Source organism: Callospermophilus lateralis, chromosome 10 (assembly GCF_048772815.1).
Source record: "Callospermophilus lateralis isolate mCalLat2 chromosome 10, mCalLat2.hap1, whole genome shotgun sequence".
NCBI classification, from domain to species: domain Eukaryota; kingdom Metazoa; phylum Chordata; class Mammalia; order Rodentia; family Sciuridae; genus Callospermophilus; species Callospermophilus lateralis.
The window spans coordinates 97,770,876-97,842,964 of NC_135314.1; positions in this window are offsets into that span (position 1 = coordinate 97,770,876).

Here is a 72,089-nt window from a genome sequence, read left to right on the forward strand (position 1 = left end):
ATTATTGTTGATCTATTAATTATTATAGGCTAACTTCCATAATAAATAGAATGTGGAGTTGTGGGAGCCCAACCTTACACGTGACTGAGTCACATTCCCAGGCTGGGTGCTGAGGCAGTCAGTGACAGAAATGTGGCAGAGCCCGCCCCCCCCTTCCTGGGTTCGACAGTCGGTGTCTCCTGCATGGGTGTGTCTTGCTACAGCCTCATGGGTGGAGCTATGCTCACCTGTTCCTTTGTAATATAACCCCTTGCCCTGTTTAGGATAGAATCTTCCATGGAAGTGCCTTGTGTGTGTGTCCCCTTCTCTTACTGTGCCCTTGGGTGTGGCCTACCCAGGTGTCAGTCAACCTGCTGACAGTGGACATCATGAAGATAGACTCAGCCCCCTGAAATCTGACCCCTTGCCTCATTTGAATAGCTTCTCCTCAATAAAAGGGGTCAGTGTGTGCTCTTGCTCTCTCTCTTCCTGTAGACCCTTAAGGTCAGAGGAGCTGTCACAGCGACCCCAAAGAAAAAGGTATTTGTGTCTCTTGTGTGGTTATTTTGTGCAGCCTAATCAGCCCAGTTTAACTGGAGTGTCCCCTGAACCTTTTAGTCGTGAACCAAAACCCGGCTTAGAGTGATTAAAATATCCTGAAGTTTATTTCTTATTTATATATCTGTGCTTACCTGACCAATGATTCAGGAACCAGGCTCTGGGAGCTTTGCCACCTTCAATAAACAGCTTCCAAGGTTTTGTTGGAAATCAACTCCATTCCAAGTCCTGAGAAAGGGAAGTGATTAAGAAAAAATGCTCAAAGGAGGATTTCATGGGTCAGACCTAGAAGTGGTACAATTGCTTTTGCAAATATTACTTTCTGATTCAAATAATGATTTCTGTGTGAAAGATCACCCCATTACTCGTGTCCTAAAACAATAATTTATTTTTTCTCCTGATCTCATAGGTTGATTAGGCAGATTTTCTACTGTCTTGTATTAGTTTATTCATATGGTGACAGTCAGCTGATGGATAAATGGACTCAGTTGAGTCCCCTGGAACCTGTTGATGAATATGTCAGGGAAATGTCTCGAAAAGACGAAAACAGAAGCTGGGAGATCTCTTAAAAACTACCTCAGAGATCATGACTTTATGTCTGCCACATTCTATTGGTAAAAACAAGTCTGAAGGCCAGCATGAATCCAGAGAGGTCAGAAATGAATTCCACCTCTTGAGCTGAAGAGTAGAGTAGAGTCTCATTTCTAAGCCGTGGAGACATACAGACACATAACTCATTAAGAGACATGATTGAACATTCTACTATATATATGTTAGAATCTAGACACATGACTACCTCTATGTAGAAATGGAGATTGGTAAATGCATTTTAATTCTGTGCCCAGAAAGAGAAGAGATTTTCAATTTTAATAAACCATAGACACTCCTTTTCACAGTACAGTAGGTATGTAGCATTTTTTGATTTTTTAAAAATAGATGGTGTTTAAACTTTAATAAAACCTGACAAATAACTACATTGAAAATTACAATGATATTCTACTAGTGAATTCAACTCTATTAAATTCACACTTTCCATATTCCCAGTCTCAGGAGAAAACATTAAATTTAGCCATACAGTATGATAATTTATAGAGGTTTTCTCTCATTAGTGCTTAATAAATCGAGGCAGTTCTCTTCCAAGTTTGCTAAAAACTGTTCCATGAATTGACATACTTGGATTATTGGAGGTGAGAGGGCAGGTGGAGAAGGTATAGGACACCCTTCATGCAGCCTGTGCCATTTAAAGTCTCATGGCCAAGGATAGTGTGGGGGCTGAAATACAGCACTGGATGAATTTGCCAAACCATGTCTTGATAGAATTATATATTTCAATAGAGATGTGTTGTCTCCTAAAATATCTGTCCAAGTGGGCCATCTATTTTTAATTCATCCCCTGTTGGGATGTCTTTTTTTAGATTCCACCATCTAGAGAAATACCTTTTTTTTTTCTAAGAATGCAAAAATGTGAGGCTTAGGTTAGAATTTATCTCTAGGTGAAGATGTTAAGGGTAATATTTGGGTTTCTGACAGAAGTCTTTGGGCCAAGTTTTAAAGCTTTGGTTCCCAAAATATGGTTTGGGAACAAAGGCATCAGCAATATTAGGCAGCTTATTAGTAATAGGGAATATGCGATCAGAACACTGCATTTTAATTAGCTCACCACGTGGTTCATGTATAAATCAGTGTTTGAGAAGTATTACTTTAGAATACAGATATAGAACGAATACCTCAGAATTTAGTTATTAGGTGGTGTTTCTCTATGTGTTTGTTCAGAAGGGTCCCCAATTTTAGGTGAAAACTATGAGGCACCTCATCCTTGCTATATCGACATAAGATTCAGTGGATGCTTGTACCTTTATCTATGAAATGGGAAAGATAAGAGGAGCAGGGATATTATAAGCAGAAAGTAACAAAATTGCAAAAAAATGAATTTAGTATCTATTCATAGGTTGGCACAGCTCAATGAGGAGAAGAGAAAATGCAGACATATAAAAAAGTATACTAATATTCTAGGGTCACTATAGGAAAGAATCAAAACCTGGTTCAAAACAACTTGTTCTCTTACAGTTACAGAGCACAGACTTTGGGAATTAAAGTATTAGCAAGATCACATGCACCCTAATGGCTGTGGCACAAAATCTTTCCCTGACTTTTCTAGCTTCTGGTGTTGAATGACATTGTTCCAGTGCTACAGCCACTATTTCCCTGTATGTACTCACATTGTCTTCCCTCTGTGCACCTCTATCTCTGTGTTCAAATATTTCCTTTTAATAAAGACATTGTCGTGTTGCTTTTATCTTAACTAATTGCAATAATAACCCCTTTTCTAGAAAAGGTCACATTCTGACATGCTAGAGGCTAGGACCACAACATATTTTTTGAGGAGACATAATTCAATCCATAAGGAAAGGATCAAATTATGATCAGAAATGTGTTGGATTATATTTTAGGAGCCGTCTAATAATTTATCAGAGAATTTCCACAATCAATAATGTAATATGTCCTAATGTTGCTGAAGAACATCAATCAAAATATGGAATTAATTCCAAGTAATATAAAGGTGGAAATGCATGACAGCTATAAAGTAAGTCTCAAAACATCAATTAAAAATAAATGGTTCTGAATACCAAGCTTATCTAATTCATGGTCAAGATACCAGTAAAAATGCCTGGAAATCAGAATAGAATAAAGCCCTTGAGTTCTTAATGAATTTAGACTCCTGGGCTGCAGGCCCTCAGAAGCTACTTCACTGGTTCGCTTACTCACATTTTTCCAGTTTCTGCTTAGTCTACCATTGGGATTTTTTTTTTCTGTCCATCATATGTAAAAGACCAAAATTTTTTCACTTCTAGATCTTCCTTATGACCCTTACTTTATTTTCTCTAAGTATCTGATTGCCCTCTGAAGTGCAGCTTACCTGTTTATTTTATATATTTCTTCACTGTGTAATATAAAATCTTTTAGAGTTGGGATATTTTTGTGCTCTTTGATATATACAACTTTATCCTGTTAAGGAGCCCACCATGTGGTTCATGTATAAGCACAGAGAAAGCTTTCTGTGAATGTTTGTCTGGCTTACGCGTATAACTCTCCTAAATAGATATTGTAGTTCCCTTCTCTGCAGTTTTGCTTTCTATATTTCACAGTTAATCACAGTCAACCGTGGTTTGAAAACAAAATGGAAAACTACAAAAATAAAAACTCATAAATCTTAAGTAACTTTTATTATAATGTATTGTTATAATTATTAAGTTTTGTTTTTACTCTGCCTAATTTTTAAATTAAACTTTATCTTAGGTAAGTATGTATTAAAAAAAAAACATGGTACATACAAGTTTTAGTACTATCTGGAATTTTGAATATCCACAGAACACCTTGAAATGTATTCCCAGAGGATAGGGGGCTAATATAACATACAAAATAATAATTAAAGTCTTCTAATTTAACAATAGATGTGAAAAAGCTTTCTTTTATGTATTCTATTCTGTCCTTCTGAGGGCAGTAAAAATAAAATTTGCAAATGATATGAAGAGTCTTTTTCAAGAATCTAGAAATTTAATAAAGCTATTAAAAATGCAGTTAGCAGGGGCTGGGGCTGGGGCTCAGTGGTAAGGCACTTGCCTGGCATGTGTGAGGCATTGGGTTTGAGTCTCAGCACCAAGTATGAATAAATAAAAAATAAAGGTCAACCAACAACTACAAAATTATTTTTAAAAAATGCAGTCAACCAGCATGAGGTTAAGAAGTGTTGTGTTCTTTTCCACTCTCAGCCTCTAGTAAGGAAATAAAACTCAATCAGAAAGGGCAATTTCTCTATTATGATGGAGCTGCCTTTAATAGGAACTAGAGTCTTCACTACCAGAAAATATACTTTGTTCAGAAATACGGATCTGTAAGCCTGTTGTCTCAGCAAAGGAAAATGAAATCATAAACAAAGAACATTCGATACAAAAATTTCACCAAGGCAAAAATTAAAACCAAGGCCAAATGTTTTTCTATAAATACATTTTAAAAATCAATGAGGTGATTGTAGCTGAGAAACAATGTATGTGTCTAGAAAGAGATATAAAGATCAGAAGTGGTACTGAAATTTGGTGTAAAAGAAGAACACATAAAAAATGTTACAAACTTCAGTCATTAACTAAATAAAGTCAAAGTAGAGGAGTTGCAAAGAGAATAACACCCCCAAATATTATATAATTAGTCATTGGGAAGCAATATTGGGATAATTTAAGAACAGAAAATTCAAAAGGAAAAATAATCTATTCTACATACAAACTTAGTGTCTAAGTGGCAGATATCACAGTGGTATCTGGAGACTTGATTGCTTTGTCACTTTCCCCTCCTGGTATTTAAAGCAAACCCCAGGATTTATATCCCATCTGGAGGTTGCGGAAAAAAGATTGACAATGTTGATAAATGTGAAGCAGGTATGAGCATGTAGGGGTTCATATACTTTTCTCTGTGTGCCTGATTTCTGTGTAAATTCACAGGATAAGAATTTTTTAAAAATTAATAAAGAATGGGTGGATGTTGAAAAAATATTGACTCACCAGACAAGAAGGTAAAAGAAGGAAATTTAAAGAAAGAAGACATATGAAAATATTGTAAAGAATGTTGCAAAATGGGAAAGTTAGGCAAGGAAGTTCTAACATACATATATTTAAGGGTTCTTGAGTAAGAAAAAACAATGGAATTACTAAAATACAAAAATTTACATTTCAATAAAAAATTTCTATTTTTAAAAGAATTTCAATCATTTGAAAATTTTTATTGAAAGGACAATCTCCATACCTGGAAAAGTAAGCTTAGAAAAACAATATTGAGATATACTGTACTAAAATTACTAAAAATAAAATATGACAAAGCAATAAAAAGGACAATTTATTCAAGAGAAAAAGTGTTAGATTTTTGATGATGCTTTATGTACAGGGAAATTAAACAGTGTATTAATACTGTTTAATAATATGAATTGGAGAAAATGAAGAGCCTATAATTTTATATCCATCCTTCAACATAAAAGAAATATACAAATAAAACCCACCAAGAATTATTATCTTTTGCAAATATTTTTACATATTGAAAACTTTGGAACACTTCACATAATAAAGTAAAAAAAAAAAAAACAGAAAATCTTATGTTTTTCTGAAGAAAGTGTAATTAATATAATCTTATGTAAAAGGATATTTGACAATAATTCAAAATTATAGAAATTATGGTTATATATGTAGAAGATCCAAAGCACTTCACCAGAATACTTCTAGAGCTGATAAATAAATACAGCAAAGTAGTGAGATACAAGATCACCATAAAAAAAATCAATAGCCTTCCTATTCTCCAATAGTGAACCTCCTGAGAAGAAAATCAGGAAAACTCTCCCTTTTACAATAACCTAAAAAAAGTAAAGAAAGAAAGAAAAAATAAATTAAAAACACCTTGAGAATAAATCTAACTAAGGAAGTGAAAGATCTCTGCAATGAAAACTATAGAACAATGAAAACTAAAGAAGGAAATTGAAGACCTTAGAAGATGGAAGACTTTGCACATCTTGAATAGGCAGGATTAATATTGTCAAAATGGCCATATTACCAAAAGTTTTGTACAGATTCATTGCAATCCCCATCAAAATATTAATGATATTCTTCATAAAACTAAAAGCAAAAACAAAAACAAAACATAGTCCTAATATTCATTTGGAAGAATAAGAGATGCAGAATAACCAAAGCAAATCTGAGCAAAAAGATAAATGTCGGAAGCATCATAATACCTGATTTCAAATTGTACTACAGAGCATTAGTAATGAAAAACAGCATGGTATTGACATCAAAACAGATATAAAGAACAATGGAATGTATTAGGGTAATGTTAGGGTCTGTGAACAAGTCAGGATGGCGCATGGCATTTTGCCAGAGGGAGTGGTTTGTGAAGTAACACCAGAAAGCCATTAAGTGTGGAGATTCCTTATTGGTTGACTGCTGTATCTAGTTTATGTTAATTAAGATAAGCTGTGTGTAATGTATATATACCCCTCCTGTCCTACAATAAACGGCTCCCACTCCTGCTGTATGAATGTACACAAGTTGCTCGTCACCCCCTGATTATTTTGCTGCAGTCGGACTGTGGCAGGAATGGAATGGAAGACACAGAGACAAATCATCACAGATACAAATCATCACAGATACAGTCATCGAATACTCAACAAAAGTGCCAGAAACAAACATTGGAGAAAAGATAGAACCTTTTTAACCAATGGTGCTGGAAACACTGAATATACAAACATAAATAATTAAACTAGATCTCTGTCTCTCTCATCCCACACAAAAGTCAACTAAAAAACCTAGGAATTAAGCCAGGCACTCTGCAACTGCTAGAAGAAAACACAGGCTCCACACTCCAACATATTGGTACAGGCACTGGCTTCTTTATCAAGAACTCTAGAGTTCAAGAAATAAAACTAAGAAACAATACATGTGATGCATCAAATTAAAAAACTTCTTCAAAGCAAAGGAAACAATTAAATGTGTGATGGGTAAGCCTACAGAATGGGAGAAAATCTTTGCCAGCTACACCTCTGACAAGAGATTAATATCCAGAATATATAAAGAACTCATCCCCCACCCCAAAAAAAGCCCCCAAATGGGGAAAAGAACTAAACAGACAATTTTCAAATGAAGAAACACAAACATCCAACAAATACCTGAGAAAACATTCAAACCCCCTAGCAATCAGGCAAAAGCAAATCAAAATTACATTGAAATTTAATTTCACTCCAGGAAGAATGGAAAGTATCAAGGAAATAAATAAGTATAAATGGTAGTGAGAATGGGTGCAGAGAAGATACACAATGTTGATGGAATTGCAAACTAGCACAATGACTTTCAAAGGAAGCATGAAGATTCCTCAAAAGAGTAGAAATGAAACTACCATAGGACCCAGCTATCTCACTCGTTGGTATTTACTCCAAAAAACTAAAATCAGCATACTATAGTGATACAGGCACATCAATTATAATAGCAGCACAACTCACAATAGCCAAGTTATGGAACCAGCCATATGCCTGTCAACAGATGACTGGTAAATAAAGGTGAAAAATAAATACAATGGAGTTTTACTAAGCTAAAAAGAAGAATGGAATTATGGCATGTAAGTAAATGGAGGAAAACTCGAGAACATCCAGCTAAGTGAAATGAACGGGACTCAGAAAGTCAAGGGTTGAATGTTTTCTCTCATATGTGAGAGTCAAATAAGGGGAAGAGAGGAAGCAGCACCATATAAACAGAAGGGCGATCATATGAATTGAATTGATCAGGGGTTAATGGGGAAGAGGAAAGATCAGTAAAGAGGAGGAGCAGCAGAATGAGACTAACTGTGTGATACTGTGTGCATGTGTGAAAGCCCCATGATGAACTCCACCTATATGTAATCCTTTTATAAAGCACCAATTTATAAAATCAATATATAGATGGGGGAAAGCCACAGGAGTAGAGAGGTAAAATAAAGGAGGAAGGAGGAAGTGCTGGGGTCTTATAGAAAATAATTTATTCTACAAATGTGTGACTATGTCAAAATGAACCCCACTATTATGTATAACAATAATGCACTAATAAAAATATAAATGCTGAAATTTTTTGATACAGCAATTAATCTTTCAGGAAATTATTCTACACATATACTTGAAAATAAGGAAATTACTGATACAAAAGTTATACAGTAGGTGTGGTTATATACTCTCACACATGGCCCCATCATGATATGAGGCCATCTGCTCTGAGGCCCTCTCTTTCCCTCTGTCCCTGTCTCTCTCTCTGTCCTTCTAGTCCTAAATAAATGCGGCAAGCCAGTATTGGATATTGAATCTCCAGATGTGAACTAAATAAACTTTTTTCTTCATGAATGATTTCCTTGGGTATTTTATTATAGCAACACAAAATTAGTATAATGCATAACATAAATCTGGTGTATAAAACATACACATATGTACATGTGTAAGTATAAAACAATGTTATTTTATGGGGTGGTGGAAGTTGAAAATGAGGTAAATATTATCAAAGTGATAGAATGAATTATGATATATTTTTGTAACAGTATAATATGTACTACATAGTATTGATTATGAAAATTAAAATGTGAATATTGTTATAACACATACATATTACAGAGTTATATATTATATTCCCTGAAGTATACCTAGGGAGCTCCTTTCTGTCTATTTACTTTGAAAACCTTGATGCTTTATTGAGAATTCACTATTGTCTGGAATTTAACAAACAGAAATGCATTTAATAAGAATATTTTAGGGTCAGGTGCGGTGGTACACGCCTGTAATTCCAGCAGCTTGAGAAGCAGAGACAGGAGGATCATGGGTTCAAAACCAGCCTCAACAATTTAGTGAAGAGCTAAGAAACTCAGACCCTGTCTCTAATTTAGAAAAGATACAAAATAGGAATAGGGATATAGCTCAGTGGTCTAGTGCCTCTGAGTTCAATCCCAGGTATACACCCCACAACAAAAAGAATATTTTCCTCTTCAATGGAATACATACTTTATTCCAACAATTTAGTTAAAATGCCTTGGATTATTAGTTCACCAATTCTCTTTAGTTTTTAAGTCCTAAATTTCTAAATTTAGGAGAAACTTTTTACCACACTTTTTTTTTAAAGTAGTAAAACCCTAACCTGTAAAAATCAATGCATTTTCTATTCCCAGTGCCTAGAATGATCCTCCTCTCTCTTTCCCTCTGTCCCTCTCTCTCTCTCTCTCTCTCTCTCTCTGTCCTTCTAGTCCTAAATATTTTCATGAAAAACTATATAAATAAATGAATAAATGTTAAAAATTTATTTTATTGTAGAAATTTTTAGCCCTTATATTCCAAGAGGGAAAAAAAAAAAAGACTTAATAAGATACATTAAAAAAAAAAAAGAACAAAGGCCAAATGTTTTCTCTTATGTGTGAATACTAATGCTCAATAAGAGAGGGGGACAGGGAAGAGAACAGAAATTCAGTGGATTAGACAAAGGGAAATTGAGGCAAGGGAGGGGGGATGGAAATAGGAAAGACAGTAGAATAAATCAGATATAATTTTTCTATGTTCATATATGAATACACAGCCAGGGAAACTCCCCATCATGTGTAATGTATAGCATGGGATACTAATTAAAATAAATCATACTCCATGTATGTGTAATATGTCAAAATACACTCTACTGTTGTGTATACCCAAAAGAACAAATTAAAATTTTAAATAAACCTTAGGAATAAATTTAATAAACTATGTGAAAAGCTTTTATTCTTAAAACTATAAAACATTGTTGAGATAAATTAAAGACCTATATTAATAGAAGAAAGAATCATTAATACAATATATATTTTTCTAAAATGTAGACAGAATGGATATGTGCATTCTCATCATCAAATGATAACTATGTGATATAGTATGCATTTATTCATTAGTTAATTTAATCATTGTATAATGTCTATGTATATTTGTATATATATGTGTATTATTCAAAACATGTTATACATGACAAAAATTTTTAATGTTAACTTTCAATTTATAAAATAAATAAACTTTCCCAAAGAGAACAGTTACTTAGGGGTAGAGTTGAAACCAGGTCAGTCTGAAACTAAAATTCCTACTCTCTCAAATATATAACATCTCTTTCTTTTTTAGTTAGCATTAATAATTACTGCCAAATTAAATTGCTAATATAGAAGAAAGTATGTGAATCTATAGTGGACATGCATTGGAAAAACTTTCAATCTGTGATGTCACATGGAAAAGAATGATACAGAAAGAAAGGAAACAGATGCTTCAGATAAGTTTTGAAGGATGAATGGAAATAGCTAGGTGTAGACGCTAGAAAATGACTTTCTAGGAAGATGAAGAAAGCAAGATATATAATAAATAAGCATGACTTCTGAGAACAGATACACTGGAGTGGTTTGTGTTCATTGTTTCTAGAAGGAAATAGCTAAAGATCACTTTGGAAAACTGAACTGATAAATTATCATAAAGAACTATGAGTGGTGATAAGCCAAGAATTGTTTATTTTATCTTGAACAGCTGACTGTAGGACCAATAGCCAATGCATCAATGAAAACAATGATGGTGTTAAAGGAGGGAGATCAACCAAAGAGTTGTCTCTTACAATTTCTTCAGTTTCAGGAAATTCAACCCAGACACCAAAAAAGGAGCCATCTTTTCTTGCCTTGAACTCCTGAGATTTCCTTCTAAGCAAGGATGCTGACGTCAAGTATAGACTGGACAAACAAGGTGGGGTATGTGTCCATGTGCATCTTGATTTTGTTGTTCTGATCATATTCCATTGGAAATGTTGCACAGTTACAGCCCTTAAAAGTAGAATCTGCAGAAACTGACTACATAATTAGGAGCTGTATATCTATTCAAGGTTGGAACAACAGTCTCTATAAATTTTTGAAGTGCTTTTATTTCTTGGGAATACAGTTATCTTTCTTATAATATTCCTGCAATTAATTCTCCTGTATATAAAATGTGTTTGATGAATTGCCCCTTCTATGTTGAGTGATTCTGGTGAAAAATTTCCTTTCAATCCAAGAGAAGGGAAGGTCACAATATTTTAAATATTTATTTTGTGTTGCTTTCTTTTATGAAATGCAGAAAAAAAAAACTTGAATCAGAATAGTTTCAATCAGGGCTGGGGTTGGGGCTCAGTGGCAGAGTGGCACACATGTGAAACACTGGGTTCGATCCTCAGCCCCACATGAAAATAAACAAAATAAAGATATTGTATCCATCTATAACTAAAAAATAGAAAAGATATTTTTAAAAAGAATAGTTTCAATTAAATTCATTGTTAGTGTTCCTAGATCAAAACAAATAAAAATTATAAATAAACTTTATACTGATGAAAACCCCACATTGCTTTAGGAAATAAAGATTTGACAGGAGAAGTCAAAATTTTATAACATACAGTGTGTCATTTTAAGTCTCTTTTCAATGGCACCTGTCACCTTTTAATCCATTCTTTTCACTCTAGATTATATTTACTCATAGAAGACTGTAGTGTTAGGAATTCTGTTAAAAGGGTCAGGAATAAGTTAAATAAACCTTCAGTGATAGGGACTTTATAAAATAATTTGTTCTCATAAACATAATTAAAGTGTTTTTTTTTTTTACTGACACTGATTTGATAGTCTGCAAATTAAGAGAAAATGCAAGAAGATTAAAACATTTAACCTCAAATATCATTTTTAGAAGTGATTTGCTACAAATAAAGATTTGTTCTTTAATTCTGAATTTTGAAAGAAGTGAAAATAAAATATTAATTGCTTTCATACCTCTAATATGTGTATTACACATATACATGTATATATAGCATCTATATTTATATGTATGTAATATAGGTATTTAAATTAAGATATTTTTTAAAAAATTAATAAAATTATTAAGAGCATATAGTTTTCCAAATAATTTAAATGGGTTTCAATTACTTAACTAATAAGAAATGCTCATAGTGTTAATTTTATCCAATTGAGAAACTAAAACACTTAGTGTCATTTTATGTATATTTAATTGATGTATAGTGACATATACAATCATTTTAATGTAAAATTTAGGCAGTTTTTGTTTAGGACTTGATATCTATTCCTAAGGATAGAATTTGACATTATTAGGACACCACTTAAGGACTCACATGATTTGATCCATTTTACCAATTGAGTTACAGCATCACTTCCTACTCACATTTCATGGATTATTTTTATTTTTGAAGTTTTCATTTATTATAATCTTTTTACTATGCATTTTACACTTTTTCATTTTCTCTTTACTATAATAATGTATGTTCTGCCTGAGCATAGTTCTTTTTGTCAGTTTTATGAACTGCTGTAATGTTCTGTCTTCCTTTACTTGCTTTCTTCCTTTAGGAGTCTGAACAGTGTTTTATATTTTTTTAATAAAAAAATTATGATCATATGCAAAAATGACAAGTCTAAATATTTTTGTATATTTTTTCTTTCAGTATACAAATATATTAAGTATTCATGTTAATATACATATAATTTTCAGGCATTTTCATCTAATATAAGTAATAAGTGTTTGCTATGTCAGTTAAATTTTATAAACATTATTTTAATGACTATTAATGTTATCACTCTATAATTTGCCCCACTCTTTGTCAATTTAAAATTTAAAATTTTTAAAAAGTAAATCCTCTTACTAGTTTTAATTGACTACCTCAAGGTATAGTCCAAAATGAAATCATTTAGGTATTTCTTTATTCATCATTTATTGCTTTATTTTTTTGTGGTTATGTTCTTGGGGCTGATAATGAAAAAAATCTGACTAAAATAGTCTCCTTTTCTTGGAGATTTTGCCTTCTGCAAGGTTAAAGGATAAACATACTCTAATATTTAAAAAAATATATTTGTTCTCTTTAGTTCTACAGGACAGTAGAATCTGTTTTGATATATTTACGCAAGCATGGAATGTAAGTTATTCTAATTAGGATCCCATTCTTGTGGCTGTACACAATGTTGAGATTCACTGTGGCTTATTCATGTATGTACATTGGAAAGTTGTCATATTCATTCTACTCTCTTTCCTATTTCAATCCCCCTACTTTCCCCTTCATTTCTCTTTGTGTAAACAACTGAACTTCTGTTCTTTTCTTCCCACCCACCCCCCCTTGTAGTGGCATAGAATCTATGCATCAGAGAAAACATGAAAAGACAGACATTTGGGAACAGAAAACAAACATATTCTCAGTGACTGACAATTTTAAACAATCACAATGGAAATGATTCCTTAATTTTTCATCAAGAATCTTTATTTATTTATTTTCTTCTTTTCTTCATCTTTCTTTTCTTTTTATTTTTTTTGGATTGTGTGATAAATGGTTTGTGGACATTTATATTCGTACATATTTGTCTGTCTTTTCTCATTTCTATCATTTTTAGAAAGTAGTTATTTTTCATAACTCTGTCTTTTGAAGACTAGGGAATTTTATATCTTACTTTTTGTTTTTTATTGTTTTTCACATGTCTGTTTCCCTTGATTCTTTTTCTGTCTTTTGCTAAAAGCCCTATTTTGTATTTTATTTAGAGACAGGGTCTCACTGAGTTGCTTAGCTCCTTGCCATTGCTGAGGATGGCTTTGAACTCAAGATCCTCCTGCCTCAGCCTCCTGAGCTGCTGGGATTACAGGCGTGCCACCTCTTATTTTATTGTTTCCAATTTTCTAAATCCCCAATCTGTTCTGATAGTTCAGAATTGAATTCCAGTAAAATCCCTGCCTTACCCAACTCACTGAGAAGCTGTTTATCCATTCTCTTGTCTCATGCCCTGGAGCAGCTTGGAAAGCAGCCTCTCTACTCTGCCAAAAAATGTAATGGCATCAAATTAAAATCTATTTCACAGCAAAGGAAATAATTGGGAGCATGACGGGAGAGCCTACTGAATGGGAGAAAAATCTTTGTCAGCATCTCCTCAGATGGGGCATTAATATCCAGGATCTAAAGAGAACTAATATCAACTTAACATCAATCAATCAATCAATCAATCAATATCCCCAAAACCAAATAGCCCAATAAATTAATGGTCAAAGAACTGAAATACACTTCTTGAAAAAAGACAAACAAATGGTCAACAAATGTATGAAAAAATGTTTCACATCTCATTTTAGTCAGTATGGCAATTATCAAGAATACAAGTAACAATAAATGTTGATGAGGAAGGGGGGACCAGTGTACACTAATACATTATTGGTCGGATTACAAATTGGTACAAACATACTGAAATGGAACCACCATTTGACCCAGTTATCCCACTCTTCAGTGTTTACCCAAATGATTTTAGATCAATATACTACAGTGAAGCAGCCACACCAATGTTTATAGCAACACAATTCATAGCAGTAGAATGAACTTTAACGCCTATCTCTCACCCTGCACAAAACTCAAAGTGGATTCACTAAGTTATGCAGCTAATCTAAGTGCCCTTCAACAGATGAATGGACTAAGAGAATGTGATATATATATATACATAATGGAGGATTTCTCACCCATATAAAGAATGACTTTATGGCTTTTACTGGTAAGTAGATGAAACTAAAGACTATCATGCTAAGTAAAATAAATCAGTCCCCAAAAGTTAATGGTTTAATGTTTTCTCTGATATATGAAAGCTAATTCAAAATATGGTGGGGGATAGATAAAACATAGAAGAAAGAATAGTGGAATAGACAAAGGGAATGAAGGGAAGGGAAAAGAAATGTAATAAGGAGAGGCAATGGAATGACTCCAACAAAACATTCCTATGTACATATATGAATATACTATACTGAATCATGCTATTATGTAAATCCACAAGACACTATATATATGTAAATAACAGAAATATTAGTAGAGCAGAGGGAAGGGAACAGGAAAGTAGAAGGAAGGGAGGGGAAAGGGACGTGCTGAGGACTGAATTAGAACAAATTATATCCCATGCTTTTATAATTATGTCAAGATGAATTATATTGTCATGTATAACTAAAAAGAAGCAATTAATATTTTTTTAAAATCCTCCTATTTTTCCCATTACAAAAAAAGAAGTTAGAGAAGTAAAGAACTGATGGAGTTTATCATTAGACTTTATAGAATACTAGCAGAATTGTAACAATAATGCAATATTCCTCAAACTTAAGAAAGAACAACTAAATAAATTCAAAGTAATCAGACAAAAAAATTTTGTAATCTTGTTATTAGGATGAAGTCCTTAAACATAGTTGCAGAAAATGCACTGCATTTAGTTTTAGAATAACTTCAATGAAGCATATTATTTCAGATGATTGTTCTGGTCCAGGCTAAATATTGTTTTATGAGTGGATTTGTAGATTCTTGCTACAGTAAATATGTGCTCAAGAAAGTTGGTGGTGGAGGTCTTAGTTCCACCATTTTCCATCTGGGCCATTGACCATGTGAGTCATTACTACCTTTTTTTTTTTTGGTGGGGGGGCGGTTCTAGGGATTGAACTCAGAAGTATTCAGACCACTGAGCCACATCCCCAGCCCTCTTTTGTGTTTTATTTAGAGGCAGGGTCTCACTGAGTTGCTTAGTGCCTTGCGGTTGCTGAGGCTGGCTTTGAATCAGCAATGTTCTTGTCTCAGCCTCCGAACCACTGGGATTACAGGCATGCGCCACCACCGCACCCATCAGCTGAGTCATTACTTCTTGATGAGCAAACATAATTCCTAGAAAACACTGAAATCAACAGCTTAGCCCAAGTCTCTGGGAATAAATGATGAAACTATGACATTTGAGTGGCTGTGAAGGCGAATATTTTGCCTCCGTTTTAACTAACTCAAGCTTTCTCCTCACATCATTTAAGAGTATTAGTGTCTTACTGAGGTGACCTTCTATGTGTTCAAAGGTGTTTACTAAATTGACAAAATAACATTAATTTTCGCTATCTCCCGTTCTGTGTTTCTTCGTTCTTCCTCTGACTCTTATAACTCAAATTCTCCTCAAATTGGCCCAAGACAAAACACTTTTAAGTACTAGGAAAGCATTTGAAACATCTTTAAATAGATTTTATATTCATAATTTTTCATGATCTATAAACATAGTTTTCATATCCTGAAAAGGCACTCAATAGACACATATGCAAGGGGAAATCTTATAAAATATAGATGTTGAGGGGAGGAAAGTTGGAGGATTGAGAGCAACTTGAGAGTTCAAAAAGACCTCAATATGCTTATCCACTTAGGGGAACTGTTTTGTTTGTATCTTTTGGTTATACTAAAATATCTAAAGAAAAAAACATAATCTTGCTCATGATAAAATTCCTTTTTATACTTCTGACAATATTCAAATCCTTTTAATTTTGCTCTTATTATTAGTTATCATTTTGTTCTTTGTATATAATATAAATAACATGACTAAATTATATTACATTTGGAGTTTCAGAGTGTCATGGTGGATTTAGAAAAAGTTTACAATATATGTAATAACTAAATTGATAGGACATTCCAATATGTATGAATATATGAAAAATATTTCCAGAATATTTCTTTATATGTATGTATAAGAAAAATGGAATTGTAGATACTATTTGAATAGTTCAACTTATGTTTTAATATCTAAAAACAAACTAAAACACACTTTCAATAATGGATGTTCTGTTGAGAGTTATCTTGCATGTAGCTACAAATTCAGTTGTAATTCTAGAATCAGAATATAGAATGACATAAATTTTTGTGTTAAAGCCACACATCCTGAGCCAACCTAAAAGTCCTTAGAAAATCAAAAAACAAAATGGTAATATTTACAATGTTTCCACAACTTTATTAAAATTTTAGTTGAGTAAAGTAATCATAACTTGTAAATCAAACTTTCCTTCCTCTGAACTGCTTACTCAATTTTGAAGCAAGAACCAAGTAATAGTACAACCAGTGACAATCCTGTTTGCACCAGACTATAATATCCTTCATAAATCCAATCACTTAATTTGTTATTGTAGTACTTTAACTCTCTAATACTCTATATTGAATGTTAACTTAGTTCTCTTTAATATTTCCAAGTTTATAAACTTACTTTTTGAACAAAAGGGACAATGACTTAACTACATGTTAATATGTAGAGACATAAAATATATTATATTTTGCTTCCAAAAATGTTGTTATTACTCACATGCATAGAAACACTTTAGTCATTATTACATCAGAGCAGGATTGGCCCAAGATAACACACTTTCCTAAGTATTAGATACTTGATAACTGGTATGTGACAGACAGGAGAGTGTGTTTTTCTGTTAATGAGAGTAATGGACATTTTAATAGTTGTTGCTGAAAGTTATAGTAGAAATGTCATGACTGATTTCTTAAGTTTAGGTTTTTTTTTTTATTTGTCCTGTCTTCCAAAAAATGAAAATAGGCAATATGAATATTTCATCATTAAACTGATAAAGAAAGAGATGGAGATAAATGTGTGCATATATATCCTCATGGGAAATGAAAAGGCAGGATTTTCATATTGCAAGGATTCTTCTTGATTACTTTTAGATTTTATACAAGAGATTTTCTGAAAAATATTCAAAGTTACTTATATCATTGGGAATACGATTTAGAATTAAGGATATCAAATTGCTGTTTATTGCAAATACTAAGATTCCTAGATTTTTCTACATGATTTTCCCAGAGTTTATTTAAAAAATTATATCTGCTATGTTATAACCTCAAGTGGTTCAAGGCGAGAAACCAAAACATACTCAGAATATTCTGAATTGGAATTGAATATAATTTTTTAAACTTCTAAGGAAATGATACTGAGAAAAGTTGGAAAAAAACAAAATGTTAAATACTAGGTGATAGCTTTTTTTTTTTTTTTTTCCAGTACTGAGTATTGAACTCAGGGGTACTCTATCTCTGAGCCACATCCCCAGCCTAATTTTTTATTTTATTTAGAGTCAGGGTCTCACTGAGTTACTTAGCTTCTTGCTTTTTCTAAGGCTGGCTTTAAACTCATGATCCTCCTGTCTCACCCTCCTGAGCCGCTGGGATTATAGGCATGAAACAGTGTGCCCAGATAGGAGATAGCTTTAATAAATTATGTTCTCATCGTATAACCAAAGAAGTTGTAGCAATTAAAAATTTTGCTCCTTTGAAAATGGACATTTAAAAATTTTTCTCACAAATTCTGTTCATAATAATAAAGACAATAAGTAATTAGCAAAAGATACTCATAAAATTGGCAAACATCTCTTAGTTGCTAAATTTTGATGATTTAATATTTTCTATACTATAGTGAAATTATAAGTATTCTATTCTTTTGGCATTTTGATTTTTATTAACAGAAAAATGTTATCACCACAACAGAAGAAATGTCACTTGCTGAGACATAGAGCAGGATATATAGGAAAATAGATGTAAAAAGAACCAGGTATGGAATGGATTAGAAAGAGACAGTAGGCTGTTTGTGAAGACCAAAGCTCATTTTCTGTAGTCAAAGATTGACAGTAGGAACCACTGTAGAGATGACAAGGATGAGCAAGTTCTATGGGTTCCATTGCCATCTGCAAAGCTAAGGAAACAGAGGCAAACTTCATTGACAAATCTGTCTGTCTTAATCACATCTGTATATGATATGTGAAATAACCCAGAGAGAAATGCTTTTTTTTTTCAGGCATAATTTGTAAGAGTTGGTGATTTCATGACTTCTTTAGTTGGGCTTGTTATGGTGAAGATTAGGAAAGTTATTTTTGAGCATAGGAGAGAGGACATGACATAAATGTTGAGTGTTTGGTGCAATTTGCAGATGATTATTATGAAATGGTATCCAGGGGACAGACTGAAGCAGTGACCCAAGGCTGAGGTGTTAGATGGCTTAGCAGAGGTAGTGTATAGAGTAACTCTAATAAGGATGGTAAAAATCCACATGCTAGCTCCAGGTATAGGGCTTGTTGAGGGCAGTTCTTATAACACGCAAGACAATTATATTAGCACTTCACAGAACAGTGATTGAAACTTAAAAAGGTATAATAGCAAATAACAAGTGTAATAATGCCACTTGAGGCTCTAGCAAGACAACAGGACCCTAGCACTGATAAGATACTTCCACTCCAGTCAATTTCAGGTCTCCTATGAAAACTGAGAAGCCATACTCACTTAAATCCTCCATTGGACATTCTCTACAAGTGTTCTCCAGATGTTTCCTAACAGCCATGGAGATGACATTCTTATAACATAAAACTCTAACTTATGTAAGATTTGTGTGTTAGAGTGCCCATGTTTGCCAGTCTTCATATTCAACCCTCATGTGAGACCATCTTACTCAGGTACCTCTCTGGAAGGAGGAAAGACACTCCATCATGGAAGCTCCATTTAAATAAAATGTCTTGCCTATAATTTGCTTTCATTTTTCCCAAGGTGTTGGTATTGATGTTATGTGTTATGTTGGTATATGTTTCTCCAAAGAAAATACAATATCTAAATTACCTGAGAGGAAATTTCCATTTATAAGCCATAGCAAGCCTGTCAGAATCCAGTACATACAGTATCCTACTTTGCCTCCTAGACTTCAGACATAATTCTGTGCTCAAATAATTTTGGATGAGTTCCATACTTCCTAGTATTCACATGTTAATATGAAAAGTGTGGGAGAATGGGTTGCTTCTGAGGTTTTCAAATAGACTTTATAGATTAGAACAGTTTTAGATTTACAGAAAAATTATAGAAAAACTAGAGTTTCCATGTTTCTCCCTTTAGCACATAATTTTTCTTAATATATCTTTTATTAGTATAAAATATTTGCTAAAATGGATAAACCAACATTAATATGTTATCATTAATTAATTATAGTGGACATCACAATTAACTTTTTGTGTTGTATATTCAATGGGCTTTGATAAATTCATAATGTAATGATCGCAGTATACAGAATAGTTTCATTGTCATAAAAGTTTTGTATGTTCTCTTGTTCATGCCTTTCCATTCCTACATCCCTGGAAACTATTGATGTTTTGACTGTTTATATAGCTTGCCTTTTCCAGAATGTCATATAGTGAAAAAAAATATACAACATTGTAGTCTTTTCAGACTGCATTCTTGCACTTAGTGATATGTATGTAAGGTTCATTCCTATTTTTATTTTTGTGGCTGTGCTCATTTGTTTCTTTCAAATAATACTTCATTGTATGAATGTGCCACAAGCTTGTGACCTTGTTTATTCAGAGACCTATAACATTTTAGTGATAATACATAAAACTGTTGTAAGCATCCATTGAAGGGTTTTAGATGGACACAAGTCTTCATTAAAATTTGGAAAGTACTTAGGAGCATGATTTCTAGATCATGTGGTAAGACTACTTTGAGTTCTGTAAGAAGTTACTGAAGTGGATATCAAAGTGGTTGTAGAGCTTGGCCTATGAGACTTCCAATAATTCACATTGTCTCAAATTTAGTGACTGTGGTAGCTAAAGTTAAGTTTTGACCCTTTGTTATATTGAGAATACCTTTATTTAAAAATTATACCATCATCTTAATTATTGAATAACTCTCATCCACAGTGTTGACCAGTTTCCTATCTTTGGCTTCTAATTAGTTACCTACTTTACTATTTGGGTGGTCAAAACCTTGTCTGAACATCTGACCACCTTTATGTTCCTTATCCTAATTGGTGACACATAATTTGACCCTTCCTATTACTGCTTTAAAACAAACAAACAAACAACCCTCTTATTTATTTATTTAGGTACCAGAGATTGAACCCAGCAATGCTTAACCACTAAGTCACATCCTAAGCTGTTTTTTTTTAATTATTTTTTTAAATTTTGAGACAGGGTTTCCCTAAATTGCTTAGGCTTTACTAGGTTGCTGAGGCTAGACTTGGGATCCTCCTGCTTCAGCCTCCAGAGAAGTCACTGGGATCACAGCTGTGCATCATCACACCCAGCAAGAAAACAGAAGGAAACTCTTATTTTAAATAAGACACTTATTTTGTGGAAGTAGGGTTGTGTCTTCTATGTTCCACCGTCTTTCCTTTTTCTGATGTATTAAACAATTATCTCTTGCCATCTACCTTCCTAATATCCTGAAGGGGAATATTAATTTCTAAAAAGAATCACATATTTGCAATTGTGGTGCAATGTTTCATTCTATTTTTTTTTCTTTCTGTTAGGTATTAAACATCCTTACATTAGCCCAGCATTAGATGATCTTTTGTGATGAAACTGGAAGAAAAACTTGAGTCTTCTGACTCTTACAATGTTCTTTTTCTCATTGATCATCTAACATTATAGACAATCCATTCTTTTCCCTAGAATTAATTGAAAATATTAAGAGACATAAGAAAAAACATATATAGCAATTAAATTTTTTTTTTTAGTTGTAGATGGGCTCAATACCTTTATTTATTTTTATGTGGCACTGAGGATCAAACCCAGGGCCTCACATGTGCTAGGCAATTGCTCCACCACTGAGCCACAACCCCAGCCCCTACACCATTTTTTTAAACACTCTAAGACTACAGATGTCATATCTACTTTTGTAAGCTAAATTATTTTAAAAGATATGTTGACCTTATTTGTAAGTAGGGTCTTTGCATACGTAATCAAGTTAAGATGGGGTCATTAGTGCAGACTCTCCTCCATATGACTAATGTGCTTAACAAAAGGATTGAGATACATAGGATGAGAACTCCTTTTGACTGGTGACAGAGAGAGGGATTAGAGTAATACAACTGTGAAGCAAGGGAATCTGGATTGATGAGCACTTCCACAGAACAGTAAGGGATAGGAAAGGTTCTACCCAGGGTCTCATAGAGAGGTTGACCCTAACAACAACTTGTGGTCTCTTAAACTGTGAGAGAGAAAGTTCAGTTTTTTAAAGACATCCAGTTTGTGGTATTTTGTTACTTCTGACATAAGAATGTGATACAACAGGATAAGGGAAATAAGAATGCACCTCTGGGACTTGGGTTGTGGATCAGTGGCAGAGTGCTTGCCTACCATGCATGAGGCACTGGGTTCGATCCTCAGTACCACATAAAAATAAAATAAAGATATCTTAGTTATATTGCTTAGAGGGTGAGCTATAACTGTAACTAAAAAATAAATATTAAAAAAAGAATGCACCTCTGCATTCCCCTAGGTTATATATTTTAGGCCAGTCGATTTACTGTCATGGTCAAGTGCACAATGATCTTTCTTTCTTTCTCTCTTTCTTTCTCTCTCTCTCTCTTTCTTTCTTTCAATTAGACATGTTTTATCTTAGGCTATTGTCAGGCAAAATAAACTCATTTCAGTTGCTGATGGAGGACCACAGAGGTAAAGGCTTTATTTGCTTTCTATGCTATGGAGAATCAAAAAAAAAAAAAAAATTGCTTAAGTACCCTCGTGAATCCAAAAAAAAACAAAACAAAAAAAAAAAACCAAATAAGAGAAACAAAGGAACAACAACAACAAAAAGGATACAATGACAGCTTCTCAAAGATGAGAAATGTACAATTTTGTTTTTGGTGTTTTTGGCTTTGTTATTATATTTAATGCCATTCAAGCTTATTCCTCCCTTTGTTGGAAAGCAGCTTGTTGAAAATAATCAATTTCAAAATCAATACTTATAATTTGTTTTGATTCAAGGGATATTTTTTCTCATGCCTGGAAGATTTTCTCCTGGCTTACCAGAAAACCGTGGGTCATATGTCAGTGATGTAAGTCATTGTTTTCTTTCTACTTTGTCACAATTTGCCACTCTTCACACTTGGCTAAATATGCCCATTTCTATCACCTCCTCTCATGGCAGCTGTTAAGGACTTCCTAGTCTCAAAATTAAAGAGATCCACATTAAAAGGATCCACACAGAACTGACAAAGTCAGGAGGTTATGTTGCTGAATCTGTGCATTTCTAAACTTTAATCAAACACCTCTAATCCTTGAAGAAATTAAAAAAGAGTTAAAAAGATTATGGAGAGAGAGAATGGTTATTTGATTACATAGATTCATTACAAAGTATTTAGGCTTTGGGTAAAAAATATGCATTTATTAATAAAGTTTCTTATGAAACACAAGTGAAAATACCAATTGTGATTTGCAAGAGTTGTTCGAACATCCTTTGATCTCTGAATATGTTCCGATAAATATTTAGGTGCACATTTTTTCAACTTTCAATTGCACAAGTCTTGAAACTTTTTGATATGGGAATTATCAAAATTTTACCTACAAAATAGATTTTCCTCATAGAATAAATATTTTAATCTCACATGCATCCAGTACTTTAAGAAACCTAATTTGTGAAACTATTCAGTGACTGATAAGTTCAATGCACAGATCATTCTTTAAGGATCTGTGTAGTGCTCAGTACTAACTTACTCTAAGAGGGGAAAGCAAAACATAGTTATGACCATGTACTTGGATTGTAGTGGAAGATTTTGCTTCATTGGAATGGAAGTAAACTTCATCTAGAATATTAGTGGAAGATATTAGTGACTCAATCAGGGCCAAATAATAGAAAACATGACATATCAGGTCAAAGTACTTTGAGCTTCACCCTCTAAGCAATTAAGTTTGTTGTCATGATTGTATGTATGAAATGAATCAGGAAGTAGAATATAAAGTGTGTTTGAGAGATGAGAGCCTCTAGGAAAGACTATCCCTAATGAAGTGAAAAAAGTTTCATCTAGGCTGATGGAAGAAGAAATTAAAATGAAAGAAAGAATGAATCTTGAATCATTAGGACTTTCTAAGAGAACAAACATAGGGATAAAGTTATTGATGAAGCAAGATACAAACCCTGTTTTATCACAGAATCATCTCTACCATATAATCATTCCACCTTGTTTTTTCAGTTCAAAAATTAATTTACAACCTTTCATCTCATATTCCTTCCCTGGTAAAATTCTGTTCCTCATGCTGCTTGAAGTGAAACAGAGCAGCAATGTATTCTTCAGTGGCATGTGGATGCGTATTTGCATCTTGCACATTATGAGCCCCAAGCCTAGAATTCTCAGGTATGCTCTTTGTCAGTCTATTTCTAATAGCCAACTTGTGATTGCAAAGAGTACTTTCTAACAGGAATTGCATCTTGGACAAGTAGAACTAGGATGGTGGGTCAGATAACAAAAACAGAAACATTAGTGCAGAATTTAGAACAGGAAATTAAAATTTTTGGTCTATACTTTGCAAAATTGCAAAGCTTCAATTTTTAATTAAATAAATTTTCTCAAGAATTTTGACTATAATGCACAAATCAATAACATCTAATGCATTAAGTTTTCTTTTTCTTTATTTTTAGACTAGAAAAATTCCTAAACTGCCATGAAATGATGTATCAATTTTGACAAACATTCGTGAGTATTTTATGCATACTTATCTTGCACCAAAACCAATTTAGTAATAAATGATTTTTACATAATACTGGTAGAAAGTTTTATAAAAAAATGCTTTACATAATGAGGGTACCCCAATTTTGCAAAAAATGTTCTCACAAAATCTGTGATAATTATAAAGTGAAAAAGGAATGTTGCAAAGAATAAAGTAATTAAAAATACTATAGATAGCACTAATTGCTTATAAACAGAAAAATCCATTATTTTAACTGAGTCTTATAATAAATAATCAAATGTATGAAGTAAGTTTTATTAATAACATTTTCTTAGTCATGACCTTGAGCCTCAGAAAAGTTGTAAGAAATGAATAGAAGGAAAATTTGAATCAAGATATTTTCACTCTAAATCCAATAAGTTTTTCTTCATGCAATGCTACTTTATGTTGTAATGAAATAAACAACCAAATTTGTCATAGTGTCTTTTAATTGATAAGAAAGATTTTAAGATTAAAAATACAAACTTCTTTTTATTAATTAATTAAATTAATTTATCTATCACCTCTATTACTTTTACTTTTTTGTTTGTTTAATCTCTTTTTATTCATTGGGAAAGGTAACATAAAAGCTAAGCTAATTTAACTCTTTAAATATCTAATTATTGCAAATATTCCCTATTCTTAGTTTGCTTTTAACTTATGTAATTTGAAAAGATTATACTATGAATTATTCTTTCTTTCAAAATGTTGAATTTTTGATGTATTCTGTATATTTTTATGTTTTCAATGAAAATTGTTTTCATCTGAAGAGGTTACGAATACTTTATAAAATGAGAGATGCTACTTGCACACACAAAATACTTTAAACACAGCTTGTTAATTTTGATATTTTCTCCTTCCTGTAAATCTTTTACCCCAGGCTGTGACCCAGTCTAACTTTCAACTATCTTATATAGAAGACTAAGTAAATATTCATTCTCAGAATTAAAGAGCATAAGGCAAGGCTGAGTGAGGTATAAAGGCTCTTCTGGCAAGGATAGTCATGTACTTGTTTGATTTTATTTTTGCAGCAGTTGGACAAAGAATTTGGTGGCTGTGACTCTGGCTGTGGGAGAGTCAAGAAGGATTTCCTTTGAAATCGTTTTACGGGATGTTTAGTTATTTCCATTGGATACATCTCTTCTGGGGGATTTCATGGCTTCCTATGCATTCAAAAATTATATTTGCTAAATAATACCTTGATCTATATCTATTTTTTATTTAGTTATCTAAAATTAAATTTATCTCCAAATGAAACTTACTCAATCAAAAAAAAATCCCATAAAATACATGTACTCATCTCAGAAAATAACATAAATATGTATTTTGTAGCAGGGACTACTTAAATGCCTTTCTCCAATATAGTACTCTATTTCACAATTTCACTCATGATTAGAAATAGCTTTAACTTTTGACTAAAGTATACAGGTGTGGACTCCACTGGAAAGTTTTAGTAACTGTAATTAAAGGTGTACACATATTCCTATTTAATCCTCCATTCTCCTGTTTGCTGGACATGATGGGTAGAATAGTAATTGTATGAACATCTAAAAATCTATTTTTGGAAAATTATAAATTAATTCAAAACAAAATACTGACAAATTGTTCAGATGATGGTTGCCAGTTGTTTCATATTAGTTACTATACTCCAAAATTTGAAATACCCTGAAACATAAGAAGAGATACATGAAATAAACAAAAGTTTGCACACTATATTTGATTCTAAAACTTCACATTATGTCACCTATTAGAAGATATAAAGTAAAATGAACTTTTGGAGGTGTTTTAATTGGTGGAATAGAGAAAGTCGCTTTCTGGCTACTCTGTGGTGTGAAACCAATAAAGCAGATAGAAAATTTCTCTGCAAGGTTGGTGAACAAAACAAAAAAAGTGTGGGGAAGGACTTTACTGGAATTTAATATTGTACATTCAGAGCAGATTGGGGACTAAGGAGGTTTCATACAAAAAAAAATAATAATAAGGATTAAATCCCCAGAGTCACAATTGCTTCTGCAGATGGAGGCACCAGTCAGAGTGGTCTCACCTTGAGCAGAATGAGAGGTAAGAGAATTAAAGGAACCTGCATTTTCAGGAGTTCTGAGGCTTGTCTGGGTAGATAGTTTAGAGATGATGGACAATTCTGAACTAAACTGAAAGGCATGCTGCCCCATATCCTTGTGCAGGAAAGAAGCTGCATCTCTCTCTGGCTGTGTGTGGAGGAGAGAGGAAGGCATCATTTTGCAGTCTTGGGGCTGGGACTAGCAGATAGGGGAGCCAATTCCTCGTAGACCCGAATTTTGCCCAAAATACAAGCCTGGCAAACCCCCACCAAACAGCACAGAGTCTGCATAAGTGACCAGGAGAAAATCAAACAAGAAGAGGGATTTATACAGGGGAATACTGGTTGAGGAAACCCCCCAGTCTCTCCCACTCCACCCACCTCATCTCATTGCTTGCAGGACTGGCTGGGAGAAAAATAGTCTGGACAGTAATTCTAAAGTGAGAAGGTGGGAGACAGAGAATTTGAACACTGAACTCAAGAGACCAAACTCAAGAGATTTTCAGGTGATGGAGTGAACTAAGAATTGGCTCCATGGGAGATGAGCCAGAAAGCGACTATTCCGCCAATTAACCGCGCCCCCTCCCCCGCCCGAGTACTTTAATATCTTGTTATAGGAGACATAATGTGGTGCGGATTTCCACCAGGGACCAGCAATTGCTCGGTCCTGGAGGTGTACTGATTTAAAATCTCCAGACTAACTGGTATTCTGCTAAGAACCTGGAGCCTGCCTAAGCCAAAACAATACCTTCAGGAGTTCTGCCTACAGGATTACCTTTCTTACTCCAGCAACCCCACCCTGAGGATAGGAATTCACACACCAGAAGACCCCAAGTAATACTGCTGAGAAGAGAAGTCCAATGGAAACAATTCTTTAACTTTTCATAGATATCTTTTTTTTTCTCCTCTGTTTAATTGTTCCCTTAATGGTTCATGGAAATTTACATATATTTTCTCATTTCTAGCAATTTTGAAGCCAGTTATTTTTTAAGGCTTAGTATTTTGAGAACTAGGATGTTTGATTAGTATATATCAGTTTTGTTTTGTATTATTTTATTCTTATTTATGATTTTTAAAATTTTTACTTTATGTTTATATACATATTTTTTCCTCACACTAATTTGTTTCCCTTGATTCTCTTTCTCTTTTCTTCTGCTAACAGCCAATCTCTATTATTCTGTCTTTCACTCGTCCTTTTTTATGTTCTCTCTACTTCCCACATAATTATCACATCCTATATCACTTCTGTTCTCTCCCTGTCCACCATTTGAAATTGTAAATCCTTTTCCAAACTTACTGTTTTTACTATGGGCAATAAATAATCATAACATTTCTGTTTATTGTGACACTTAATATTGTATTCCTCAAAAACTCTTTGGTTTAATGCTTTATATTGTTTGCATTGGTTGATGCAATTATTTGTCTCCTCCTAAATAGTGAGACACTGGAAACTTTCAGGAAAACTCTAAGTCCACAGGGTAGAAACTCTACTTCCTCAGATCTATACTATTACATGGGTAGACACACAAACAACATGAAAAAGAAAGGGGAAAATTGTTGCAAACAAACCAAGGTACATCAATAATAGAATCCATAGACACCAGAGTGGAAGAAATGTCAGAGAAAAATTTTAGAATGCACATAGTTAAATTGATCTGCAAGTTAAAAGATGATATAAGGAGTGAAATCAGAGAGAAAATATAGGAATGAACGATCACTTTATGAAAGAGCGATTCTGAAAAAATAATCAAGCAGAAATCCTCAAAAATGAATGAATCAATAAACCAAATTAAAAATTCAGTTGAAAGCATCAGCAACAGACTAGATCAATTGGAAGACCAAGTTTCAGGCAATGAAGACAAAGTATATATATAATCTTGAAAATAAAGTTGACCATGAAGAAAAGATGTTAAGAGACCATGAATAGAATTTCCATTAGAAATCAATGATAAAACAAAATACAGAAACTACTCTAACACCTGGAGAGTAAATAATACACTATTGAGTGACCAATGAATAGCAGAAGAAATGAGAGATAAAATACTTAGAGGTAAGTGAGAATAGTGTCCCACCATATCATAATCTCTGGAACACTATGAAGGCAATTCTAAGTGAAAAGTTCATTTCATTGACCACATTCATTATAAGAATAGAAGTCACCAAATAAATAAACTAACATCACATCTCAAAGCCCTAGATAAAGAAGAACAAATCAGGGCTAAGGTTGTGGCCCAGAGGTAGAGCACTAACCTAGCATGCTTGACTAGCATGCAGGAGGCACTGGATTTGATCCTCAGCACCACATAAAAATAAAATAAAGATATGTATCCACTTATAACTAAAAATGAATATAAAAAAGAAGAAGAAATCAATGTAGAAGACAGTAAATAAATAAAATCAGAGCCAAAATCAATGAAACTGAGACAAAAGAAACAATTCAAAAAACTGACAAAACAAAAAGTTGGTACCTTGAAAAAAATAAACAAAATCAATAAGCCCTTAGCTAAGGTAACAAAAAGAAAGAGAGAAAACTCAAATTACTTAAATTCATAATGGAAAAGGAAATATCATGACAGATGCTACTGCAATACAGATGATACTCAGAAACTATTTTGAAAATTTATATAATCTAATAAAATAGAAACTCTTGAAGACATCAACAAATTATTAGAGACATATGACCTACCCAAATTGAATCAGGATGCCATAGCAATTTAAACAGATCAATTTCAAGGAATGAAATGGAAGATGCCAACAATGAAAAGTCCAGGAACAGACAGATTCTCAGCTGAGTTCCACCAGATCTTCAAATAAGAACTAATACCAATCTTCCTCAAATTGTTTCATGAAATAGAAATGGAGAGAACCTTTCCAAACTCATTCTACTAAGCCAGTATTGCATGAATACCAAAATTTAAAAAAGCCATGTCAAGGAAAGAGCTTCAAACCAATATCCCAGATGAACATAATTGCAAAAAATTCTTAATAAAATATTAGCAAATTAAATACACAAATATACTAAAAAGGTAGTACACCATGATGAAGTGGGTTTCATCCAGGATACAATTCTTGGATAAGCAGAATTGAAATCAATAAATGTGATTCATCACATCAATAGACTTAAAGACAAGTATCATATCATGATCTCAATAGATGTAGAAAAATAATTTGACAAAAGACAGCATCCATTCATGTTCAAAAACACTAGAAAAACTAGGGATAGTAGAAACATACCTCCACACTGTAAAAGCAATATATGTTAAAACAAAGGACAATGTCATTCTAAATAGAAAAAAATTGAAAGCATTCTCTATAAAAACTGGAACAAGGCAAGGATGCCCTCTTTCACCACTTCTTTTCAATATACTCCTTGAAACTCTAGCTAGAGCAATTAGGTACAAGAAAGAAATTAAAGTGATATGAATAGGAAAAGAAGAGGTCAAAGTATCCCTATTTGCCAATGACACAATTCTATACTTACAAGACTGAAAAATTCCACCAGAAAATTTCTATAACTCATTAGTGAATCCAGTAATATAAAATTATACACCAATAAATCAGTTGTGTTCCTATACATCAGTGATGAATCAATTGAAAGACAAATTAGGACAACTATCACATTCTCAATAGCCTCTAAAAAATTTGGAAATCAAAAGACATGAAAGACCTCTGCAATGAAAACTAAACAACACAACAGAAAGAAATTGGAGAAGACCTTAGAAGATCGATAAATCTCCCATGCTCTTGGATAGGCAGAATTAAAATTGCCAACTGGCCACACTAGCAAAACCACTATACAGATTTAATGCAATTCTTATTAAAATTCCAATAATGTTCTCCAAAGAAATAGAAAAAGCAGTCATGAAATTCATTTAGAAAAATAAGAGGCCAGAATAGCTAAAGCAATCCTTATCAAGAGAAGCTAGAGACATCAAAATACCAGACCTTAAATTATACTACAATGTATTTTAGTAAAACAGTGTGGCCTGGGCACCAAAACAGACATGAAGACCAATGGTACAGAAGAGAAGATACAGAGACAAGCCAGCATAAATACAGTTATCCTATACTAGACAAAGGTGCCATGAATATACATTGAATAAATGATAGCCTCTTCAACAAATGATGTTGGGAAAATGGACCTAGGCAGTAGAACAGAGATCCTGTGCCTACTAAAAAAAAAAAAAAAAGTAGACCCAACTCTGCATCATGTTGGCTTAGAAACTGAGTTCTTCAATAAGACTCCTAAAGTGCAAGAACTAAAATGAAGAATCAGTAAATGGGATGGTATCAAATTAAAAACTTCTTCAGGACAAAGGAAAAAATACAGAGCCTAAAGAGAGTGCCTCCAGAATGGGAGAAAGTCTTTGCCACTCACACGTCAGGTAGAGCATGAATCTCCAGTTTATATAAAGAACTAAAAAAAATGTATTAAAAACTTCAATCAATAATTGGGTGAAGAAACTGAACAGGCATTTCACAGAAGAATAAATACAAACATTCAATAAATAGATGAAAAAATGTTCAATGTCTCTAGCGATTAGAGAAATGCAAATTAAAACTACCCTGAGATTTCATCTCACTCCAGTCAGAATGGCAACAATGAAGATAGAAGTAACAATAAATGTAGGTGAACATGTGGAGAATAAGGTACACTCATACATTGCTCCTGGGACAGCAAATTGATCCAACCACTCAGTATAGAGAAGCCTTAAAAAACTTGGAACAACCATTGACCCAGCTATTCCACTCCTTGGTATATACCCAAAGGACATAAAATCAGCATACTATAGTGGTACAGCGACATCAATGTTTGTAGCAGCTCAATTTACAATTTACAATAGCTAAGCTATGCAACTAACTTTGATACTGTTCAACAGATGAATAAATAAAGAAAATGAGGTATATATACAAAATGGAGTATTGTGTAGCCATAAAAAAGAACGAAATTATGGCATTTTCTGGTAAATGGATGGAAATGGGGACTCTCATGCTAAGTAAAATAAGTCAATCCCAAAAAACAAAGGCCAAATGTTCTCTCTGATATGTGGATGCTAACTCAAAATAAGGGGTACAGAGGAGGGAAGAATAGAAGTTCACTGAATTAGACAAAGGAGAATGAAAGAAAGGGTGGGGAATGGGAAGAGGAAAAACTGTAGAATGAATCAGACATGACTTTCACTTGTTCATATATGAATCCCCAGCCAGTGTAATTTCACATCATGTACAACAACAAAAATGGGAAGTTTCACTCCATTTATGTATGTCAAAATATACTCTACTGTCAGATATATCTAAAAAGAACAAATAAAAATAAAATAAACTTTTATGTTAGTAATGCCATTTACAAATGACATCAACTACAGTAGTGGAAAGATAGGATTGTATTTTTATTGACCAGATAGGATATTAGTTTTATCAAACTCTCATTTTATTAAGGTGTTCTCAAAAACATTCTAGCCAAAAATACAGAAGGAAGGGGTTTTATTATTTTTTAAATGAAAAACAAAATTGTATGCATTTACCAGAGTGACACATTGCTTTGAAGTATATATACATTGTGTAATGAATATATCTAGATGATTACCATTTCATTAGCTCCCATAATTGCCATTCTTATGGTGAGAATACTTATATTTGTTTGCTCTTTTAGTATGTTTTCAAAATTCAACATATTGTTAACTATAGTCAGTATATTTTATTCAGATCTCTTGAAATTATTCTTCTAAATGAAATTTTGAAGACTTTGACCAAAATCACCTAGACCTCACGTTACCAGTTACCCCATCCCTTGTTTGCCTTCCCATTACTTTCAACTTCTATGAAATCACTATTTTTCATCAGCATATGAACATGATCATGTGGTTCTAGTGGTCCATGCCTGGTTTATTTTATTCACAATAAAACAAGCATCTCATTGAGACCTGTCTCTAAATAAAATATAAAATACAAAATAAGGCTGGGGGTGTGGCCCAGTAGTCAAGTTCCCCTGAGTTAAATCCCTGGTACCCCCCCCCAAAAAAAGATGGATTTTTTTCTCTTTATGGTTTTCTAATAATGTATTATGAAGGTATCCCAAGCAGATGGTATTTCACTCCAAGCTATGTTTTGGGGGGTTGAGGGAGGGGTGATAAAGGCAAAATAAAACTATCCTTACCCTTGTCAATGTGTCCTTTATTATTACTGTGCTGTCCCAGATACTGTGATTTCTCACAAGTCTTAGGATGATATTTTCTTGAGCAAGTATTTTTTAAATTTTATTTTTTTGGGCATGATAGGATCACATCACTGTTGAGTCCCACTACCATCAGTCTCTGTCTCTCCTCCAAGAGTTAGGATGATTTTTACTATCTTTATAAATTAATAAAAGTACTAATTATCATTCTGGATATGAAAGTGTTGGTGGTAGTCTTAATGTTATATAACTGGTAATTGAGTAATTTTTAATTCTTGATAGCATAATAAATATTTTTTCTTTTATTTTTAAATTGTCTATTATTTTCTTAAGGTTGGCACAAGAATTAACTGCACAACAAGTGATGACAAATGCAGTGACTCAGTATACACACATTATTATATCACATTTTGATTGTTTAGAGTGCAACTGAGATACACAGGGTCTGACAGTTCTCAATCAAGAGTTGAGCTGCATTGCATTCTCATTCCAAGGCTGGACTGGAGAAGAATCTTCTGAGCTCTCTAAGTCATTGTGTTAAGAAGAAGGAAAAATTTTTCTAGCTACACTGAACCTGAAAATAAACAGATTAAGAGAAGAGAGGGACAACAAGTACAGTAGTGGTAGGGGATAAGGGATAAGGGGAGGTGGAGGGAGGGAATGAAGGGTAGCAGGAGGTGGATGAACAAAGTATGCTATTTCCATGTATGAATACACCACAACGAATCCCATTATTGTGCATAATTGAGATACACTAGTGAAAAAGAGTGAGCAGAGAGAGTTGTCATCCTGCCATAATGTGCACCCTGAAATTTTGAGGAAAAGTAATAATAATAGAGTAGATAGAATAGACGATGTCAAAATTGTTTAGTAGGAGAGGGGAAAAAAAACTCTAAAATCAGCATTGCATGGAAAAATGAAAGCAATCAGAAAAAAGTGGTGCATATATTTTGATACTGAATATATGTCAAGATATATTAAATTGTCAGTCTCTCCAAGTTCAATTTAGTCCACAAGTGTTTTAACAAAATTTTCCAGACTAGATCATCCCCTTTATCAAACTTCAAACACATATCTGCAACTGCCTACTTAGGATTTCCACTTGTATATCTAAAATCATACAAAATTCATCCACTTTAGTTATTGGAAATTCAGTGCTCTCAGTTTTTCTCATTTTTTTTTAAATCAACATAACCCCACTCTGTCCTTTATATCCCACATTGAAAACTCCAAGAAAAATTTAACCTCTATTTTCAAAATAGATCAGAATCCTAACACTTTCCTCTACCACCCTGACTCTTCCCACTTTTATCTTTTGCTTGAATTACAGAAATAGCCTCTTGCTTGTAACTTGCTTCCTACTCTTGTCAGCACAGCAGCCAGAATGATACTTTATAAAAAATTAATTTAAATAAAGTTATTCATTTCTCAAAATCTTACAAAAATATTCTCATTTCACAGAATGCAAAAATAAATGTGAAAGTCTGCTTCGTGGCCCACACAATTCTAGATCATATTGCTACCTTCACCCACCTGACCTTATCTCCTGTTCTTCCTCTTGATCTCTCTGCTCTGTTTTCACCCCCATAATTGCTAGGACTTAAGCAGTTTAGGAAAGCTTCCTGCTAGGTTCTTTGCACTAGTATTTGCTTTCATGCACTCATCACAGACATCCATACACAATATCTGTGCTTTATTCTGGTGCTTGCCAAAAGGTTTCTTTTTCTTGAAGGTCTACGTAGGCCACCCTGCTTATAAAGGTGATACATCCTTGATTAGCATCACACATAATATTTTCTACATTGTTCTAATTTTTGCCCTTTATTATAGTAAATATCACTTTCAAAATCTCTTAAATAGGTATATTCATTTCTATGTCATGTTTGTTTTCTTCCCCCACTCCTCTATCTAAAATGTAGTTTGTATAAGACAGGTTCCTTTGTGTGTTTCTGCTTAATAATGTATAACTGGTGCCCAAGATAGTACCTAGAACATATGAATACTTAACTCATATTTACTGATTTAATGAACTTAGAAAAAAATTATAATCTCCATTTAGATACTCACAATTGTTTTTCAGGAGACAAACTAAAAAAAAGTAATAATTGAGAAGGAAAAAAAGAATATAGGCAAAAAATCTACCTCATTACATTGTACCTGTTGATGACTATTCAATAACTAGTCTGCCACACTAGTATGGCAATATACCTTCATTGAACTGAGAACCTAACTAGCAACCTGGAATCCTATACCAAGAGAAAATAATGTTCAATTATTAGGTGAAATAAAAACATGTTGCATAAAAAATCTAGAAATAAATCATGGAAATTCCAAAAGATATATTTAAGAAAGAAGGAAACTGCTAATTATGTAAGAAAAATAATATTCTATACTTTGAATTTTAAATGTATTATCATTTTCAGCGTTCCTGTGGGGTTTCTTGATTTTATTTTTGATTTTTCCTTTTCTGTTTTGTTTTGCTTTGTTTCATTTTTGTAGTGCTGGTGATCAAACCCAGGGCCTTGTAACATGGAGGCAGTAACCTCCCCCCCCCCCCACCCCGTGCTATGGCCCAGTCCTCACTTTAATTTTGACAATAATTTTTCTTAAGGTACATGACGTTTTATTTTTTCCACTTAATATCTTAAATGAATGGAAGATTTGAACCATTTTTTATTACCACAAAAGATTACTTTGGTCCCTTATAATTGTCAGTTAAGATTTTTGTAGGTCTCTTTTTCATAATTGTTCTTGATGGTAGGTCAATATGCACAGCTCCTCATAGGTTTTTGTGTTGAGAAGATGTTTACATAGTCTCTTTCACTACTGTAAAGCATTGTTTTTAATCTATAAACTTATATAGTGCAAAAAATATTTTTTTGAGCATGAAATACTACTAGCCATCTTTCTGGGTCAACTGCAAGTAATGCAAGCGTTATTTTGATTATAACTGTGCTGGTATAAAATATCACCTCTTATTATCTTTATTTCTGGACCACTAGTTTTTCAGAGATATCTAGGAAATATCTCAGTGGATGCAGTAATAAGTGTTAAAGGTGAGTGATCTGTAATGGTTGTACAGGGTTGGTGTTAATGATGGGCTGGCAGACACCTCACTAGAAATCTGTCCATGGTTTTGATTGTCCAGCAAGTGACATCCCAGAAGATTGGAAAAAAGGCATTTTCTAATACTTATTGGCCAGATACTATTCTCTATTTATAGAGTTTCCGTATTTGGGGGCTGCTAGTAGTTTTTCTTGACAGTTTTGTTAGCTTCACAGGTAGTAGAAGTGTCAGGAAAGATTCTGAATCCACTCATAATTTTGTTCTGAATGCCTGCATAGTTTTATTAAGTTTAGATGCTGCTGTGATCAAGGCTATCTCCACCGCTATATGGGTAGTTGGGGAACAATGTTGCGACCATTATGATTGTTATTTTCCTTGTTTGGGCATAAATGGTAAAAAAAAAAATGAGTAATAGTCATTTTCTGGGCAAAAAATTAAATTGCTTGAGGAAATCAACTTTAATAATGAGCTTAGAGAAACACTGGAGAAACACAACACTGAAAATGGTTATCTAAGTGAAATATTGAATAGTTATTCTCACAAAACACATAAGGAGAGTATTTTCACTCAGATGACCAGAAAATAATCACAGGTAGACATCATAATTTTGGATATTACTTTTTTGTCAATAACAGGTCATATTGGTCATATCTGCCCCAGCACCAGATCTCTGCGTAGAGACCGAGAGTAAACTTGCCTTCGCTACAAATTCTGTTATTTGCCTATCAGCAATAACAAAGAGATTTGTTTTAGATTTATCTCTTTTTGGGGCGTAGGGTAGGTGGGTACCTGGGATTGAACTCAGGGTCATTCGACCACTTAGCCACAACCCCAGAGACAGGGTCTTACTGAGTTGCTTAGTGCTTGCTTTTGCTGAGGCTGGCTTTGAACTCTCTATCCTCTATCCTCAGCCTCCCCAGCAGCTGGGATTATAGGGGTGTGCCACTTCACCCAACTAGATTGATCTCTTAATTGATGCTTTTTTTCCCTCATTTTCTTCATTTTGGTATAATCCAAAAGACTCATTTCTTTAATTCTTTAGAGAGTTAAAATAAGTGTAAGTTCTTGTCATTGTTAAAAGCATATTTTTCATCTCTAATTAGACTTTGAAAACCTTTGACAAACATACATAAAATGAGAATAATACATGTAATTTCAGCAAACTCAGAAACCACAAATACACAAATACTTTTTACAAAGTATTCTCTAAAAACAGGAAGACTAACCACAAAGACAATGTACACAAAATGCATAAGTCAATTAGGCAAATGTCATATAGATAATTGATATAATATTTTAGTATGATTTATTAAAGTGATTAATTTCAAAATATAATGTATCATCTCTTTTAAACCTGAGAAAAAATATCAGTTTATACTTCAGCACATTAAAAAAGTTAAACATGAAATTAGAAGTGTTGATAAGCTGAATCTATAGATATTTTTTATAAGAATTAACCTAAGACAGAATACAGTTATTTTTATTTCATTAGAGTGAAAATGATGGGAGCAATTAATTCACCAGTAATTATCTCTATAATTAGCATTGCAGATCACATCCACTAAGGTACACTTAAGAAAATAATATTTCATAAATTACCAGACACTATAAATAAAATATGAAAAGCAGTATTTTGACAAAAAATAAACATAAAGCTATTCAATCATAGAACTCTTGAAATAATATGTTCATGTGCCAGTATTTATACTCTTGAGATTGTTCAAATGTATTTCCACTATTCTACCTTAGTTGAAGTACTTGAGCTCTAGTTCTAGTGACCAAAGATATAAATCTAACCTCCTCTACCTCTTAGCACTATATAAGTCAATCTAAAAACTTAGTATTTCAGGCCCTCAGTATTTTTATTTGCAAAATGGGTACAAATATATGGGGACAAGTGCATGGAGTACTGCATACATGTCATATGTTAAGGGCATCTGAATGGCAAACCACTCCCCCCATGCTAGGCATGTAACTGCTTACCCCATAGGCACAGCCATGGGCGTGAGGTCGAGTGTTGCAGTACCTGCACTTGCTCCATGGCCCACTCTTTGATTGGTTGCTGTCGGGACAGTTGGCCAGAAATTGTATTGGTGGCTGCTTGTAATCTGCTTAGCTATTGCCTGAGTATATATACACGGTAACTGGGCAGTAAAATCAGACCTGCTTCCTGCTTGGTCTCTGGAGGCCTTGATTAGTGACTCTGCACGCACACTCTTCTCTATCCTGTTCAGTGGACCTCTTCGCTGGACAAGAGAGAAACTACACACGAATATTTGTAAAAATGTTATAAGGCTTAAACTATGAGACATAAAACCTATAAAGTGCTCAGTGTACAGTAAAAGAGAAAATTAATCCAATTTCTTATTGCTTCTAATGTGTACTTTATTTCAACATTTACCACAATTATTTTATGATCCACTCAGATAAATTACTAAATACTTTTTTTTCTGATTGTTGAAATATCATTATTCCCATTTTATCAAATTTTCTTTTAAAAAGGAAGTTTTATCAACATTTTCTTTTAAAAACACTCTTTAAGTTATTAACAAATGTAAATATCTATGTATAGTTTATAGGTTTTATATCTACATATGATTTGTAATTGATTATAAATATTATTCTATAAAATTCATCTACAATCTATACTATTAATATAACTAACTTTAGTAATAGAGAAAAGTAGTGAGAGAGAATGCAATAGAGTTAGACCATGAGAAAAATATGGAAATCATGTAAGGTCTGTTAAACAAAATGAAAAGAAATAAGGGATGGTCAAGAGCTATAGGTCATTAGGAGGAAATCCAAAGAATTACTGCTTTTCAGTGTGAGATATTTCAGTGCTTATCATAGGCTTCTGGCTCTGTGATAATGTTTTTTTTTTTTTAATTTTTTAACTTTGTCATTAAATTTGGTCGATGACATCTGGAATTGATTAAATTATTTAAGGTTATTTATCTGAGCTTTGTAACAGACATGCTAGTAAATTATTCCCAACCACATTTTAAATGAAATAAATGTTACCTGGTTTATTTTTCTGAAAGCTACTCAATTAACTGAGAAATAATTTTAGCTACATGTTTAGGTTTAATGTGAATTAATTAACCCTGTTGCCCTCCTTATTTTTACTACTGTCTGTCTGTGTATATATATGTATGTATAAAACTATATATATATGCCATATATTTTACCAAGAATTGAACTCAGGGACTGAAACACACTGCAGACTTTTTATTTTTTACTTTGAAAAAGGGTCTCATTAAGTTACTTAGAGGCTCTCTAAGTGCTGAGACTGGCTTTGAACTTTTGATTCTCCTGCCTCAGCCTCCAGAACCTCTGGGATTACAAGTGTGTACAACTGCATCTGACTTCTTAGTGTTTAAGTTTTGATCAGACAACTGTGTGTCAAAAATAATGTTGACAACATTATCATCATCATCATCATCATCATCATCATTATCATGAAAATAGCAATAATGCCAGAGGACTCCCTATTTCCTCACTGCTCATTATTTATCAGAAGCTGTGAAAAGCCCCATTAATGAACTTTATGGTTTAGAGGTAACAGTGTCACTTTATTAATGAAAATGTTGGATGACATTATGCATGTGAAAGCATAGTTCAATAAAATATTAGGAATAATATGTACCAATCTATTCTATGGAAAAATTCAGGAGTATTTACTGTACTCTGCCCAGAACATTTTTCTCCCCAATTTTTAAAGTCTGACATTCTTACTACATTTATTCAATTACTATCTTGAATGTCAACACTCTTTTTTATATCATTTAATATTACATAATAGAATATTAGCCTTTCATTTGTTAATTATTTTTCAGTATTTTAATATCCAGCAGAATAACAGTGTCTGTGAGGGAAGACACATTATCTTTCCTATACTCAGTATGCAGAAGACTTCTGAACTCACCACTGGCATTGGGCATTGGACATATGTCTGTTGAATAGAAAGTCTACCTTTTCTGTGACCATGCATGTCTGTAAGTGAAAAATAGATATACTGGCTAGTTTTGTTGTTGCAATCAAAATTGTCTCTACAGAGCTGTCTTCCTTTCTGCTCTGTGCATTCAGAGGCTGTTTAGGATCCGCTCCCTTTGAATTCAGTTAAAGTTGAGAAAATGTGAAGTGTCTTTATTAGATCAGTGACTTTGAGGGGTGTGGTACAGGAGTACTTATTTTTCTTGTTCACCCCCCATTAGGCTGTAGGTTCCCAATGGCTGTTTTCTTCTATTGAAGACATAGCTCTTCTCTAGCAGTTCTCAGCTAAAGCTCCAGCTTTTCTCTGCCAGTTTCTATTAACAATCTCTTTCCTTAGGTCTAGCTGATTTCAGTTGTTTATATTCTGTGAGTGCTCAAACATGTGATGGTAATTACTGTGGCCTTGCTAATACATCAGTATTTACTGAAACAAAGAGGGAGATGAGAATGGAGAGATGCAGAGTTGGTCACATTATTAGTAGGTTAAATTGGTAGGAATTTAAATTTGCTTTGAACACAAAGTGTACAAGACTCTGATGGATTAATGTGGGTGTTAAATAAAGCAAAATGTGAAAGGTGATTGCTTAAAACTTTAATGTGAATAACAAAGTAGAGATGCTATTTATCAATATAGTGAAAATTGGGACTGATGACTTTACTGAGAGGAAAGTGAAGAACTTTGCTTTGAACATTCTACTTTCCAAGGTCCTATAAAATACATATTGACCATGGAATGAGTTTTTTAAATCTTGAGCTTGAAATTGGACATGTTCTCTTGATAGACATGGGATTTATATACCTAGCATGTGTATAGAAGAAAAGATGACTAAGGACAGAAACTGCTTGCTTCAAGTTTCATGAAAATGTGGACTGTTCTTTCAATATGTACAAATTAATAACTAGTTAAATTATCTCTGTAGATGAATTAAGAGTTTTAGTTAAAAAATTTTAATGCTTAACTGACCTAGAAGAATTGCCATATAAATTCTTAGGGACAAAAGAAGATAAAATTATAAATCATGAGAGGAAATGGCTGCTAAATCATTGCCTGTTGTTAAGGATTATGTTGATAAATGGTGATCTCTGCTGCTCATTTGAATTTTGATTGATTTCCAAAATGAATAGAAAACAAAGCTTGGTTCTATTGTATTAAAGGAGATCAAATTGATGACCCCTGAGCACATCTAAGAAATCTAAGGGCCAAAATGTTTAGAAGGCATAACAAAAGACTACCTGCATGACCAAAGAAAATAGTAGGTAAATTCACCTGATTCAGACTAAGAAAAAAAAATTTATTTATGAAAAAAAAATTGTAACCATTATTATCTTATTGTGGTTAGATGTCAAGCTAAGATTATGACTCTGAGAGTTCTAAAATGAAACTAATGTGTTGGCAGTTAATCCAGAGGATACTCGATAGAAGTAAATGGAAATTTTAATGCCCCCATTCCAGCAGGGAAGTGTATTTAAAAAAAAATAGTTTCCTCAAATATAAGCTCCAAGAGTATAAATTCATATACAAGAACAAAATCATATAAAAAAAGATGTTACAAAGACCAAAGGAGGCAAGAAAAATAAATAATCAGACATTATAAGGCTGCAAGTGTGAAGAATATTTGACCAAAAGATAAATAAGTGCAAAATGCTTGTTATTTGAAATAAGTTAAAAAAATTAATAAGTAGAGAGGAAACATGAAACTGTTCAAATATAAAGATAGAATTGGAAAAGATTCAAACAGAATATAAATAAGAAACAGGAGAACTGAAATCAGACACTTATTATGTCTATTAATATGCATATATTTTAAGAGCCACAACGACTAGCAAGAGAAAAAACAAAATTTAGGAAACTATAACATAATTTTTGTAAAAATTACCCAGGATTGTTAAAAAATCAAGACACAGAGAATATATATATATAATGAATTGCAAACATGTGAATGGAGTGACCAGATTTAACATATCTAATTGTAACCTGAGTTAAAAAATATATATATCAAAACAAATGAGTGGTAATATTTTAATAATAATAAAATAAAAATTCTAAGTTATGGAAATTAATTATCAGATTAAATAAAGTCAATGAATCACCAGTAATTCTCTCACTGAGACATATTGAATTGAAATTTAACAATGTTTATAGCAGCTCAATTGATGGAACCAGTCTTGGTGCCCTTTGACAGATGAATGAATAAAGAAAATGTGGTATATATAAACAATGGAATATTACTCAGCCACAAAAAGAAATGAAATCCTGGCATTTTCCAGTAAATGGATGGAACTGTAGAATAGCATTCTAAGTGATAAGCCAATCCAAAATAAACAAAGACTGAATGTTCTCTCTAATATGGGGGATGCTAAGTCACAACAAGGGAAGGAGGAGATGAGGGAAGAATAGAAGTATGTTGTATTAGGCAAAAGGGAATGAAGGGGAGTGAGGGGGAATAGGATTATGAAAAATAAAAGAATGAATGGGACATTAATTTTTTATGTTTATATATGAGTAGACGACCAATGTAATGCAACAATATGTCCAACCAGAAGAATGGGAAGTTGAACTCAACATATGTATCATACATCAAAATACATTTGACTGTCATGTATAACTGAAAAGAACAAATTTAAAAATTCACTAAATAAAAGACACTTATAAAGTGTCATGACCCACACAGCATCAGCACAGGATCTTGAGTAGGGGTGATGAGAGATGGAGAAAAACAGAGACAAAGAAAACACAGAGACATTTTCAAGTAAAGCTAATGCTAGGTGGAATGCTGCACTCTGATGGGGGAATAGTGACATAGATTTAGCTCCACAAGGTTATCATATAGGGTCTCATAATGAGGAAGTTAAACTGTAGGAGCACTGTAAATTGTTAAAGTCTTGCGAGTTATCAAGAGGCTTCTGTGTGCACTAAAAGTTTACAGAGCTAGAAACATTTTTTCACAGTTACCCTACGATTATGGTGCAAGGAACATCCTGCTATTATCCTGGAAGCTTGTAGTAATGGAACCTCTGATAACTGTTAGCATCAGAGCCAAGTGTCAGACTGTTAACATCCTCACCTATTGGCAAGGAATGTTCCCCAGGCTTGGCTTTTGCCATACCACAGGATCAGCTAATAAGTAGAGCTCATCTTCTCTCCACATTTCCCCTTTTTTATTTTTTAACTGTAACCCATGCATGTTTACTTGAAGGTATTGGAATGGGCTCAGATAAGCTTGCAGCTGTGAGAAAAAAATACAAAATTAAAACTAAAGAAACAAAACCTATGAGAGATCATGTAGTATGTTTGCACATGTTCTAAGGATTGAAACAATTTAGGTCATTTAACAGCTTTTTTGTAAAATTTTAGGTCTTTAAGACCAACCTTGTCAAATTGACCTTTTTTCTATCTACCATTAAGAATTGACTTTCCTCAGGGGGTCACTCTTGGGAAATTGAGAGAAACCTCTTAGCTCCTCTAGTGTCATCTTTTAGAATGAGTCATGGTCTTGTTGGTCATGTGCCTTCCCTTATATGCATTAGGAATACTTTTCTCTCCAATGATCCTCCTCTTTGTAGTATATACACTGGTTGGCTTTTTGTTCTCCAGAATCTTATTGATGTCCCTAACTGGGAGACATGTGGCTCAGAGATGCAAAGCCCTCAGAGAACTCTCCTCATCCCCTGATTTTAAGCTGACTCAGAGCCAAATGTTGGCTGTTTTTTTTTTTTTTTTTTTTTTTGCCCTTTTACTTCCTTAACTTTAGCTTACAATTTTTAGTTTTAAACATGATAAAGCCAGTTTTAACAGTCATAAGGCAGAAGGATTGGGGCTTTAAATTAATGTTTATAATTTTACAGTTATTTGCTCCTTTCATTTAATTGCAGTCAGTATTAGTATTGGAAGTTAGCCTTACATCCTGTTTGTTTTATAGGTGATGTCCTATAAATTAAATTTATGTTGTTATATCAGACCTTATACTTCTATAAGGCAATAACAAACAATAGTTATAAAGTTTACTAGGAAAATACAAATGAAATTAATAAGAGTAACATAATTAGTTCATATAGTACCTATGAACCATGAAACATAAATTTTGTAATCCCAAACCTTTACTTCAAACTTTAGTTTAAAGAACATGAGATTGGTAAAATGTTCTTTTAAACCTTACATTTTAAAGACTTGTATAATTGGAAGATACAAATACATGTAATATACAAAGAAGCCACTAACAGCATTGCAATTATATTGGTGATTTTATATTAATCAAACCTCGCTTTTAAAGAAAAATTTGAAATCTGGAATGTAGTGTAGTACTCTAAAGTAACAGTTGTTGTTTAACTAGACTTGTACAAACCCTAATTTAAGACTATTTTATTTTAATAAAAAGCTTAACAGATACAAGAAATTATCTTGTTGGATAAGAGCTGATAGGTGTTTTAAGAAGTCCTTGTTACTTTAACACATAGAGGAGTAAACTTTGGTTCATATCAGCACATTAATATTTGACCTTAGGAAAAAGTCTTCAGATACTTTAACTTATTGTGTTGATTATATATAACCAATTTAATATATATAAACTTTTTGAGATTTACCCTCTGCAAACCTTCAGTAACTTACTTAGACATTTTATAACTTTTATTTATCACACAAAAGACTTGTACATCAAAAAACGGTTTTTATTTACTTTTTATATTAAAGTATATTTTATACCAAGATGTCTTTCATGTCTCTTTCCTAGCCATTGACCCCTTTTAAAATTTACATTTTGAAATAATCATTATGAAATTTTTGAATTTAGACAAATTAGTCCATTTTAATAAAATACTTTGGTTTTATGGCATTTTAATTGAAATCAACTAAATCTTTTGTACTTTTTATATGTAGAATTACACTTGATAGAATCTTAACTCTTAATGACCTTGTTTTTAGTGAAGACACAGAAACAAAAGCAATCTCAAACTTTTTCCATTTACCAATTTATAAAAGCACATTTAATGTTTAAATATATTACTAGTGGAATTTAAGAAGTTAAGAGTACTTGATTTTACATTTAGCAGTTGAGGTTTTAGCACTTTACCTTTGTAAATAAATCAGATGATTTTTATTTATTTCAACAAACACATTTATGAAGATTAATCTCATTTATGTTAAATATAATTTACTCATTTTTAACTATAAAAACTAGGATATCAGACAAGTGTAGTTAGCAGTATTAGACATCTCTTCCCTTGTTGAAGAAAAATCCTAGAAGCAATATATATTACATTTTATAGAAACTAAGATTTTGTTTCCTAGAAGCAATGTATATTACATTTTATAGAAACTAAGATTTTATTAATTGCCTGACCAGAAAAACTTGTGAGTTAGTAATTGTAAAGACATTTTTACTATCATTTATTTACTTAATTTAAATTAAACATTTTTTTTAATTGAACATTTTTTTAAAGTCATATGAACTAAAAGATACTTGGATCTATTTCTTACTTAAATTTATGAATGCTAATTTATCTATAAGCTAATTTTAATACTAAGTGATGATATATGGACAAAAGTAAACATGCAGACACAACAATACAATATGCAGGTGTGTGTTCATACAGAAAACAGAGAGGAAATAAAGATCTTGTAGCTTTTTTGTGTGTTTAGATCTCCACAAGTAGAAGACAATACTATATATATTTTTTTGAAAGCCTCAATTAGATTTAACCTGATACAAAATAAAATAGAGCCCATCAGACTTTTACCTTATGACTTAAATATAGGGCAGGCCTGCATAGTTGGAAATGCAAGGTGTAAATCTGACAGCCATGGTGGACACTGAAAGATTCAGGTGACCACTTGTCCTCAATGGCTATCAGATTTATTCCCAACACCATCATGTCTATGTCCTTCTTAGGATTTTGTAAAAGAATATTTTTTAATGTATTTGAGATTCAACCCTTGAAAAATTGGCCTCTGAACAGAGTGTGAAAACCTCTAGAGTTAAATAAAATAAGACTGATCAGAAAAAGGTATTAATTTAGGCCCAAAGGATAAAATGTGAATTCACCATAAAACCAGGAGCACTAAAATTTTAAAATTCACCATAATTAAAAACAAAAACAAAACAAAACAAACAAACAAAAAACAATTGTTCTAAAATAATATAGCTGTAATCACTCTAGTATAGGAGCACACAGGACTTTTTTTTTTTTTTTAAAGAGAGAGTGAGAAAGGGAGAGAGAGAGAGAATTTTAATATTTATTTTTTAGTTATCGGCAGACACAACATCTTTGTTTGTATGTGGTGCTGAGGATCGAACCCGGGCCACATGCATGCCAGGCAAGCGTGCTACCGCTTGAGCCACATCCCCAGCCCACAGGACTTTTTTTTATTAGATCAGAGTGTATCTTTTTTTTTCTGTTGATTTTTGTTCTTTTTTAGTTACACAAGACTGTAGAATGTATTTTGACATATTATTTATACATGGAGTATGACTCTCCATTCCAGAAGTTATACATGATGTGGTATTACACCAGTCATGTATTTATATATGAACACAGAAAATTCATGTCCAATGTATTCCACTCTTTTTCCTATTTTTATCCCCCTCCCTTTCCTTTGCTTCCATTTTATGTAATCTAATGAACTATACCAGTGGCCTGTAAAGTTAGTGCGAAACATAAGACAGGAAGGCTGGTGTAAAACCAAATTACCTTGATTTTTGTTATGTCTAGTCATATAATTATCGAAGTCACAATTAGTACATTATACAAAATATCAATTGCTGTCTCCCAAGCTTGGCTTTTGCTGACCTGACAGGATCAACTGATAACTGGAACTCTGGACAATGATAAATGTGGATCTGGTATCCATACTGCAACTGTCATCAGAAAGGGTAATTCAGACTTCTTTTAAGTGAAACAAACTACATGGTGCACAAATTTGTTCATATTTCTGAGCAAATTATCTCTCTCTATTGGGATGCCAATTGATCTACATTCTTGCCATTACTTGTTTTAAAAAATATTTTTAATTTAAAACATTGCACTTCTTCCTCATTACTAGCAATGTTAATTTTTCTTTATTTTGTATTGACAGCCTTTTCTGTGAACTCTCAATTTTAAAAATTTTACTCATTTTATGTTAGAATTTTTGTTGAATAATAGTAGTTTCTTTCATGTTTTGTTTCTTTTTAATATTTATTTTTTAGTTGTACATAATGCATTTATTTATTTATTTATTTATTTATATTCATTTATTTTAGTTTTAGGTGGACTCAATACCTTTATTTTATTTTTATGTGGTGCTGAGGATCAAACCCAGTGCCTAATGTATGCAGGGTGAGTGCTCTACCTGTGAGCTACAACCCCAGCCCTCATGTTTTGGCTTTGATTATTTTTCCAGATATGTGCACTAGAAATATTTACCTTAGACTATGGATTTTATTTAAACTTCATAATGATGTCTTTGGATGTACACATCTTAATTTTAATAAAATTCACCAAATTATTTTCATGGTGAGTGTTATTTTTCCTATTTAAGAAATATTTTGAAACCAATCTTATGAAGATACTTTACTGTATAAAATAGCTAACCTATTGAAACAACCTAGATGCCCTTCAACAGATGAATGGATGAATAAAAATGTAGTGTTTATACACACACACACACACACACACACACACTCACACATACATACACACGTGCCCACATACACTCACAATGGAATATTTTAAAATTTGGCTATAAGAAAGAATGACTTATTTCCTACAAGTTTCTAATTCTTAATTGTTTACTTTCCCATTCATCTACGCCATTTATATATAATTTGAGTATGTAATTACATTTTTTCATACAGACATATCCAATTTACTTATTAAAAAACAATTATTTCAATATAGAAGCATATTTTAGGTGCTGTGACTACATATGTCTCTCAATTAGAATGATGTGACATAAATTTTTGACATTAGAATGATGAAAAACTGATATGTATTTAAGAGCTACTGCACTTCAAATTTTATATTTCATCTATTCCTGGGTTAATAATATGAGGTGCTTACATATAGGGTTATTTATCACAATTTCATTTGTTCAGAAATATGAGCAAATTTATGCACTGAATAGTTTTTTTCACTTAAAAGTAATCTGCATTATTCTTTCTGATGATAGTTACAGCATGGATACCAGATCTACATTTATCATTGTGCAGGATAAAGTTTGTCACTTAACAATTTTATGACATTTTTAGAAAAATACATTATTTTAAAAATTTTATTTGTCCTTTTTATATATGCATGAAAATTGAGTACATTTTGACATATTTATGCAAACATGGAATATATCTTATTCTAATTAGGGGCCTAGTGTTTTGGTTATACATGATGTAGAGATTCATTGTTGTTTATTCATATATGTCCATGGGTAAGCTGTGTCAGATTCATTCACTGTAGTATTCCTATCTTCCCTCCCTTTGTTTTCTATCGTCTAATCCATGGATCTTCTGTTGATTCCCTTCCCCTTCCTTGCTGTATATTAACATCCACATATAAGAGAGAACACTGGTCTTTTTTAGGTGGGGGGAGAGGGTTGGCTCATTTCACTTAGCCTGATAGTCTCCAGATCAACCCATTTATAGGCACATGTCTTGAAATCATTCTTTTTTATGACCAATTTTTAAAATATTCCATTGTGTGTGTATTTGTGAGTGTGTGTGTGTGTGTGTGTGTGTGTATATATATATATATATATATATGAACACAACATTTTTCTTCATCCATTCATCTGTTGAAGGGCATCTAGGTTGGTTCTATAGGTTAGCTATTGAGAATTGAGCTGCTGTAAACATTGATGTGGCTGTATCACTTTAGTATGCTGATTGTAAGCCCTTTGGGTATGCACCAAAGAGTGAGATAACTGGGTCAAATGATGGTTTAACTCCTAGTTTTTGGAGGAATCTCCATATGGCTTTCCAGAGTTCTTGAACCAATTTGCATTCTCATCAGCAATGAATGAGTGTATCTTTTTCCCCACAGCCTCCTGGCAACATTTATTGTTATTTCTATTCTTTTGACCATATTTCTTTTTCTATGAAGTGTCTATCCAGTTCCTTCACCCATTTATTGACTGGCTTATATTTTTTGTGTTAAGTTTTTTTTTGAGTTCTTTATATATCCTAGAGATTAATGCTCTATCTGACAAGTGGCTAGCAAAGATCTTCTCCCATTGTATAGGATTTCACTTGAGGTTCTTGATTGTTTCCTTTGCTGTGAAGAAGATTTTAGTTTGATATCAACCAATTTATTGATTGTTGCTTTTACTTCTTGCACTTTGGGAGTATTGTTAAGGAAGTCAGTGGATTGTTGGGTCTACATTTTTTTCTTGTAGGCACAGAGATTTTGGTCTAATGATCAGGTCTTTGGTATACTTTGAGCTGAGTTTTGTGCAGGGTAAGAGATATGAATTCAATTTCATTCTACTACATATGAATTTTAAGTTTTCTGAGTACCATTTGTTGAAGTGTCTATCTTTTCTCCAATGTATGTTTATGGTTCCTTGGTCTATTATAAGATTAAAAAGGGCACCATGATCAAGTCGGTTTCATCCCAGGGATGCAAGTTTGGCTTACTGTACAGAAATCAATAAATACAATTCACCACATCAATAGACTTAAAGATAAGAATCACATGATTATCTCAATAGATGCAGAAAACCCATATGACAAAATTCAGCATCCATTCAAGCTCAAAACACTAGAAAAACTAAGGAGAGTGGGAACAAACTTCAACATTGTAAAAGCTATCTATGTTAAACCCAAGGCCAACATTTTTCTAAATGTAGAAGAGATAAAAGCATTCTCTCTAAAAACTAGAGGAAAACAGGGATGGCCTCTTTCACTAATTCTATTCAACATAGTCCTTGAAACTCTAGCCAGAGAAATTAAGCAAAAGAAAGAAATTAAGGAGATATGAATACAAAAAAGAGCTTAGACTATCCTTATTTGCTGATGACATGATCCTATATTTAGAAGACCCAAAAACTTCACCAGAAAATTTGTAGAACTTACAAATGAACTCATCAAAATAGCAAGAGATAAAATCATCACCCATAAATCATTTGTATTCCTATACACCAATGACCCATCAGCTGAAAGAGAAAGTAGAAAAACTATCCATCACACTAACCTCAAATACATTCTTGGGAATTAGTCTAATAAAAGAGGTAAAAGACATCTACAATGAAAACTACAGAACACTAAAGGAAGAATTTGAAGAAGACTTTAGAAGATGGAAAGACCTCACATGTTCTTGGATAGGCTGAATTAATATTGTCAAAATGGCCATAGTACCAAAAGTGCTATAAAGATTTAATGAAATTCTTATTGAAATTCCAATGATGTTATTCATAGAAATAAAAAAAAATCAGTCATGGAATTTATTTGGAAAAATAGCGAAAGCAATCCTTAGCAAACAAAGCAATGCAGGAGGCATCAAGATACCAGACCTTAAATTATACTACAGAGGTACAGTAACAAAAACAGCATGTTACTGGCACAAAAAACAGACATAAAGACCAAAGGAACAGAATATAAGAAAACATATTATTTTAAATAGAACTATGTTTAGTCCAGTTTTTAACTTCATAAAAAAAGAGAGAGTTCCCATAGTTTCCAAGACCCCGCAAATATTAATGCTTTTTCACTATCAATTTCTTGCTTTGTAATAACTTTTGAAAAATGTATAATGATACATATCCATTATTATGGTATCATACAGAATAGTTTCAGCAAAATAAACATCTTCAGTGCTCCACCTATTTTTCTTTTCCTTCTCATAACTGTGACAGCCAGTGATCATTTTACTCTTCTTGGTACTTTTTATTTTTCCTAGAACATTGTGAATTTGAATGTATTATACACACCCATTTCAGGTTGGCTCCTCTCATTCAGTAATGTAAGGTTCTTCCATGACTTTCCATGGCTTGCAAATTTGTTTCCTTATTGTTGAATAATATTCCATCACCTGGATGTAACACAGGCACAAACACCCAACTGTTCTGCACAGAGATTATCTATCCATTCACTTACAGGAGGATACTTTGGATATTTTGTTTTGGAAATCATGGATAAAGCTGATATGAACATCCATGTTTAAGTGTTTGTATGGACATTACCTTTCAACTCATTGGTATGCATACTGAAGAGTTTGATGATGACATGAAGAGCATATGTTTGGTTTTGTAAGTGCTTGTGAAATTTCCTTCCCAAGCAACTCTATCCTTGTTTATTTCCACTAGTAATTTAGAAAGAGTTTCTGTTGCTCCACATTCTCATAATCATTTTGAGTTGTCAGTGTTTTTGGATTTGGGCAATCTAATAGATCTAATTTGGCATCTTATTTTATTTTTAAATTCCCAATTTCATAATGGCATATGATATTGAGCATATTTTCACATGCTTAATTGTCAACTGTATACTTTCTTTGGAGATTTGCCCATTCAGTTCTCTTTCCAAGATTTCAGTCAGGTTGTTTATTTTCTTATTGTTAAGAGTCCTTTTCAATGGATACTACAATGAGATTTCATTTCAACCCAATCAGAATGACAATCATCAAGAATACAAGTAACAATAAATGTTGGCAAGGAGGTGGGAAAAACATTCACTTATACATTGTTGATGGTACTGCAAATTGGTGCAATCACTCTCCAAAGTGGTATGGAGATTTCTCAGAAAACTTAAAATAGAATGACCATTTGACTCCATTTTCCCACTCCTTGATTTATACAGAAAGGACTTAAAGTCAGCATTCTACAGTGATGCAGCCAACCATTTCAATGTTTATAGCATCTCAATTCACAAAAGCCAAGCTATGAAACCAAACTAGGTGCCCTACAACATATGAATGGATAAAGAAAATGTGGTATACATACATAATTGAATACTATCCAGCCATTATGGCATTTCTCGTAAATGGGTGGAATTGGATAATATCTTGCTAAGTGAAATAAGCCAGTCCCTAAAAACTAAAGGACGAATGTTCTCTTCAATATGTGGACACTAACTCATAACAAGGGAAGGGAAGTTTAGAATTTAATTGGATTAGACAAACAGAAATGAAAGGAAGGGAGGGGGGATGGGAATATGAAAGACAATAGAGTGAATCGAACTTAACTTTCATATCCTTATATATGAATACACAGGCAATGTAATTACACATCATGTACAACCACAATAATGGGATCCTAACTGAAACAAGTTTTATTAATTGTATGTATGTATAATATGTCAAAATACACTCTGCTGTCATGTATACCTAGAAAGAACAAATAAATAAAGTGTCTTTTCCATATATTGATCTGTATTAGATATATCCATAAATATTTTCTTCCAATATGTAGTTTGGTTTTTATGAGTCTTTGAGAGAGTAGAACTTTTATCTCTTAATAAAATCCAGTTTATCAGTTCTTTTTTTTTCCCCATGAGTGGCATTTTTGTATTTGAATATGTGACCAGGATGACTCCATATCATGTATAACCACAAGAATAGGCTCCTAATTAGAATAAGTTATACTCCATGTATGTATAATTTGCTGAAATACATTTTACTGCCATGTAACATCATAATTGTAAATGTAAATTATCCATTGCTCAATTTATATCAAGCAATGATAAGAGAATTGCAAGATTTCATGGGAACAGGCAAGTTGATTCTTTCAAAGAATTCACTTACTCGTTATCAAACTTGTTATAAATCTATAATTTGGAGTGGTGAAGTATTGGTGCAAAAATAGAAAAATATAGAGATATCAGATAATGTTGAATCAGAAAACAAAAGCATATTTTCATTGTCACTTGATTGATATCTTTTCAGATCAGTTTAAAAAAAACACGTATATATATATATATATATATATACATACATATATATATATATATTCATTAAATGCTCTGACAGTATATATTTATATGGAAAAGTGAAATTTAATAACTTTTACCCACTTTTCATAAATTGTGACATTTTGAATTAAAGTCCTATATAAGCAAAGTCAAAGAAAATATTTCAATATACTAAAAATAAAACAACCTCAAATCTTACATTATAAAATTAAAAGATTTGATAATTTAAAATTATGACTTAATACAAATAGTTATAAGGTGTTGGGCCATCTATGAAGTGAGATGACCACAAATTAGGAAGAGGCTTTAAGTAACACATTAGAAAATGGAAGAAAATCCAGCTGTAGTAAATGCACTAGTTATAATATTTTGAGGAGTAGACACAGAAGGATCATCATGCTTATGGAAATTATTGCCTAGTTTGCAATCACATATATTAACTTCCTACTAGGATAAGCAAAAATTTAAAAATATGAGAATATAAAATGATAGAAATGAGGTGAAGGAGTGGGTACTGACATCAGTTTGGCACAGCTTATTGGAAACTATTTTGTATCACCAAAAAAAAAAAAAAAAAAAGTTAGAAAGATGCATACCCTGTTAGCAATTCACTTGTGGGTACTATAAACAACGAGAAACTTTTCTTCATAGGCACTGAAAGACCTGCATATATTTATAGTTGTGGGAAGCCGTTCTCACACATGATTGGGTACCTCCCTGACTGGGTGTGAGGCGCTCAGGCCAGCTGTGTCAGAGCTTTATCCCCACCCTTTCCAGGTGCTAGAGCCTGTCGGTGTGGGGGTGTGACTGACCATTGACCTGAAACCAATCACTGACCCTGACCTTGGAATGCTGTCCCCCTCAAACTTCATTAGATGGAATTTTCCCCTGAATTTTTTGTTCCCCAATAAAAGCCCTCTCTCTGGCGTGCTTCCTTCTCTCTCCTGCTGGTCTCTTGTGTAAACCTCGCTACCACATCAGGTGGCTCTAGGCAGGAGCCAGGAAGGGCCATCTCTTAGCTGGGCAAGAAAAAGGTAAATTGAGTTTACATGTCTTTATTTTGATCTCACTAGTTAACTTCTATGTTTAGAACCTCTAGTATGAAGCTAGCATGCTGGTCGCGCAGCAGATATAGCAGCATTATTTGTAATGGCATAACCTGGAAACAACAAAGGAAATCTATTTTAGTGTTTTTGTACTAAGGGATGCTATATGACATTAAAATAAATGATGTATAACTACAAATACTAATATGAATCAACAGTCAAAAACTTTATTGTTAAGAAAAAGAATTCAGAGAAAAGTACCATATTATAATATTAAAAGTAGGCAAAATTAAATTACATATTATTAAAAAACAGATAACAAAAATACATTTTTTTGTTTAGAAATTCAGACATTTTGAAAGTATAAAATATTAAGAAATATTAATATTATATTTAAGTATGTATTTCTAGGGCAAGTCTAAGAGATATAATAAGGGCATAAAAAAGATTTCAAAGTTTATAAGAATACATATCTCACATTTTGAAACATGAATGGATTTTATGATGATGAACAAAATAGATCCAAACATCTTATTTATTCTTTAATAAATATGATGAATTTATAGTGAAATTGTCTTTAAAAATGTTATTATAGCCGGGCTCCATGGTGCACGCCTTTAATCCCAGCAGCTCCAGAGTCGGAGGTAGGAGAATCGAAAGTTCAAATCTAGCCTCAGCAATTTAGCAATGCAGTAAACAACTCAGTGAGACTCTAATAAAATAATCTCTAAGAAAATACAAAATAGGGCTGATGATGTGGCTCAGTGATCGAGTATCCCTAGGTTCACTCACTGGTACGATAAAAATTAAAAAAAAAAAAAAAAAAGGAAAAAAAGAAAAAGAAAGAAAAATCATTACAAATATTTGCCTTATTACCACCCTGACTTAACAGTGATCTGGAAAATAATTATACAGCATTGGTGGTACAAGGACTTGCTTTCCCTATCCATTTATACATTTAGTTGGCTTCCTATTATACACTAGTATAAAAATAATAAAATCTTCATTCACACCACATCGTTTGTAGTATGTAATCAATAGGGGTATAATAGCATTACCTCCAGACTCCATTAAATATAATATTTGATTTTACCTTGGATTCTTATAATTACCTATCATTTTCTTCACAATGACAAAGAATGTCATTGAAAGAATCTTAGTAGTGAATTAAAATAAGTAGACAAATAGCATTTGAAGGGATAGGAGCAGGCTTTCTTGGATTTTGCAAATCCTGAAGGAAATTTTTCCTTTAGTGTCCTGTCTATATAAACAGTTCATTTTAAATTGGCTTAAAATTCATCATCATGGGCTGGGGTGTATGTAGTTCAGTACTAGAACACCTACCTAGCATGTGTGAGTCCCTAGGTTTGAACCCTAGCACCATAAAGTATAAAAATAAAAATAAAATATAATTCATGGTCACATGAGAAGTATAGTGATGTGTGTGTGTGTTTACAGAAATGATAAAGATAGTAAAGAACCATTTACCTATGTATTTTTTGATCAATTAGGAGCACTTTAGCACTCTCTTTCTCTTTAGGTTCAGACCTATTTTTGTGTGTGTGTGTAGAAACCATCAAAATATGTGATTCAGTTTGCATAATTTTCTATTTTATTTGTGATCTATATAACCTTCTATCAGCATATTCCTTACAATGAGCTAAAGGTATTTGCTTTATATTGAACTTGGACTCCTCTCTTTTTCAGGCAAATAACTTGTTAACATATTGTTTTTGAAGCACAATTTGTATTTCTGTGTACCAGGGATCAGGCATTCTATGTAGCTTAGAAATAATTTATGTATAATTAATAATTGATTTTTCCCTATTTTTGCCATAAATACATCCATTTTGGGGGGATTGGTAGGGAGAATGAATTTCTAAATTTTAATTTTTGATATATCAAACACCAAGGAAACTCAAATTCAATTTCTTCATCAAAGTCTTCATCACCTCCCTTTCCAAACTCCATGGCACAGATTCTCACAGCCATGCCAGACACTTTAGCCACAATGACTTGCTCGTGTAGCTAGAGGATTTATGGCTTGGGTCTGAGCCACTTTGCTTCACTTGAGACATGAATTTGTTCCAGACATGCGTCTCACAGGGCAGAAGTCCAGAGGGTGAAATTTTGGGGCCACAATTTCATTCACAGCTGCAGCAGCTCCATCCAATTTCCCAAGAAATGTTCTGAATGAACATTTCTGGCAATATTTTTGCATCTTGCATATGCTTATATGGTATCCTCTAAACTGTGTTGATGTTTTCAAAACTCAAGGAATTTCAGAGGAGATCAGCAAGTCGAGCCTTCCTTCCACCATGCATAAAATGAGGCCCATTGTCAGGCAATTCTTTTAAATTTGTTCTTTTTAAATATACATGACTATAGAGTGTATTTGGACATATTGTGCATAAATGGAGTATAACTTATTCTAATTAGTATCCTATTCTTTTGGTTATAATGTGGAGTTTTACTCGTGATGTATTCATATATGAACATAGGAAGGTTATATAAGATTCATTCTATAGTCTTTTTCATTCTCATACCCCCTTCTTTCCTTCCCCTTTGTCTAATCCTATTCACTTCTATTTTTCCCTCCCTTCCCCACCTACTGTGTGCCAGCATCTACCTATCAGAGAAAACATTTGGCCTTTGGTTTTTATGGAATTGGTTTATTTCACTTAGCATGATAATTCCATCCATTTACCAATGCCATAATTTAATTCTCTTATGGCTGAGTAATAGTCCATTGTGTATATATACCACATTTTCTTAATCCATTCATCTGTTGAAGGAGATCTAAGTTGGTTCCATAGCTAAATTATGCAAACCAAATCTCTACAAGGTAAGCTTGCCTTTTGTTGCATTACCAAAAAAAAAAAAAAAAAAAAAAAAAAAAAAAAAAAAGAGTATGCTCATGGTAGTCAGTTTTCAATTATTTAAGAAAGTTAAGTAACTAAAAAATTGTACTGATATACTTTTCAGAGTAAAAACAGTAAATAAATAATGAAAGAAAAAAAGTAAAACCCGAATACATGAAAAAAAAGAGTTAATGTAACAGAAAGATTAAAATGGAATGCTAAAACCATAAAATCAAACATTAAATAAAATGTAACCTCATGAATGCATCCTGCAGTAATTTCCAAAATACATCATCTTTGATCTGCTCAGAAATTTACAGAGATTTTTCAGTATTGACTCTAGCTGAAAGCAGCATATCCACAAGTCTTAAAAATTCATCTTATTTTCTCAAGCAGCCTCTTAAGGGATGACAGTTTGACAAAATTTTTCATTGTTTCAGGAACATGCCTAGTGGTGCCTGTTGAGTCTTTAATTGAAGTGGATGCTTCATTTCTGTAGGTGCAAATATTCAACAAGTAAGGAAAAACCACAAATAAGACCTTTGCCAAATTTTTGTAATTGTGTCTATTTTTCTGTTCTCTATTAAAAATATGATAAATATTTAAAAACACACAAAACATTGTGTGATTCTTGGATAACTTCGTATCTTCCACTGTAGGAGTAAGGTTAACAATGCTGTTTCTAGTCACAATACCATGGTTCCTTGGATCCTGTTCGTATAGAAACAATATAGAAATTTGTGTCACTAAAATTTCCTAATATAATTTATTCAATGCATCATAATTCTTGATACTGATTTATTCTTTTGCTACCAGTGAATACTGGACTCCAATTACCCTCATAACTGTGGTTACTATGGTTCATGCTGATGACAACTAATGCAAACTTACCCAGTACATGCAGAATAATGTAAATAACAATTTATTTTTCTGGTCATGTTCAGTATACCATTTGGGACTTTATAGCATAACCCCTATCTTCTTTGACACTCTTTAGGTCTACTAAACACTATATTTTGGGGATGTGATCTCTTTCAATATTTACCACACCCCTACCTACTATCACTAGTAGGATAGTAGTAAGGTTTGCAGACATGGCATGAAGAGTGGCCCACTTGAGCAAAGTGTGTCTGACTCTCTTCCAGCATGACTTAAACAAACCTAGGAGAACTTCATGTCATCATTTAATTATAGGCAAGGGTTGGTTGGGAGGCAACTGTCTCAAGGAAAGTAGTCATGGCTACTCCAAAAGGACTGCTAAAGTATCCTGTGAATGCAACAGAAATAGCAGAGTGCCTGTGCTGTGTTCAATGGCAAGATAAGGATGATTGCCACCATCCTTACCATTCTTGAGTGTTGTAGACTGGAGGTGGCATTCTGGATTCTTCACAGGTGGGTGTGAGTTGATATATGGGTCCAGACACCTATCACAAGGACAAGATCGGGTGGTGAACCAGAGTAGCACAGAGCCCTGTACAATCCATCAGATAAACTTTCAGATAAATTGATATTTATATTAAATAGCGATTAGCACATGTCTGTGACACTATTTAGTTAATGAAACATCATTTTATGTTTCTCACATTCTAGAAATAGCATTAGTGATACAAAAATCTCTATGATATGCTTACTATGCTTGCTCTGATAGATACTAAGAACCATAATCTTTATAACCTTTAATTGATTAAAGAAATTTTAGAATTTAATGCTAGGAAATAAGATAGATTTTTAAATTATAGAAGCAAAATGCATACTAAATTGTACTCATTATATTATATATTAATGATAATCAAAATATTCATTAATAGTGAAGAAATTTCTGGTTAAACTATTAGAGTTTGTGTAATCATTAAAATTAGAACTATGAAGTATCTGGCAAAAATCACTATGAAAACAGCTATGTAAATTTATATTTACATGAAGATGAAGATCAACATAGAATATGGTATATAAACAATTGATATTGAGGGTGACTTCCTTAACATTTTAATGTTTTCACAATATTGAAGTTAAGAGGAATTAAATTAGTGATCCCCCTTGGTTGCATATGATTCTTTGACTAAGTGATACTCAATTGTACAATAATAAAACCTATATCCTAAGGGTTGTCATCTTTGTTTAGTCACTTTTTCAATGAATCATTTTAATGGATACTTTTTCTGTGCTGGGAATATTTTTCTAACAACTAATAATTTGCTAATAAAAGAAAGTGAGAAGACAGGGGTTGTGTTTTGTGCATATCTGGACAGAGAAATCTACTTTTCTATTCTAGGGAAATGTAAATTGACAGGACTGACTAAGGAGAGAGTATATAATAGGTAACCAGTGAGCTGAGATGATGTGTTCATTAAAGTTTGAACTACTATGGATAACAAATGGTATGATTATCAAGTACACAAAAACTAAGATCATTTCAGATTCTGAAAAATGTTATGGAAAAGATATACTAATATAATGGAGTAAAATGTCAGGATGAGAAGAGGTTAAAAAAATCCTTTTTGAGGAATTTATAATAGGATAGATATCTGAATGATGAGGGAAAAGAAAACAAGCATGAAAATATATTCTGGAAGAAAATTCCAGGTAGAAGGAACATCTATTACAAATTTTCTTGTAGCTAGATAATACCATTGTTCTACCTTTTTGAACTTTGCTATTATCTAAATGCTAAAACAATTGGATATTTAAGCAAGGGAAAGTTTGAAACAGGCCTCTCCAGTTCCTTTGATTGTATATTTGCGGTATGGACTAGAAATTAAGAGCAGGGAAAAATGAGTAAGATCACTGGCTAGTGGGAGGTCAGGAATGTCTGAGGATGATTTGGACTAAGTAATAGGTGAAGGAGAAAGGAATTGAAGTAGAGTGTCTTTAAAATGCCATTCTGATTGTTTCTGAATGAGTGAAATAAAGATTCTTCAGCTTTAATGAGATGGGGAAAACTGAGCTAGGAGCAGATCAGGTCTGACATTTCTGGGTTAATTTCAAGGGACATATTAAATGAATGCTGCAAGATTAAATGACAAATGTGAATTAAGCGTAAAGGTGTAGTTGGTAGCTGCTAAGTTAAAATATCTCTAGTTAGTTGTATGGCAAGTAATACAAAGCATAGAAGATATGTATTTAAAATCTCCTTATTGTACTTCTATATCTTTATATGCCTAGCTCTTCCATATCAATTATTTCACTTTATCCATTTAATTTTTCCACCATTAAGCTGTATTTAGTACTTACTAATCATTGCACAAACAGCAACTAGCCTGAAGCCTGAAGTAAAATACAGATCCAGTAAAAGTTTATCAATGCATAAATATAGTTTGAGGGGAATATTTACTAAAAGAAAAATTAGTTCCACATACAACATAGGAGAATATATTATTATTTAGTTTTGTGATTCAGACCCTTAACTGTATGAATACCTTTGTATACTCAGAGACTAGTAAGAATAAGAAGTTGATTGCTGAGGCACCATAAAACAAAACAAAACAAAACAAACAACAAACAAGAACAACAGTAGAAAGAGTTTGTTTGGAATTCTGATCCACCATAATGTATAGTAAGTCCCAGAGAAGAAAAATTATTCTTAGTTGAAATAATCATTGCAGGAAAACTTTTATTTTGAGCATCATGTCAAGACCTTTCACTCTGACCTTTAATTTTAATGGTTCATGTAGATTGCAGATATGTGTAAACTTTAGTGTGCTATCACACATTTAATCATCAAAACACAGAAGTGATTTAAGTGTTAGAAGAAGGTACTGATGCCAAATTCACAGGAGGAGGCTTTTGATACTACGTATTAGAAAGAATGTTCCTTAATAAACCTCTAGTGAAGCCAGCAATCAGGATCTTTTAATGGAACTGTCTAGGGCCTCTGTGTTAAGGATGATATATAATGTTAGTTTTTAACAGATACTTTTGATCAAATTAACAATGTGTCATTCTATTCCTAGGTTGCTAAAACTTCGTTTATTAAATTGGGAATTCACGGTGAATTGCCCCATTTTTTGCATCACCTATGAAGTTGATAATTTGCTTTTTGTCTTTTAATCTTTTAAGATAATACATCATACCATTTTAGGACCTATAAACATATATTTAATTTTGCATTGCTAGGTTAAACTATTTCTCAAGATATTTTAATGTGCTGATATAATGTTGTATTTGATTAGCTAATATTTTACTTACAATCATTGCCTGTGCACTCATAAATAACATTTAATTATAGATAAGGTTTATACTTGTAGTTTGCTGTGTGATTTTGGTGTGAAGTTATAGTAGCCTCCTATAATTAATTTGAAATTACAGGCATATCTATTTTATTAGGCTTTACTTTATTGTACTTCAACAGATACCTTATTTTCTATAAGTTGAAAGTTTGGCACTCCTTTGTTATCAATCAGTGCAGTTTTCCAATAGCACACACTCACTTTGTGTCCCTGTTTCACTTTATGAGAATGCACATACTGTTTCAACTTTCACAGGAAGCTGCCTAGGTACGTAATCCAAACCTTTTGTGTCCTGGGAAGCCAAAGGTAAAGGACATTGTATGTTAACAAGGGAGAGTTACAAAAGGGAGAGCTACATTTTCTATGGTCATTTTTCACTTGTGTATATTCCTTTAATAATCACTACCATTAAAATTATTTGCCCATTTTTCCTATTAGACTGTTATATGTTTTTGATTGGAATAAGTTTGTTTTGTTTTGTTTTTATATTTTGTGGGTATAATTTCTTTGAAGACATAACTCAGTGTATTTTTCTGGAAATGTGTTGTGTGTTCCTTTATTAATGTATTTCATTCCATTTATTTTCTGATAATTTTTAGGCTCTTGCAGTACATGTTGAATCATCAATTATTCTCTCTCTTATTTTCTCCTGTCATTTTCATGCTATTGAGGCACCTGTTCTCTCCATTTCATAATCTTTTCATAATACATATAAAAATGTAAAACAAATATAAAAATATTTTAATCCTCTAAAACTCCATATTTGTTCAGTAGCTACATTTTTATTATTTACTTCCTTGTTTTGTAGGTATCTTATTCTCTGGGTTATATGTGATCATCTCTGGTTAGAGAATTTTAACTTTTTTTTCTCCCAATCTTTTGTCACATTTTTTTTTTTTTAAGTTTACCTTGATCTTTTTCATTCAAGTGGCTATCATTCCTTTTAAGCTAAAGGTTTTGGTTATCTGGGTGTGCTTCATAAAGAAATGTTTAATGGAATATTTCATATGAGTATGTAGACTAGTAAATCATTGGAAAAACAGTAAAAGGCCCTAAATTTTAGTAAGCATTCTATAACCTCAGCACTATAATCTTGGAGCTAATCGTGTAACCTCTCCAAGCTCAGCTTTTGCATGTATAAAATAGGAAAGATAGTTTTTAAATTCAGCTAAAGATTTTTCATTGTAATTAGTGAAAACAAAACAAAACAAAAAAACAAGTAAATTAAAAAGATGGTCAATTTAAAACAAGTAAATTGGCAATTCCCAAGGTTAAACTGAAATTAAAAATCAAATAATATTACAATGTTATATAACATAATGGAAAATAATTCTGGACTTTAGACTTACTTCAGCAACTAAAAAAAGCCAATTGTACTTAAACAAATATGATAATTTCTATTTTTTTGCAATTCAGTGTGGATAACAATATCTGCCTCATTAAACTCCCTGAACTGTTGTTATAGTTCAGATGTGGTGTCCCCTAAAAGCTCACAAATGAGAAAATGCAAGAGCTTTTAGAGGATAAATGATTGGGTTGTAGCCTTAACCTAATCAGTTAATTAGTCCCTGATGAGGTTAAGTGAGTGGTAACTGGAGGCAGGTGGGTGTGGGTGGAGGAAATGGATAATTGGGGGTGTGGCTTTGGGGTACATATTTGTATCTGGCTAGCAGAGTCTCCCTCTGATCACCATGTGAACGCCCTCTTCCACTCTTCAGCCATGAGGTTCAGCCCCACCTGGAGCCCTAAGTGCTGGACTTCTAAGGTCAAAGACCTCTGAAACTGTGAGCCCTCAAATAATCTTTTCCTCCTTTATGGTTTTTTGGTTGGGTCCTTTAGTCACAACAGCGAAAAAGGTGACTAAAACAACTGTTGTGAAGACCCAGGTGAATTCATGTGAAAACAACCTTAGGAACTAATATGAGTTTATTACTAACACATCATCATACAAATACCAAATTACTGAGTGAATAGTAACAAAGGCTTTAGGTGCCTTGGAATTCAGATGAATGACAAATCTCCAGCTTGAACTGGCCAAAGAGCTTTGTAGATGTGGGATTGAAAGCAAACAGGAGTATACTGTACTCGACCCATGTTTCAACATCCTTTTATTTGCTTTCCTTTCATTTCAAAATCTAAAACAAATTAAGATAAACTTGAGGGTCAAGGGAAGGGCAGCAGAAGATAATAGTTCTGCTTAATGAAATATTGTTGTGTCAACACAGAAATGCAGAGTGCTTGAATAAATTGTTAGTGTTTCATTTTGTATTCTGTGAAGCCTCCATCAGGGGAATTTTATAATCAGCAAAGACACCAAATTCATGATGTGTCAGGATTATTTCTATTTTGTTTCAAATGCTGTTTAATATCAATAAAATACAAACAAAGGTATAATAAAATATAATCACTTGATTTCCTTGTATCTTGCCCTTCTCCCTTAATTTCAATGTAAATAACATTTCAACTGCTCAAATTTTTAGTTATTTATATTCTCTAAATATTCTATTGCTATCTGTATTCAACTCAGTATTAAAGAATTTTTTAAAACTGTTTTGTAATATTTTATCTTTATTTTGTGTTGAAAACTCAAACTTTATAAAATGATTTATGGTACTAAAATACTACAATAAAACACTTTTAAAGAGGATATAATTCCATTTGAAATATCAGTTAAAGTAGCTTATTATAAAATGTTGTGATTATCTTTTGTTAAAGTTCTTTTTGTTGTTTCCTGTTTCCAAGACAACTCATTTTTTAAATTTCTTTTCAAAGTTTTTGTGAAGCATATTTCTTGTGTGGAAAAATACTGATAATCTTCAAAAAATATTACATTTTAGGCTAATTCCAGTTAAGTGATCATTGTTTTGAAAGTGGCTCTTGCATAGATTCCCCTAGGATAGAACAGACTTTCAACATTTTCTCAGCTTCTTACTGTTTCAGGAAATGTATGACTTCTCTCTTATGTTGTTTTTACAATAAAATCTGCAGAAAATTACTTAAGTAGCATGCCCTACTTCCAGAATTAATAAAAATAAATTGGTATTAAAAACAGTGATCTGAAAAAATATTGAGGAAAACATTCAATTGAAATTCAAACACACAAAAAATGTGTCTTGCTTACCTATCTACTTATATTCCTTCTATTGCCATCACTAAGATTTTTCTTTTCTAATTCAAGAGAAAACACAAATGTGTTTCATAAGCACTAATCATGTTTCAATTAAGTTTTACTTTTTCTTTCTTTCTTTCTTCCTTGAGTTAAGTTCTTGCTATGTCACCCAGGTTTGCCTCAAACTTGGAATTCTACAGATTTGGCATCCTGAACAGCTTGTATTGCAGGAGCGTACCACTGCAATTAGCTGTCATTTTTAAATTTTCTTAGTTTTAGATCAGTTATATTGTCACATGTAGATTTATGTAATAGGAAATATTGTATATATGAAGTAGTACACATACATTACTTTGTAGAATACAGTAACATCTGATCCTCAAAATTCAAATTATCTCAAAAGATGCTAAGCTATGAGCCACGAATTGTTCATTTAATTGGAGAACATGGCAACATTATTTAAGTAGCATCTCCTATTTCCAGGATTAACAAAAATAAATATCTTAAGCATATTCCTAAAGGGACAGTGACTCAATTATAAATATTTTCTTTTTCTGTTTTTTGTTTGTTTGTTTGTTTTGTTTTGCTTTGTTTTGTTTTGTTTGGTACCAGGGATTGAACTATGGGGCACTGGACCACTGATTGACCACTGAGCCACATCTCCAGCTCTATTTTGTATTGTATTTAGAGATAGGGTCTCATTGAGTTGTTAAGCACCTCGATTTTGCTGAAGCTGGCTTTGAACTTGTCATCCTCCTGCCTCAGCCTCCGGAGCCACTGGAATTAAAAGCATGCACTGCCACACCTGGCTTACAAATACTTTTCAATGAAACTTAACATGTCTAAATAACTCTATTTAATCACTAATCTTTTGGTTGAATCTGCCTATAAGACAACCAAATTGTGCAATCTATTTCATGAGTAATGGATTTTCACTGGTGTGAATAATCTTTACACTGTTTTCCAAATCTTAAAAAATGTATTTCCAAAGAGGAAAAGGAACTTTTTTCTTCAGTTTCAAAGAATAATACTTTTCTATACTATTTTAATATGTCTTAGTGCACACATTTTTTCCCTTTTTATTGATTTTTTAAAAAAATAAGTGACAGCAGAATGCATTGCAATTCTTATTACACATATACAGCCCGATTTTTCATATCTCTGGTTGTATATAAAGTATTTGACACCATACATATTTTACAATATGTACTTTGGATTCCACCAAAACCCCTGCCCCCTTCCTTTGCCTCCCACCCCTCTGCCCTATCTAGAATTCATCTATTCCTCCCATGCTCCCCCTCCCTACCACACTATGAATCAGCCTCCTTATATCAGAGAAAACATTCAGCATTTGTTTTTTTGGGATTGGCTAACTTCACTTAGCCTTATCTTCTCCATTGCCATCCATTTACCTGCAAATGCCATGATTTTATTCTCTTTTATTGCTGAGTAAAATTCAATTGTGTATATATGCCACAGGTTTTTTTTTTTTTTAAATCCATTCATCTACTGAAGGGCATCTAGGTTGGTTCCACAGTTTAGCTATCATGAATTGTGCTGCTATAAACATTGATGTGGCTGTGTCCCTGTAGTATGCTGATTAAGTCCTTTGGGTATAGACTGAGGAGAGGGATAGCAGGGTCTAATGGTGGTTCCATTCCCAGATTTCCAAGGAATCTCCATACTGCTTTCCATATTGGCTGCACCAATTTGCAGTCCCACCAGCAATGTATGAGTGTATATTTTTCCCCACATCCTCACCAACACTAATTGTTGTTTGTCTTCATAATAGCTGCCATTGAAAAGGAACTTTTTTCCTTTGGTTTCAAAGAATAGTAATATGTCTTAGTGCACACATTTTTTAAAAGAATGAAAGCCAATATTATCAAGAGCATCACACATCTACAACTTGTTTAATTTAGCTGGATATCTCAATGTTACTGTATAGCTTGATGATACTAAAGTGTTCTTTGAATTTTAAAACCTAGAATTTTACACTAAGAAAATTATTGATTTCACAATGAGAAAAATGATTATGGGTCACTGCATATATAATCCTTGGTAGGAGCAGTTAGGTGCCTCTGAGCTCCGTGCTAAATTCTTATTTAAAAATATTAGGAGTATTTAGAAGCATTCTGCATATTTTCCATTATATTTTATAGACCTAACATGTTGGGACCTAAAGTTACATTACTATTTAGAATTTACGTAAGTTGCTTCCTCTGCTAATTGTTTTCAATGTCTTCCTGAGTTTCCACTCAATTCATTTGTCCTTACTAAAAGTTACAAATATAAGTTACTTCTTATGGGAATTAAATATTACATTAGAGTCATGTGAACAGATTTGTCCTCATAGCTGCTTCATTTTTTAAAGTAAATGTACATTCCAATTTGAGCTAGTCAACTTGTGATTCACTATTTAAGTTAGGAGACTCAGATTTGATTCTCAGTTCTGCCTATTGCATGGGACATGGACTAAGGAAAACAAACCACAGTAACTGTGTTTAATAATACCTTTCTGCCAATATGTCCAATTGGATTAAGAACTTGTTTGGAATAGGGATATAAAATCTGATTCACATGCTAATTAATAGAATCTCATGTAGTTCTGAGAATTTACTATGCAGAAAGTTAAAAAGCTCTGAGAGATATTTTAATTCCTTATATAATTCCCACCATAGTTTCCTCATATATCTGTTTTACCTGTGATAGCATAGGGTGTTATTGATTTACACAAAGTGTTACCCGTCTATCCATTCATTTTATACATACTTATCAAATACAAAGTGCCCAATTCTTTGCTGTTCTTGAATATTCTCAGATGAAAGTGAAGCAGTTTCTATACCCAGGAGCTCCTCCTTTAGTTTAGGAATGTGGAATAAAGACCTTGTAGAGTATATTCTAATATTGGAACACATCTACAGAGGGAGATCCTGAGCCTTGTAACAAGTACTCCTAATACTAGCAACTGCATTTATCAATTTAATTCCCAACTAATCAACATATTTCCTTTTGTTTTATATCCTATAAATTCACCTATTGCCTGATATTGAGATCATCTTACAAATATGTAAACTCTCATAAATAGCCTCTTAGATGTTTTTTGGGAATAAGGGTGGGGAGTGAACATGCTGAACTTCCATATAAAAGCCTGAGGAAAGAAAAATCAAAATTTTAAAGTACCTTAGTTTGTGTTCTCAAACAACATCCATCACCAGTCTGTATTCATTTTCTTAACATCTAGTTTAAATGACAATTTAAATTAATTAATTTTCCCTTGGACTCTATATTTTTTTCAGATCTGTTTGTACTATTATACTTCCATTTGCATTTCTACATGATTGATATATATTACATTTAATAAAGTTAGTTGTTTTCTGTAAATATTTGTGGCACAGCACATTTAAAACTTTTTTTTTTTTTTAAATGGAAAAGTAATGAACACCAATGGGCTCAATACCTAAAAGGTAAGAACTTTATGGTCAGATACTTTGGACTTCTTAGATAAAGCTTTGAAAATAAATTATTTGGTTAGGGAAGGGTATTATTCCCAGCATGAGTTTATATTTAACACAATTTTATTTTATTCCAGATCACAGATAACTGAGGATATGTGTTAGTTTCATGTAAATAACGAAAATATTTATGATGGAAAGCATACGTGGGGGAGGAGGGAAGAAAATTTAGACACTCAAGATTTCCGTAGCCTGAAGAAAATAAATAAGGCTCTTTCATTAAAGATGTATTTGTTCATTTCAATGTAAGGTACATTATATATGTCAGGTGCTCAGATTTGGAAGAGAAAATATTGAGAAATAAAATCAATTAATTTTCATAGTTATTCCTATTTTCCAAAAATTTTGAATAGATTGAAACCCTCATTTTTATTATTTGGAAACAATTTTAATTTCTGATAGCAATTAGCATAGGACTTGGATAAACTCATGTAAAGTTTAATCATGTTATAATTTGTTATGCATTAAGTAGAATACAACTGATATAATATTAAGTGTTAAAAACTATAATATCTATGCATAAATGCATTTACCTTCTATTTAGGCACAATACAATTCATTCATCCTCTTAAAAAGAAACAAATTGGGGAAATTATTTAAATATTAATATTCTTATGTTTTTGAATGTTCACATGGTTATTTAAAAATAGAATAATTTTAAAATATTTTTAAATAATTCTTTTTACTGAATGATGTTTATTATTAATAAAGTATTTAGAAAAGTTGTTTATTCTAAGAAGAGATTTTAGTTTTACTGAAGAATTAGTCCATTTTGTATTATAGAGAGATATTTCCAGTCTTAATGCACAATGATTTGCAATTTGTAAATTTAAAAAAATAGTAATTTTTTTTGGTCAGTGTCTTACATTATTCATTCACCCCACAATTTCTTAGTGAAATATGACCATGTCTGAGGCAATTATATAGTTATTAGTAATATAGAGTTAAAGGAATAATCCAACATCCATGCCTTTGAATAACTTTTTTTTTTTTTTTGTCCTAGGGATGGAACCACGTGGTACTTTATCACTGAGCTACATCCCCATCCACTTTTATTTTTTATTTTGAGACAGAGTCTTGCTAAGTTGCTGAGTCTGGCCTGGAATTCACAATCCTCCTTCCTCAGTCTTCCAAATTGCTGGGGTTACAGACCATGATCCCCCCCACCCAGCTCATACATATTATTAATGTGTAGGAGATATGCCAAAAACACTTGAAAAAAAAAACAACATCTAACAGGAAGACTGGTGATAACTGTCATAAAAAAATTAAAGTAGAAAAAAAGGTGGAAAAGCAATGTTAGTCCTTGATGTTTTTTGATGTTATTTGATAGAGTTGTCTGGGGACTCCTTTGGAGCATGACAGGAGGAATGGTATAGTGCAGGCAATATGGGAATGGGTGTGTTTGCTGAATTTAAAGCACAACAAGGAGGCTAGTGAGGCTGGAGATGAAGCCAGAGAGGATGCTGGACTGTTATTGTGTGTTACTGTGCATATATGGGATTCCGTTGGCAGGGTACTTTTGTTGTTTGTTTTCACAGGGAATAGCAAAGTGGTCAAATTTGGTACACTTGCTGAGAATATTGATCCACAGAGAATGCATATAGTAATGTTGAGAGTACAGATGCATTCAATGACTTTAGAAGGTATTGTAAAACTGTACTTTGAACTTGAACATCTCTATAATAAATAACCCACCGATTCTCTTCTTAGGCATAAACCCCTCAAAATGCTTACAATTGTGTATCAGGATATATTTACATGTTTTCTGATAATCATTGTTTCCAATTGCAAAAATATGAAAACTGAAATATTATTGACAGGGAAATAGACATAAATGTGGTGAAAGATTATTTTGTAGATGTGAAAATTGATGAACTAGATTTTTATAAAGCAACATAGATCTTAGGTGTAGTAGGGAGTAAAAACAGTAAATGGCAGATTACACACAGTATGATGACATTTTTACAAGTATTCACAAAAATAAAAAGAACTTATGCATACGGATAACTATAAAAACAAATAAATATAAAGATGAGCAATACACAAAATGAGGCCTGTGAGGCTGGAGATGAAGCTAGAGAGATTCTCTCTCAACACTGCTGGTCAGGAGTGATGACCAGCAGTTCCCAATTAGCCATGTAACCATGAAGATAATGAGATGCTCTAGTCCTGTGTTGCTAAGCTATGGTGTTTGGTACGTTAAGTGTATTAATTTTTTTTTTTTTTTTTTGCTTAATGATATTTTCAACTTACAATGGGTTATCAGATTAATACTGCATCGTAAACTGAAGAATCACTGAATATGTAATTGTAATTGTTCTTGTATCCTCTCAGCATATTTCAATGTTGGCATGGCTGAAGTTAAGGGTAAGGAGGTGTGGAGACTGCTTCCTTTGCATTCCTCCACTGTGCTATCATTTCACTGATTCAGAACAGGGAACTCATATAGAACACAGCAATCCACATGTCATAGATCAATCAGGTGGCTGTTTTTCTTTCCATATTTAAGAACATAGATGGTGGGAAAAAATTCAGTCTTTTGGATGTGATGTAGTCCATTCCACAACACATTGGAGGTCCTAGAATTAAATACATGCTGTGGCATCATTTTTCATGCATTCCCGATGCCCAGAATGAAATCAGTTCTACTTCCTCTGAGCATTGAAATACCCCAAGTGTGTACTTTGTTTAAAGCTATTCCTCAGATACGTTTTTTTTTTTTTTTGGTGTGTGTGTGTGTGTGTGTGTGTGTGTGAGTGAGAGAGAGAGAGAGAGAGAGAGAGACAAGTGAAATAAATTAGAATTAGAAAGAGGAAATTTAATGAGAAGAAAAGAATTTTCTTTGTTCAATGGAATCCATAAGAGTGCCTCAGAATTCAGGTGTCTCATACTTTTTTTCCTCCCTCGTGTATTTGAAGCTGAATATTATGCCCAATATGAGCTAAAGACTTATTTTATGGAACACATTTAATCATTTTCAGTTTGATTGCATAAAATATGTTATCAGAAGCTATGGCAAATTGATTTTTGGATGGAGAGGGATTTCCAAGGCATTAAGCGATTTGCTTTTGCTTGTCAGCAACGTGGAAGTAAGAAATATTTTATCTCCTTTGGGCTAGTGGTTCTTGTCTGGTTCATTAGCTTTCATTCAAGTTCATCTATATGTCATGGTTAGTAGTCTAATGCTTTAATGAGTGTGTATAAATAAGCTGAGGCAGAATTTGGTCTATATATTTTTAAGATATAAGTGCTTCTATAATTCATATAATTTTCTTTCTTCTAATTATTTTCAATTAATATAGAATATAAGCTAAACTAATACATTTCACATATAAATGGGTATTTTTATCATTTCATTATCTAGGGCTCTGGAAATTAGTATAATTAGACTTTGTGTAAATGATGGCTTCATGATTGCAAAGTATTATAAAACTTGAAAAATTTCAGAGATTTCTTTCAATAACAACTGCCTTCATTTTTTTCTTTTACTTCTCCATCTCAGCACAGGTATAAACAGTGCCTTTAATCTAAGAAAACATATTTGAATTTTCTGTTCTAACATACAAGTTTAGCATAATTTTAATGTCATTTTCAAAATGAAAGCATGGGTTTCTTAGGGGCAGGGACTACAAATATTCACTAGTGTTTTCTGTGAAAAACTACAATGAATAAATCCACGTCAGCTTAGCAAATATCTTTGACTCTACCTATTATAATCCTTTGGCTCTGTCTCTATCCTTGCAAATACTCTTGCCTCCTCCTTTCCTCACTCCTCCTCCAAGTATTTTGTACTATAAGCCTGTAACTCAGTAATACAATTTTCAGTTTCCTTTAATAGCTGCAATACAGCCTCTAAGTTATACAGTCACATCTTTATCCTGTCCTCTTAAGTGCGCTCCAGCTTACATCTGCCCCCTAACAACTTTAGAATTTGATAACCATCTTTCTACTCTCTATTTCTATGGATCAACTATTTTAGATTTTTACAAAAGAGAGAAATCATGTGGTACCAATCTTTCTGTGCCTGGCTTAGTTTATTTAATGTAATATCTAATGAGATTAATCCTTTGTCATTTCCATCCTTACACTTTCCCTGTTCTTCTCATGGCTTTTACTTCTTATGATATGGCTATGAAGCACCTCTTAATTGGCCTCAACATTAGCATCTTTCCATTTAATCTGTCCTTTATTCAAATGCAAAAATTTTATGTAATAATTTTTTATTAGAACATTATAATTATACACAGTATTTGGGTTGATTTTGACAAAATCATAATCTAAGAAATTAGATTTCCATCCCCATCCCACCTATTTACCCATTCCTTTCTCCTTTTATTCCTTCCTCTACTCTACTGATATTCCTTTCACTCCTATTTTTTTGTTGGTATTTCCTACATATTAATAAAGGTGAAATCCCCTTTGATATATTTATACAGTTACTTAACCGTCTCTCTCTCTCTCCATATATATATATGTATATATAATATAAAATATGTATATTATAATATGTAGTATGTATATTATAATACATTATATATATAATATATAAGATAGAGTTTAATTTAGCATAGTGAGAGATTAAGAATAGCTAATAATAAAAGAGTGTTGTCATAGCAAAAAGTTACTTGAAGGTGGTCTATCTCTATTAAGACATCTTGTTGCAATATACTCACCCTTATGGTGATGTGGGATGAGGCCAAGCCCTGTGGTGACATGGGGTGAGCTAAAAGCCCCATAATGTAACACCAGGCCAGTACTAACTACTGATTTGTCCTTAATGACAGACATCATGCTACACAATAGATCTGTCTAACT